A 72,089-nucleotide genomic window follows, 5' to 3' on the forward strand; every position below is an offset into this window, starting at 1 on the left:
TTCGGTACGAATTTTTCCTTTTTTTTGTACACACGATTTTTTCAGAGATGGCTAAAAAGATTTTCTTGAAATATTCAGGAGTGATAAAAAAAATTATGTCTCGAGTATCCATTTGTCATTTTTTCCAAAGTTCATTCCTGTCGTCCTGTCATTCCTGCCCCGCCACAATAAGCTTGTGACATTGAGATCTCAAAAATGATAAGGACTTGAACATTCAGACTTTGTAGGATTACATACTTATAGTTGTAAATGTCTTTAAACTATTTTGTTTTGTTCGTCATAACTTCCGGTCGTCACCGGAAGCACTTCAAAAATTATTTAGTTTTTGCATTTAATGTGTTTCATATAGAATTGAAATATAAGTATTAATCCTTACATATGTCATGTATCCGATGTTAATACTTCCGGTGAGATATCTTAAGTATCTCAGAAAGCGTTTTTTATATAAATGTTTGATCCACGAAATCTCAGAAAGTCAAGTGATCAATACAAGAAACTTATATTGATTATTGACATTGGATATAAAATGCGTTTAACCGCTATTATTTTCACAGGATGAATGACAATCTTAAAGTTCTCCTTAAAGATAGCTTAAAAATGCTTAAAGGTAGCTTAAAGACGATCTTTAAGCCACCTTTAAGCTACCTTTAAGCTGTATGTGTTGCTTAAAGATGGCTTAAAGAAAGCGTAAAGATGGCTTAAAGGCAGCTTAAAGACTATCTTTAAGCCACCTTTAAGCCACCTTTAAGGACAATTTATAGGTCCTTAATGTCCAAACTTCTTTAAGCTACCTTTAAGCTACCTTTAAGCCATCTTTAAGCCACCTTTAAGCCACCTTAAAGCCATTAAAAATCTTTTAATTCAATAGTGTGCTTAATTTCCCAACAAAATATATTAACTATATGATAATGATAGAAAAGGTATTAAAAACGGTTTTTGTTCTAGAAAATAAAATGAAAAAAAAATAATTATAACGCCCAAGACGATGATTGAACCCGGGACCCTTCGTTTACCAGCATCACCTCGCTTCCTCTGCGCCACGGGTACTTACATATTAAGGGATGTTTTTATACTCTATATATCAGTGGATATTGAATCAATGTATTCAATGTGTATTTTTTACTTGAAAAGATTTTGACTTCCATTCAAATTGTAACAATCAATCATATCTAATTTATAAATTACATGCATGCATATATTAAGATTGAAATACGGAACTTGGTCTTCAGTGAAAAAAAAATATTATACCATAATGGAAACCGTTAGGCTTATTTAGTAAATAAATTTAAACCGACTGGCGAGTAGATAAACGTTCATCTAATTCACAGCTAAATGAAATGCAAGGAAGAAGATGAAATCATTTCTTTTATTAAATGCATTGAAACTATTACGGTATTAGTTCTACACAATTTTCCCGGTTTTCATGATCACGGCGCCGTTCCAGTATGTTTAAACATTAACTTGTATACATGATTTTTAGACTATCAATTCTATAACAAACAATATTACCAATAACGGGTGACGTATTTACTGCATGTGGCAATTGCAAATGATGTTTACATATACTTGTACATACAATTGTATGATATACCAGGCCGGGTATGTGACATATTTACTCTTATACATATATTTAAACAATTAACCCCTATTTATGATCACCGGTACAGGAATTAATTAGCCTCTAGATTTTACTCTTACATACATGTATCTTTAATTTGTAGACGTAACATTTCTAAAACACGGAGTTGGGAAATAATTCTTTGAACATGAATTACAAATGTAAATAAACTTTTATTCACTAGACTTATCGTATACTCGTACATACTAAGATTTAACGCCTTTAGAAACACTGACTTGCACCTGGGCACACGACACACCTGTTGTGTATATCTTGTATATTCTGTGTTAGTTCCAGGGGTTTTCTTAAGTTGGACAAACAATAGACTCTAATTAGATATACACAAAAGAACAAAACTATGTCTAGACAAACAAAGCAGTAATATCCTGCCCGATATAACAAAGGCAGTTGAGAGTATTTTCATCTTTAACATGTATCTAGCAGATCTAGAATTAGACCTAGAAATAATTAAAATTGAAAAAAATACATACCTTCAACCGATTATTAAATTAAATCATGCAGTTTTGGTTCATTATCTTTAATTGTTTAATAACCGGATGAACTAAGAGAGAGAGAGAGAGAGAGAGAGAGAGAGAGAGAGAGAGAGAGAGAGAGAGAGAGAGAGAGAGAGAGAGAGAGAGAGAGAGAGATTTATTTATTTCACAGATTAATTTATAATAGGAAATGTAAAGAATTTTGTCCTAGTATAAATCAAGGTTAATAATGGAATAACCCGACACACCTTTCCAGTGGACTCTCCCATGTGTATATAAGTGAGAGAAGCTGAGAGTCGGTGTCATTGCTGTTTGAGCAGTCGAAGGAGAAGGTAACAGAAACACTTTATTAAACTTCTGGACCCACACAATTAGATCAGTGGCCCGAATAGAGCCGAAACTGTTCTATTGTGTGGTATTGTATATTAGGGGTGTTTGTAAAACACATTACTGACAGTTTGTCAGGGAAGTTAGCAAGTACCAGGGTTAGGGGCCCGAATAGAGCCAACCTGTCCTTGAAACTTGTCTATCTATAATATTAGCAGAAGTAAGGTTTTCCTCCTTCATTGCCATTCATTTGTTATTCTTGATTCACTCTTGATTTACCCAAAGTAGGGACATTTGATATTAAATATAAATCTTATTAGTGATTGAGAAAAATTGTATGCCTTTTAATTTCCATTGACAAGCAAAGAAGCGACTGGACTCATTTACACATTACAGAAACAAACATAATTAAATATAATTTCATACACAAATTTAGATACAGAGACTGCGCTCACCCCTACAATAATTTTGAATAATTTTGAAGAAAAAAAATTATAAAGAATTTTATTACGGCAATTTGTGTCCATCGGAGTGGTGTGATGATAGCGATATGTGTTTAATGGCACGAAAAATAAAACGGCCTGGAATATCCCCTCCCCTTCCTTGGAAATTATATCATCCCTCGGATCACCCCTTCCCCTCCCTATAAAAGAGCTTTTGCATTTAATACATGTTTTTATTGTTCAGTTTGATCAAACCTGACTTAAAGGGAACTTAAAGATGGTTTAAAGACAACTTAAAGGGAGCGTTAATGCCACTTAAAGGTAGCTTAAAGATGGCTTAAAGGTGACTTAAAGAAGTTTGGACATTAAGGACCTATAAGCTCAGCTTAAAGGTGACTTAAAGGTGGCTTAAAGATTGTATCTCCTTTAAGCCACCTTTACGCCACCTTTAAGCCACCTTTAAGGACTTGCTTAAAGATTGGTTTTCGCCCTGTGTTTGTCAATTGTCACTTCCGGTCTCATCGGAAGGGCTCAAACAAATGAAGCTGTTTGAAAGTTTATCTGTTTTTCTTTGACAGTTTTAGTAAATTTGATAAACAATGAAGTTCAAATGTCAAATATCTAAGAAATACTATCTTTTTTTTTCACTGAGCATTTCTGTTTATCCGTTTCCTGTCAATGGACAAAAAACAATGACTCCACGAGATCTCAAAAACGGTGATAACTTGAACAACCAAACTTTGTGGGATGATAGCCCTAAGTATGTATCCGTGTTTACATTGTTTAGGTAGAATCGTCTTCACTTCCGGTCGTCACCGGAAGCACTTAAAAATATTGTTTTCCTTATTTTTTTTTTTTTACATGGACGGAATACCGGTAAATCATTACACGATCTTATATATGTTAAATCAGCAAACATATTCTACTTCCGGTGAGTTATATCAAATATTTTTTTTTTTAACAAATTTGATACCTGCGAGATTGTATTCACTGTAAGTGATTGAGACACGAAACTTTTCTGAATGAGAGACAATTGTTTGAAGATGCGTTTAACAGGTTTTATTTTGTCAATTGCCACTTCCGGTACTTACCATAAAAGTTCAAACAATTCATGTTTTCAACAGGTTTAACAGATAGTCTTTGGTGTTTCATCTAGCATGATAAACAGTGATGTACACTAGGCATATGTGTTAAAAAAAACAGCTTTTATTTACAATAATCACTTTTGGTCGTCTGTTTCCGGTCTGGAGACAAGAAAGCTAGTTTTATCTGAATCTCAGATTTGCAGAGAGTATCAATATTTCATCGTATCATATCAAACAAAATCGGACGGAAGACCTACTCGTTACTCGTAACGAGATCTAGTTGTTATTCTTCTAGACGTTTTTAAAACCTTTATAACTTTTTTGGTTGTCATCCGATTTCATTCAAATTTTTAGGGTGTATTGTAAATTAGATTTAGTGTTTAAGTAACAAAATGATGAGAAATCGTAACATCCAGGTTCGAGTTATTCCCCTTTTTAAAAATGATTAGGGGCATTCGTTTCCGGACAAAGGCTCCGAAATGGTCAATAGCCAATAATCCAAATTTAGAAATATTAAAAAAATTGACACCTTAAATGTTTTCCTCTGATTTTTGTATCTTAGTTTCTTCCAATTGTACCACTTGGACTATATAATTGAAATCTATATTTTAAAAACTGCTAATTTTTACTCTTGTTTTTGCCTCGTAACTTTTTAGTTTGAAGGGGCTGGTCCCTTAATTAAGGGATCTAGGCGCCCGGAAAGAAAGAACAGTTGTTCTTTATTATCTCATCAATCTAATTGTAATACACTATTATTTGGATATTGCATAATATGAAAGTTAAAAGCGTCACACAAAGAAATGCATGCCCGTTTTCATTTTGCTTATAGGGAATAGCTCCCTATGCGTGTAATAGTGTTTTAAAGTAGCAGTCAAAACTTTTCTTTTCTAAATATATTCCCAACTTATTACAAACATGTCTTTATCTGTTTTTCGAGAGATCTAAGTCTTCAATACTCTGCAGTCTGGGGGTTTCATTAAGGCATAGCAAATAGGCATGAACTAGTTTTCAAGAGTTCAAATTGATTTTCTGAAGTCCTGATTGGTCAGAAGTTAAGGTGGTGTGAAAATGACCTCCTATCAATATCTGTAAGACCCTGACAAGTGTAGGGAGAAGGGGGTGGTTTTATTAAGACTGATTTACAATCCTTTCTTGACTTGAAGCTGTAACGGAAGACCCCCTCGTTGCTTTTTTCCAAAATATTTACAGAAGACAAGAAGAAGTAACTTATACACATTGATTTGAACACCTATAATGTACGCATGCAATTAATTATAAAGAGAATCTATATGCTTGGTGGTTAATAAAAATAGATGGTGATAGACGCGTCGTTATACGTTTATTAAGTCAAAAACTTAATGGAATTTTGTGCTTATTCTTTCAAATACAATGTTGATTTACTTTAAAAAAATCAATAAAAACTTTTTTTGATTTATTTCTCTGGGTTTTTTTTACGTATTTTTTCTACGCAATTGATACGACCTCCCAAAACATAATCTTTTTATTGTATAGGGTTTTCATTCTTAATTACGAAACTAATTTTGTCAAATAATAACTAATAACTGTCAAGAATACCAATGTAAATAAATACATGTTTATTCGTATTAGTTTTTTTTCTTAATATTCCCCCAAGCCAATAAAAATATTTAAGGAATGAATTTAAGTTCTACCTTAGTTATGTTAAACGATATATATGAATTTGTTTAGCCAATCAAATGCGTTACAATCAGAATTAAATTATTAATGTTGAAAAAAAAAACCCGCCGAATTCTCGGAAATCTATTTGGGTTAAGAAAAAGTGTTCCGGTTTATTTTTCCTTTGATGCGGCGATCAATAGAACAAAACCCATTTCTAATCGTTTGATAAAACATTTTTAAATAATAAATCCTGAAGTGTCATTAATCAAACATGTAAATAATGCAACTAAAACGGCACGTATGAATACAAAACAATAACAAAAATATTCAAAATGGAAGTGCTTTCAGGTGATGCAGAGCTTTTGAGCCGATTTTGATGTATTGAACACAAATAGAAAGCCGAGTCTGATCGGCTGAATTGAAAAAGAAAGGTAAATCATGTGTTGGCTTGTGATATTATTAACTGTGCAGCAAGATTTGTTGAAACTGGTTTTAATGTGAGTTAGATCGCTGCAATTTGTAACAGGATATAACCATGATGTAAGGAGACGCGATCATGGTTGAACATAGATGGTATGTCGACAGAAAATAGTATGTATGTGCAACTTATGTAAATGATGTGGTAACTAGATAGCCAGTGAGGTACTTGAATGGTATATCTGCCGCTTGGAATACGCTGAAGGAGTTGATGAACTATATCTTTGGGTTACGATGCCTACTCTAATGACCGATCATGTACGTGTGTTAATTCAAATGTCTTCGTTAACAAATTTGTATCATTAGATTCTATATTAATCCAAAGAAACCAAGCGGCGAGGATTATGAAACCGACACGTTAAAGTCAACTCAAGAGAGTGTGAACGGTTATTTGGCTGACAAGAAGTTGAACAAAAACATGATAACAGATAAGAAGTTCAAACATTCACGCGATATTCTTTTGTCAAAACGAAAATTGCATAGACAGTTGGGAAAGGAAACTCATGAAAATCACTTCTACTGGAGAGGAAAATTTAGAATATATATGGAGAGAGAAACCAACAAAGACAAGAACTGAGGTCACCAGTGGGAGTCGGAGTTTTGCACCAAAGATGTTTGAAAATAGTGGAACATGTCGTTAGATTTATGGAAATATATTCCTGACATTCATTGATAGTTTGAATGTTGAAAAGGTCATTATAAAACTCTCTATCAAAAACTATATACTTTTGTTATTCAGGTAAACCATGATGTCTAGTTTTAGCGTAAATGGAGTTTGCCAAAAGAAGGCTAGAGCATATAAAAAAAACCCGAGCCGCCATTTTACATAGGAGTTTCAAGCCACCCTGAAAATGCTTTGTACGTCAACCAACCAATGGGAAAGAATACGATTGGCAACAATATAAAGATCACGCGTTAGGCAGGGGAAATCCAAGGAATAAAAGTTAATCACAGCGCAAGAAAGACGGCAATTAGTTCCATAGCAGGTGTTCCCCCAACCATAATTCAGCAGCTCTACGGGCATATAGATGTTAACTATATTAATAATTACAGCACTGACCCAGGAACAGTGGCGGCACATGCCATTTGTTCTAACAAAATATTTATCAAGGAGCTCCGAACCACCAGTCACAAAAGGGGACAGTTCCCCTTCATCCTTTGATACACAAAGCTCAGTGTGGTCCTTCATAAAACACTGACAACATAATTCATCAAAATATGACTGAAATAGGTTCTTTTGAAAATCAAACCGTATTGAAAACGCATGAATTTGGCATCTTTAAGGGGGGGGGGTTATTTTTGGCAATTTCACATTAAATTTCTCCTCTATTCAATCAGAATTCATTGGTAGATGTAGAGTCAACTACCGTGTTTCAGAATCAGATTAGGAAAAAGGAACTACATATAGATCTGTTTTATCTTTATTTTTAAATGATTCGGTAGATAGCTTTTATGGTATTATTGTAGGCGTACGTTATGAAAAATAACATTACAAAAAGTAAAAAGTACACGGTTTTGGAAAATGAAAGTTTCCCATACATAGCTATAGTGAATACACTTGTATTTTGAGATGACCCCTAAAAGGTAGAACCAGATATTCTTTAATTTTCAAAAATACTAGACTCTGACCCATGCGTGACCGGGTTGACATTACATATGATATCGGATTATTTACGAAAAAGATACATCGACACACAAGGTTGTTGACATTTACATAACCAAACTTTAAACCTACAATAATGTTATTAAATTCACTACACTCTGCTTAGTAAGAATAATCTAACTGTGTCTCGGGACAGACCTTTACTACAGTTACTACAAAATAAGTGAGTTTTCCTATTGAAGTTTTAAGGAAATAAAACAACATACAAAAACAAACCAACTCCTCCTCCTTAATTTTACAGTGACTAGATGCTGATACTCATATCAGTCATCTGTTAAAGAAGTTAGACCCTTTTTTTAAGAATAGTGTCATAGGCATATATAACATAGTTTGTAATTATTATGATTAGTAGTGCCTGGTATTAGAAAAAAAATTCTCACGCACACGACATTCATTTGTGTAATTCTAGGCCTAGCTTTGGTATAGAATTTCAGTTAAATGTCGGTCTGATTAGCACTGTCAAATTGCGTAGGTTGAATGTGGGCATTGATTTCCTTTTTTGACTTATATAAATACTAGATAAACTACACCTTTAGTGATATCTTACACTTGCAATGGTAAGTTCAGTTTAATAATTTAAAAGTTAATCAATTATTTTGTGTATCCATACATTGAAATAAGTTTGTGTTTTAATTAAGTTACAAATTATTTGCACTACGGTAAACAAAATATTTGAATCACGTATTCGAAAAACATGAATTTTGTGAAGACCTCATTTGATACTTTTGTATCATACAATGTATCTACTTGAATCATTTCTGAAAGCCAATTATGTCCAAAGTAAAACAAAAATCATGTTATATTTGCTGCAATTAGCTTATCCAGAAGTTGTACACACGGGCTGTCTAGTATGTACGCGCTTGTTCAAAGTAAAAGTATGCAAACACATGTAATACACCCATTCTCTACACTAAACACATTTATGTCACAAAGTTTTCGGATTGAAAAAAAACAAAACAACTCAAGCAATAAGATGTTGCAGTTTTTACCAAAGGTCTGACAAAATGATAGCTGCAGATCTGTAGCTCTCTGGTTGAAAAAATTCGGATAGACAAACCAGAGAGCTACAGTTCCAAACGTTGTAAAAACCTCCGATTTACGCCGCCGTTTTTGTGTCGCTCGCTTCGGGAATTATATCCGACTTTAAAAGCATTCAACCGCCTAAAAAATTGGATTTATTAATTAAACATATAGTTTACCCTAACTCTGCTAACTTTGTTTTCCTTTCAATGGTTCTCAACGGCCATCCTTCGCCTTGGAATGTCATCGTTTTAAGAAACTCGCCTTATGACAGCCATATTTACCTAGTAGCGAGATCTCGGGTGCGTCGATTTACCCAAATGGACCCAAATTCAAGCGGAAAACAATTATAATAAAATCCTCATAATTTAGGGAAATTTGGAAAAATAAAAGCCGAAGGTCCATAACAATAATTAAAATTATTTTAAAAAGTTGTTTTATTATTATATAATATATATATTTATATCATTTGAATATAATTACATACATTATATACTTTAACAAATCGAGATAAAATGCTCATCTTTATTTTTCAAAAACAATTTTTAAAGATATACTGAAATAATTTTAATTATTGTTTTGGACCTTCGGCTTTTATTTTTCCAAATTTCCCTAAATTATGAGGATTTTATTATAATTGTTTTCCGCTTGAATCGCCATTTGGGTTTTTATTTTTCTTAATTACGGCTAACAACCCCATGAAATGACTAAAACAAGTGATAATATTAGTAATAAGGATTTTATTATAATTGTTTTCCACTTAAATCGCCATTTGGGTCCATTTGGGTAAATCGACGCACCCGAGATCTCGCTACTAGGTAAACATGGCTGTCATAAGGCGAGTTTTTTTAAAACGATGACATTCCAAGGCGAAGGATGGCCGTTGTGAACCATTGAAAGGAAAACAAAGTTAGCAGAGTTAGGGTAAACTATATGTTTAATTAATAAATCCATTTTTTTAGGCGGTTGAATGCTTTTAAAGTCGGATATAATTCCCGAAGCGAGCGACACAAAAACGGCGGCGTAAATCGGAGGTTTTTACAACGCTTGGAACTGTAGCTCTCTGGTTTGTCTATCCGAATTTTTTCAACCAGAAAGCTACAGATCTGCAGCTAACAAAATGATTAATTACAGCTAAAAAAAATTAAATCTTCAACAACTATTTTTTTTGAATAAACATGAAAATAACCAAACTTTGACTTGTTCTGTTATTACGGATTAATAATGCATTTTATTTTACTGCAGATGATTGTGGCTCTCATTCTTGTGATTTTTGGGATGGAAGTACGGGCTGCGGCAAACATAGAAAGTTGTAAAGAGATAGTACAGAGCTTACTAACAGGACAACCTTCTCCAGGTGCGTGTCAATCAGTAGGGGGGGGGGAGGGGCAGAAATTGATGTAGAAAAGATGTAACGTTTAAAAATGCAATTATCCGCTTTATGTACGAAAAATGTATAAAAAGGAAATACCAATGAATTCACGTGCCTACTGTCTTTTTGAAAAGAAACAACAGAAAGAAGCGTGGTTTACACGCGATGGGGGAAGAAAAGGTGTCCTTCAAATGCCGAGCTAGTTCTTTCAGGTAATTCTATTCTGAAATCACTTGTTTCAGGTTGGTGAATAATATGTATACTGTACTCCATCAGTCTGCTTTACAGGACAGCGTAAATAACCTACATACATGTATGTGTTTTGCCAAATGCAAAATGCATCTAGCATGTCATATTACATTATTGTATTTAAATGATATGTACAAACAGTTTATCATATTTTATTTTTCATCAAAGGCTCTATTTAAGGCAATTTCCTGTAGTTTAATTCACATATTATGTATATTTTGTTTTCTCAGAAATACATGTTTTGTAAGACTTTTCAGTTTCTGAATATAGTTGCTGTCTGTATATTCGTTTTCAGGACCACAATGTGAACTAGTTTTGTAAAATAATTGTGCTATCCCGTATAAATAAAAGACATTACTGTTGTTATTATATCTTTTTTTCATTTTTGGAAGGTTACACTGGAGGTTCATGGTATACCAACAAGGGTGCAGCGGTTGATACTCTTTGTTTACCGAGAGATCCAGAATGGGGAAACTACAGGGATGGAACTGATGGGGACAAAGCTTATGTACTTGGTGCAGAATACCAAACATATGATTCCCTTGGCAACCTTCGGAAACTTCACAATCACGATGTACCATGTGCAGTGTGTTTTCGTCGAAATAGATCAGTTGTAAGAATGTTTCCAGGTGCGTCAGATTTAAATTTTTAAATAACTATACAACTAAGTTTATCATATTTGTTTGCTTCATCCAACTTTGTCATAAGGTTAACCCAAAACCTCTTTTAACTTACAATCCGAGCTTATAGTTATATTTAGAATAATGTTATGGTATCTATTTTTAAGGTACATGTATTTTGTCCCAAAATAATTAGTTGTCATGTTAAATTTTTTAATTAAATTAACATGTGAATAAGACATCAAGACCAACTATGCTTTTTTTTCTTTGGATATACTAAACCATTCAAGGATTTCGTATTTTCTTCATATGTTATAAATAGTATTGAAGAAAAATATTCTCATGAATTTATTGATTTGTAGCTAGAAAAACGTGTTACAAAGGATGGAAGTTAGAATACCGTGGTTACTTAATGGCTGGATATCATGCCCACCGAGCCGGTACAATGTACACCTGTATTGACGAGCATCCAGATACCTCACATGGGGGTCATACAGATAAAAATGGTAAACTATTCTATTCCGTAGAGGCTCTATGTGGTTCCTTGAAGTGTCCACCCTATGTACAAGGAAGAGAACTCGTGTGTGCTGTTTGTTCTAAATAATAAAAATATCGTTGTTGTAGTATTAACTGAGTTATTGTGGTAATCTTAAATATGTGTTTTGTAGTCTTGAAACGATCTTACAAGTCCTACCACTTCATCAAATATTATCTCACTATCTTATTAAGGTCTTCCGAATTTGAATTTTCCCCCTTTTCAATATTATACCCACATCTTAAATATAGACATCTTAAACTTTGTCACCCCAGTTTTATTTATATGATTATTTCCCGAATACTACTTTAAAAATTCAAAAAGTGCCAACTTTTGCTACCAATTGCTCTATAACTTTTTAGTTATGAATATTTGTTAACCATATAAAGAGCAATTAAACGTTGTTTAATTGTGCAACAAATATTAGTAAGTGGCTTTTATTTTATACCATAAACAAGAGGCCCATGGGCCACATCGCTCACCTGAACAGCAGTTCCTTGTAACATTACATTTCGTAGCATATGCTTTTTCTATTTTAAACATTGAACCCCTTTCTGGGGACCCAGTTATGGTCCGAGGTTTATGGTTGGCTTGAACAACATATATAGTAACATAGGAATGAAAATGTGAAGCACTGCGGTGGGACCGCACGTACACAACCTGAAAAACTGAACATAGCAGACTTCCACTTCAAGAGGAATAACTCTCAGACTGTACAGAACACAAGAAAGATAACTCTTGGTTCCACTACATTAGAGTTTACACAATTTGAGGATCCTTGCATAGTAATCTCACAAACTGTAGCATTATAGTTCTCGAGAAAAACTTTTTAAAAACATTTTCAATATATCTTTCTATGTTAAACTTTGAACCCCTCTTGGGGCCACAGTATTAGTCCAGTGCTAAAGTTTTAATTATTTGGAATCTACATTATTTAAGGATGCTTGCCTAGTTATCTCACAAGCTGAAGCATTATAGTTCCCTAGAAAAAGATTTTTCAACATTTTCCCTCTATATTTCTATGCTAAACTTTGAACACCTCTTGGGGCCCCAGTATTAGATTCAGATCACGGCTTTTATAATTTCGAATCTACACTATTTGAGGGTGCTGACGTAGTTATCTGACAAATTGATGCATTGTAGTTCTCGAAAAGAAGATTTTTAAACATTTTCCATATATACCGGTACTTCTACATTTAACTTTAAACCCATCTTGGGTCTCTAGTATTAGTCCAGGGGTCACTATTTTAAAACTGTCGAACCTTCATTATCCAAGGTTGTATGCATGATAGTAATCTCACAAATTGAAGCATTGTAGTTCTCGAGAAGAAGATTTTTTAACATGTTACCTTTATATTTCTTTAATAAATTTTGACCCCATCTTGGGGCCCCCGTATTGGTCCGGGGGTCACGATTTTACCAATTAGGAATCTACATAAGCGAAGGATGCATGCATAGAAATTCCACAAACTAAAACATTGTAGTTCTTGAGAAGAAAATTTTTAAACTTTTCCTTTATGTTTTTTAAAATGTTTAAATTTTGAACCCCTCTTGGTGCCCATCAATTGTCCGGGAGTTACAATTTTTTGAATCTACATTATTTAAGGATGTATATGTATGCATAGTAATATCCCAAACAGTTGCACTATAGTTCTTGAGAAGAAGATTTTAAAACATTTTCCTACACATGTTAAAATCTAAACCCCTACTGGGGCCCCACTTTTTGTTCGGGGGTCACGATTTTTACAATCTTCACTATGTATACAACCTTTTGTGTATGTATTGGCATTTTTGGTGAAGTGGTTCTTGAGAAGAAAATTTTTAAACATTTTCATATGTAGTTCTTTGTTAAACTTTGAACCCCGCCTGGGGCCCCAGTCTTGGTCCGAGGGTCACGATTTCTACAATTTAGAATCTTCATTATACATACAAGCTTTTGTGTAAATATTGGCATTTCTGGTGCAGTGGTTCTTGAGAAGAAGATTTTTTAAACATTTTCCTAAGGTATTTCTATGTTAAACTTTGAACCCCGCCTGGGGCCCCAGTCTTGGTCTGAGGGGCACGATTTTTACAATTTAAAATCTTCACTATATATACAAGCTTTTGTGTAAATATTGGCATTTCTGGTGCAGTGGTTCTTGAGAAGAAGATTTTTAAACATTTTCCTATGTATTTCTATGTTAAACTTTGAACCCCGCCTTGGGCCCCAGTTTTGGTCCGAGGGTCACCATTTTTACAATTTAGAATCTTCACTATGTATACAAGCTTTTGTGTAAATATTGGCATTTCTGGTGCAGTGGTTCTTGAGAAGATGATTTTTAAAAAAATTTCCTATGTATTTCTATGTTAAACTTTGAACCCCGCCTGGGGCCCCAGTTTTGGTCCGAGGGTCACGATTTCTACAATTTAGAATCTTCACTATATATACAAGTTTTTGTGTAAATATTGGCATTCCTGGTGCAGTGGTTCTTGAGAAGAACATTTTTTAAACATTTTCCATATGTTGTTCTATGTTAAACTTTGAACCCCGCCTGGGGCCCCAGTTTTGGTCCGAGGGTCACCATTTTTACAATTTAGAATCTTCACTATATATAAAAGCTTTTGTGTAAATATTGGCATTTCTGGTGCAGTGGTTCTTGAGAAGAAGATTTTTTAAACATTTTCCTATGTATTTCTATGTTAAACTTTGAACCCCGCCTGGGGCCCCAGTTTTGGTCCGAGGGTCACGATTTTTACAATTTAGAATCTTCACTATATATACAAGCTTTTGTGTAAATATTGGCATTTCTGGTGCCGTGGTTCTTGAGAAGAAGATTTTTAAAGACATGCACCCTAAACTTACTGTTTCGCAATTATCTCCCTTTTGAAAAGGGCTGTGCCCTTTATTTTAACAATTTATAACCCCCTTTTCATAAAGATGCTTTGTACCAAATTTGGTTAAATTTGGCCCAGTGGTTTTTGAGAAGAAGTTGAAAATGTGAAAAGTTTACAGACGGACGGACAGACAGACAGTCGGACGGACGGACGGACGGACGACGGACAACGGGTGATCAGAAAAGCTCACTTGAACCTTCGGTTCAGGTGAGCTAAAAAGGAACTAACCCCTTAAATAAGAGATCTAGATCCCTTTGAATCTTTACTTTATAACTCTTACACAGTAAATTTTTCCAGTAGGGGCGTCGCTGCGAAAATGATGTTGTGATCTAATTAATCTCATAAAACTGTTTTTGTGTTCGGGTAATGTATAATATGAGGGTACAAAGTAGTACCTTTGATAAAGTTTAAAGTTGTTTGTGCGTACAAATGACTTAAAGTTACCACAGAATAATAATGGTAATAAAATAAATAACGTAAAATATACGATATGCCTTACTTCATATAAAAGTTTGTTTTTAGTATTTATGCTTTTATCTGAGGAATATAAGTCATTTTTATATAGTTCTTACAGTGAACAATCCTTTGAAATCAAGCAACAGGAAATATAAACATCTTTTTCTTTGCTTGTTTGCTTGTAAAACTCAATTACGGATTTTAAAAATTAACTTCTAATACATTTTAGCTATTATAATGCATGTTTTGAAATTCTTTATGAGCTGTGTGTGTGTGCCATTACCCAACATACCCTCCATCAATAAATTGCGGCTGAATTAACTATCGATCAAAGATTATCTACAAAACAAGATTCGTGTCTTACACATATGGGTTTTTTTTTACTCACAAACACATAGAAATGTTTCCTTGTATAAGTGTACTCTTCTTAAATTGAATAAAACGAGAGAGTGTTAATAAAGACATCGTTCAGTGAAAAAAAGCTATGTCATTCCTAATCTAAAGCACTGTCAGACTTGCATCTTTTGCAGGATTATCAGTTAAAAAACCTTCAATTAATACAAATTAGTCATTACGCTTCAAACATTTCAAATCATCCTGGTTTCTGACTTAAATATAAGCCTTTCTCTATTCATTTTTTATAAATTCCGTGCACATTGAAAAGGTAATTGTCACAAAAACTCTGAAGATTTTTTTAACGCACATTCATTTTTCTGAATAAATCATAGCTTAGTCTAGTAAAGAACTGCTTTTATAAACTACATGTACAATGCAAAGAATTTATCTAAAATTATTCATTATCAATAACCAAGTATGGCATTTTAAAAGTGCATGGTGCCAATATATGCGCATTGGATTCCTGTGCATGCTATATGAAAAAAAATCGATCTTTCTTTTTCTCATTTTGCTTTAACTTCTTTATTCTTCTGTATATTTACACATAACTGTCGCTTTAGTGATTTCAAATGAATGGTTATCATATTTTACTTTGATTAGTTATTAATTCTTCATGGCTTGATTTTCGAACTTTCTTTCTTTTATATTTACTCTTGTTCCTTACTACATTAATAATGTCTCTATGACAAACGTAAATTCAATCAAGTCATTTATATGAAAAGTCGCATTTCTTAGCATATAATTATAATGTTTGCCGTCATTGCCCCCCCCCCCCTCCCCGGCATTCCGGTTTATGAAAATACGCGACAAGCTTAGTAAGATTTTGAGACGTTTAACTCTTAGAGAGACAATTCGCTCCTCCGTGTATCAATAAAATATATACTGAGTTCACCAAGTTCCAGTATAATTTATATCATTGTAATAATAAGCATCTTCGCAAGCTCGGCATAATTAAATGAGGACTGCATGCATGATGATATGTGATACAGATGCGTATACCTTTTATCATTTCGTTAATGTGAATTAAAATTGAAGTTAAAAAACAAATAATTTTTATTTAGTCAAAATATGAATGTAATATATTTTGAATTCAATTAATTTGTTCAGTATTGACGAGTATGTTACTTTTATCCCATGCCCGCTTATTGCCAAATTAAAACTCTTCACTGAAGTTAATTGTGTTTCCTTTTTATGTGTAAATCAATCTGAAATGTTGCTGATATTGTAGATATTTATATTTTACTCGAACATTTATTCTGCATTGTTTCTGTTTGTGTTAAATTGCAAAAATATAAAATCATGGAAATAGCGAGCACCAAAAGTTTATAAAGTTAACTGACAACAGTTTACTGTATGTATGAAAAATAAAAGTGTAGTGGAATTATAAAAACAGAGGTCCAATTTTAATGGGAGTGATATGGACATAAAAATGTGTAAATGTATCGAATCATGAACCTTGATCACTCTACCCCTCAACTCACGTTTCTTTTACTGAAATCTCAATACAAGCACTAAAGCTTGTGACTTCTCTCATAGCATTTTTAAACATCTGTCTGTTTTTTAAGCATCCACTATTTTTGTCAAAACCAAATAATTGATCATTGGATAGCTTATCAAGTTCCTGAAGCAATAAATTAAAAATGTGATTTTGTCAAAAGATAAAATCGTGCGCAAGTTAAATACTCTTCTAAATATTTTGACTTAAATAACTATAAGTTACAGTACCAGAAAAAAAAAAGACGAAGCTAAAAGACATTAATTCAACAATATCCTCCCTCACTATTTTTTGCGAGCGACAGAGAAACAGGGGAACAGAAGTTGGCACAAATACGCAGTATTTCTGAGATACGCTTAGAAAGAAATCCAACCCAAGGAGATCATCGACATCGACATTAGGATAGGCAGGACAAAACCTAAACCTACTGCTGCTATGAAGGCCTCCTTCGACCCAACTGGACCTGTTTAATAACCACAAGCCTACCTTGAGAAGACGTTCGATATACTTTGTAGAGTTACTAATGCTCTTGTTTTGCAAACATTGTATGACGAGACTTTTGAAAGTAATGATAATGATGATGTCGAAGATGATGATGATCTGATACTGCCAACTATGACAGATGCTTGCTAAACTTTGTAGTGTTCTTTTGATGGTTTAGTCAATTACTAAAAACGTTTAACTTAACATTTTAGATAAGGATACAATATTGTGAAATTGAAGATCAGACAACAGGGCAAAGTGAAAATTATGATTAGTTAAAAACAAGAAAAGTATAAAAATAACTGCATCTCATGTTTTATTAGGTTTGCATGTTGTGTGAAAAGAACTATAATTCAAAAATGATTATTTGAAAAAGTCAAAATATGTCTCTATTTTCAACAGCATTTGATACACTTCATGAACCAATAGCTATGCAGCTTCATTTTAATCAGTATAAAAAACAGCATAGACATGCATAGCTCAGGCTATGCAGTTAATTGTAGACCATGAGTATATGAGCATTTTAGGGACATTACCAGATTGTTTAGTTAAATGCAAATGCTGAGGCGAGGGTTTGCTTAAGATTAAGTATTCGTTTTATATCAAAACCAAATGCCTAAAGATGCTTATTTAGATAAGTATTATCATGTTGTTTTAGATGAAAATGTTAAATTAAAATGACTATTCATGGTATGTTCAAGTTCGAGGTCAATTAGGCTTTTGTCACAAACAGTGGTGCGATTTTTTTTTGATTTTTTTTGTTTTTTTGCTGTATAAAAAGGCTTCATTGTTGATCATGTTTATGTTTGTCTCATCATGTTTTTCCTAACTTTTTAAAAGCACGCAAATAATCTTTGAATATACAGCTCATATGCTCTAGCATTGATTTCATATGAATGTAGATCTTTACATAGTTATATAATTCTACCGAAAAAATCGAAAGTTTTATTCAAATTTGTCAAAATTATTTATTTGAAAAATGATAAAACAGGTACGAAATAATTCTAATGATGTATTATGTAATACATTGAACGTTTGTTTACTGTTATAATAATCGTAAACACAATAAGATATGGTTTGCACAAAATATTGTTATTAATTTCGATTTTAACAGTTTAATGTTTTCGTTGTTTTCAATACATACATTACTAGAATGATTTGACAGCCAGCATTGTGTTCTACTGTCTCTAATATATACTAAAATTGCCAGTTTTACTTATAATTCCTGATATTTACTGGTTTTGTTCTGTTATTGCTTATTGTTGCTGATATTTACTGAGACTATTGGTGCTGTTACTGAATATTGCTGTTAGTTCTGATATTTACTGACGGTTTTGTCGTTAGTTTTGATAATAACTGAAATTTATACTGAGACATATTGTTAGTACAGATATTTTCTTATATTTTCTGATAATATTTTTAAAGCCAAAAACATTTTTATTTTGATTAGAAAGACATAATTCAGATTTAACGCATTTTATTTTAGAGTATGTTATACTATTCGGTAGTTATGCGTTTAACTTACAAGATTTTATTTGTATATAATTTGTTTATTTATTTATCACAATTTAAATGTAATGTTAGAAAGCCGGGTAAAAATTGATACATTTGCAGTTATAGACAGACTCCACACAAATATTTAATTTCTAAATGTGGTGGGCATTTTTGTTTCAACAATAAAAAACATATTGACAATACCTTGTCAGGACTTCAAAATTCTTTGGAAGTTTAACTTCACGTAAAGATCAGCGAAGAACTATATGTCTATAGAATACATACTATTAGCGGACGAAGAAGTGTGAATGTAGGAAACATCAACCTTGTAAATTGTCAGTCTAACACCTAACTTAAGATATTACGTTAAATCCGTTTAGAAGTGTCCAGGATTTTGAGAATATTTATTAATCAAAATGAAAAGTATATTACTGAAAACAATAATTATAACAACCTAATAATTCCCATATGCACCATGTTAGATGCGTTGGACGTATAATCTCTCTCTCTCTCTCTCTCTCTCTCTCTCTCTCTCTCTCTCTCTCTCTCTCGATCGACTGTGTTAAATATTTCAATATCTGTCGTAAAGAAGCATATTATTTAAATAATACAAATGATAAATTTACCATAAGGTTTGCTATAGTTTGTGATTACTTAAACATCATGTATAGAAAAGTCTATTACACGCACAGGATATTCATTTGTGTAACATTAGACCTAGTTATGGTATACGTTTCAATTTAATTTAGATTTGATTAGCATTTTCAAAATGCGTAGGTTAAACAAATGCACCTGCTGCTGTGAACTCTCTGTTATAAAATATATTAATACTTACTGAAAAAGATGTTTAGCGATAGTTTATGGATTGATAATAGTAAGTTCATTTTAACAGTTTACAAATATATCATTAGATGTTCTTATCTTTGATTCTCTGATGAGGATATTTGAACCAGGGCTTTAAATCAGTGATATCAAAAAAAGTTTATCGTAAAAAAGTGCTATTTAATAAGCCGTTAACCCGCATTCAAGTCGTTTTGGTTAAAATAAATATGTGCATATGCGATATACAATGTATTGTTTACATTCATCTGTATGGTGTGAATTGTTAATCAAAAACAGTTTATATCTATTTAATACAGGTGTTATAAATTTAACAAAAGTCTGACAAAATGAATATACCAGAAATCTATAAAAAAAAAACCGGTTTAAAAAAAAAATAAAACTAGGTTAACATTAAGTTAGATTAGATTAAAGTGTTTACAAAATTAATAATGTATTAAAATGTAATTTAGATGACTGTGGCTCTTATTTTTGTGCTTTTTGTGATGGGTGTACGAGCGGAAACAAGCAATGGAAGTTGTAAAGACATGCTGCAGAGTTATTTGACTGGACAATTGTCGTCTGCTCTAGGAGCATACCAAGTAGAGGCGCTGAGGCGGGAATTTAAGAGTTTCACCGACCAAATTGAAAAATCAATAAAAACAATTCAAGAAAAAACAGAGTTTGGCGCACAGAAAATAAAAGGCAACATTTTTATGATATTTAGAGATTATCGTTATATATTTTATTATATATGATATTATATTTATTAAATCAATCTAGGAAAAAAACTGTTTTATTCAAATACCTTAATTTTACGTGCATTTTTTTAATTACATAATTGACAATATTTTAAGAAACCAAAAACAGCAGCGTTGTGTACACAAGATGGGGAAAGAAGACGTGTCCTTCAAATGCCGAGTTAGTTCTATCAGGTAATTTTTTTCCCTGAAATCACTCCTATCTGACAAAAATCGTCTTACAATTTCCTTTTGCAATTCAGTCGAGACAGCATTTGTTTTTTTAAATTAAAAACGAAAAACTTTTCACTTCTCTATTAAACAAAATTTTAAGGTAAGTATTATAAGGCGTTGAATCACAATATGTAAATGTAATGCGAATGTTTTGATGAAATCTGAAGGTTACACCGGCGGTTCTTGGTATAGCAACAAGGGAGCAGCAGTTGATCTCCTGTGTTTACCAAGAGATCCAGAGTGGGGGATCTACACTGATGGGGATGACGATAGCAGAGCTCGTGTTTATGGTGCGGAATACGAAACACAAGCCTCTCCCGGGTACATACGCACATTCTATCAACATGATGTACCCTGTGCTGTTTGTCTTCTTAGAAATAAATCAGTCGTCAAAATGTTTCCAGGTTAGTGAAAATGTTCGCCAAAAATGTCAATTTGTCTTGCGTTTGGATAAAGTTGTCTTTTTTTTTTATCAAAAGAACATAGATTAATTATAGCATTTCTCCCCCAAAAGATGAACATGCAGTTTTCGCACATTAGTTTTTATTATGGCACAGATAAAAAATATATTGTGCATTTCAATCCAATTAATATTCGATTTTTAAACCCGCCCCTCTTAAAAACGCTTAAGAGTATGTCTACAAGAGAACCATGCAAATATGGAAAAAAGCTGTGGCAGCAAGTCTCAAGAATGAACAGAATTTTATCATAGATTTAAAGGATACCCATCTAGAGTCAGATATATGATGTTTGTTTTTACACTGGATGTTTCTATTTATAGTAACGGCCAGTATTGCATTCTGGTTAATTTGCCTCTAAAACCCAGAAAAGTTAAGAGAAAAGGTGTCAAATTCAGTAATTAATTACAAAATGTGTAAACAATGTTTGAAAAAAAATAAGACTATATTTTTAAAGAGGAAGCCTTTAATCGTTGCATTGCATATTTATTTTCATATTTCTATTTACACCATGAAGTCCCAAGGGTGTAAATGTTGGCAGGATGCCAAGAAATGATAATTATACATTTTTGTCAATTTTTCAGAAAGAATTTCTCAGAAAATGGCGCATTATTTTTAGAAATTTTGAGTTAAATAGAAACTGTCTGATGTATTGTTATAAATATATAAAATCCATCTTTGGACTCTCAAGGACTAAAAAGTAATAAATTAACAAAAACATCCCATTTTCAAACAAAATAAAAATTTGTTGGTTTTTAAAATTTTATTTTACAAGCGATTTTAATCCACTGAAGTCAACATTTGTAATTAAACATGAAAGAAACACCTTATTTTGCTTTTAATTAAAAAAAAATAGTTGATATCATTGTTTCTAATAGAATTCTTATTCATTACATGTGCATTTCATTACTACTGTTAGAATTGTCCCCCCTGTTGCACTCTTCTGTAGAGAAGGTAAACTATTTAGAATGTTGACAAAACAAGTTCAAGTTCAGACAAAGTATTGAGAAATGCTGTGAGTGTAACTGTTGTTAATATATATTATGATATTGAATGATTTTAATTGCACAAAAATTGCCCCGTCTTGTTAGTGTTATTCACTATATCACATATTGAAGTTTGATGAAAACTTGTATCTAGTCTATAAACTGCTATATTCAGTCCCGATATATTTAAGCAGCACATTTGGACGATTTCGATTTTTAAACAAAATATACAAACCTGTGATAGAAGTGCAATTTAAATAGATGAAAGGGAAATTTTCTAATATAATATCATTCACAGATTATCATATTTTACTCGAAAAAATCCACAAAAACAAGAACTGATTTCTTATTACAAAGATTCAATTTAAAATGGGGTATGTTGAAATTAGATAGAATAATATATCGTTAAAATGACAGATGTCCTACGGACCCGGTTTGACCTGAGCGTAGCCTGGTCACGGTAAGATTATTCTTTCTATGTTGAAATCATTTGGAATTCACTAGGAATGCCTCGTGCAATTTTTCATCGTTAACATCGGAGTCTGTTGCAATAGACATCACATTTCTTTACGCGTATATTTCATTGGCCATCTATAAACCACCCTGCATATGTTAAGATTACACTCTTATAAGTATTGATTTTGACTGTTTGAATTAAAGTGAGTAATTGCACCCCTTTTCAATGTGATTCGCATTTAAATTTTAAAATCCTAATTAAATTACTTTTATCAAATATAACTATACCTGTGCGCAGTATCATTGCAAGTTTTGATCCGCCTGATGGAAGAATTTATATTGTAAGCTATAGTTCATTTCTTCGATCCTTCTTTTTACATATTTTTTTTATGAATCAGACCTTTTATAAGTTATAATATTTATAGGTTTATAGGGGCCAGGTTTTTTTTTAGTTCTTTAGAAGTCAGAGAATGTATCACAGTAAGTACATTTGAAATAAATAAAAAGCTCTACTCCCTTTGACCTACCTCTCTATTAGCAGTTTATCTCCTCTTGGAAAAAACTAAAGTTTGTAGCTTTTCTTAAAATTGAAATATAGCTGTAAAGGAAAAAAAGAGGCGTTAGGTTACCCTTTCCCCCGGGGATCTTAACCTGCGAAAACCCAATAAATATTAACATAAACTATAAAAAAGTTATCCCAAATATTAATAAAGACATCATAACTTGTTTTTGTGGGAATGTTATTTGGGATGTTATTTAATCATAACCCATCATAAAAGGACCTGGTCCCATAATTATGAAGCAGTCTTAGAAAAAAGTCAAAAATTTTACACTCTCTTATTGTCTTATGATTAAAAAAATGGGAAAAAAATGAAATGCTAATAAAATGTGTCTCTATATTATAACTATTATGCCGATATTTACAAATTTTAAGTATAATTTATAATGTATTATATTTTTATTAACGATTTTGCAGGTTTGATATTGGGTCCCTCCACCCCTCAAACAATAAAAATTCAATCCTTTATACTGTCGGACCAAAATAATTACCAAATCTACCTTATTCTATAATTATTTAATGTGATAGACATTCATTGGCAATGGGTTCCACACCACTTCCACATTTTAAAAAATCGTCTGTTAATTTCAACAAATATATGTTTAATCATTTTTTTCTATTGAGGTGATCTTTTTGGTTTTTGTTTTTGTTTGTTTGCTTGTTTTGGGATTTTTTTTTTTTGGGGGGGGGGGCTTTGAAATTTGGTCCTACTTCCTGAATTAAAATATCACTAGTTCAAGTATAAAAAAAGTGAAAAGATCAATACATGTATCACTATGTTTATCGAATTAGAGAGAGAGAGAGAGAGAGAGAGAGAGAGAGAGAGAGAGAGAGAGAGAGAGAGAGAGAGAGATTGCCAATCTGTAGTAAACAATATGTAAAATTACACACCAAAAGAGCCCGGCTTTAACAGTCTGGGCGGACTCCGAAAAAGGAGTAAACTCCGAAAACGGAGTATTTGGCACCGTCATGCATTGCGATTTTCTCAACTTCCGTTTTGTAGCTAATGTAAATAATGGAGAGTTGCCTCCCTTTCCCGTAAAAACGTGATTGAAAAATAGATTAAAATCCTTCAGAAGCTTGAAAAAAAATATGGAACGACTCAGAAATGATTAATCTTAAAATTATACCAGACAAAAATGTGGAAATGTTTCGGTAAACAACAGGAAAAATACATACAAATATTAAAACTCATACGTGGTCGACCAGGAGTTATAAGATAAGAAAATCAGACTTCAAATTAAGACATAATTGAAAATTAAATGTTGCACTAATGTAAGTATTCAAGCCTTTAATATAGATGATGTTTTTTTTTTAAATACGACAAAATTACGATGTATACAAGGTTTTAAGAAGTGCCGACTTGGCGAGTCAGCGCGTGATCAAAAGAACGGTGTAATGACTACAAACGGGATAAAAAAAACTAACAGTAATAGTGTATTTCACACCCTAGCACATAAATTATCTTTAATAATAGTAAAATCATGGAAAAAACATTAATTAATTCACTTTATTGGCTTCGTCATTGGAAACAGAATTGACCAACTTTGACAACAAATAAAATTTGATTTGCCCAACGAACGTATATTTTTGCCAAATACATTCTGTTGAAACATGTCTTATAAAGCATTTAAACGTATTTTCAGACCTGCATATGAATAATCCGCTTTGCACGATCAATTTTCCTGAGTGCCCTGTTTTCACGTAAAAATGGGATATTTTGATTAACTGCGCATGCGCCGAACTCCTTTTTCGGAGTATTTTTTCTTTTGAGAAATCACTTCCGTTTACTCCGTTTTCGGAGTCCGCCCAGACTGTTTAAGTACTTCAGTATTTTGAGTTTTGTAGTTTTGCCCCGGTAATTATTCATTCATGTATATAATGGGTACTCTGTCTGTCTTAATGTGTAGCACTGGCAAATAATGGGGTGTAGGGAGTATATAAGCTTGCTTACTTTTTCTTTCATTAATAGTGAGATATATAAGATTTTAAAAAAAATAGTTAAGTTCACTTCAGCTTACATGTACTGGAATATTCAAATTCCCATTTTCCCATGATTTCTCGTGTTTTAATTAATGGCATTGATTTAAAAGAAAAACCCTGAAATGTGTTGAAGCAGCCCTTCAGTTCAATAAAATATTGTTTGGCTCGCGAATATATCGGTTTTTTTTTCATAATATACTTGTGACAATGTAAAACTAACGCTAAACTACAGATTTTGGAGAGTTTTAAAAGTAAAAAAATGTCCAACTTTAAGACAATATATTTGCAATATTATTGAGAGTCCAAAGACAGATTTTTGATATATTGTAAAGATACATGTCCTTTTATAACTAGAAACAGATTTAGTGAATTTAAAGTGCCATTTTCTGACTTTTAAGCATTTAAAAAATGTATATTTTTATAATTTTACAAAAAGTTGGAAACATGCCAAATTCGTGACCTATCTACACTTAACAGAAAGAATATTTGGGAATTCTCACAAAATGACTTACACAAATGTATCTTGTTAGTGTTAACTCTAAATGACTTTTTGAATTTATATTGAAACTAAACTCAGAATTCTTAACAATAATTTGGTGAATTATGCAAAATGTTATTCTTAAAAGGGTCAAAATGCTATTTTTAGGAACAGTGCTGCAGGACCAAGTTTAGACTGACCACATCAAAAAAAAAATTGTGGCATATTATTTCATATAGATGCACACTGTTACACACAAAATATGAAGTTGATCAGAGAACCTTGCTCCCACCACCTTTTGCATGGTTTTCTCGTAGACATGCTCTTAATAAGATCTAGCGATGAAATAACTGCCGTTGACCTGTCAGCTTATGATTCGCTGAAGTGTTTGTATATCAATATCGTACCTAATATCCAAAGATGTGTCGCGTATTAGACTAATTCATTACAAACTGTATATTGAAAATTTGTCTTTTTGCTGTTTGCATTTTACACGGGGATAGAATTAATCTTTTCATAATTTTGGCCGAAAAAAAAATTGCCTAGCATAAAATAGACGACCGAGCTGTTTTTTGAGATAAAGATATCTGACTATTTAAGGACTTATTTATGAAGCTTGAAACCGTTTAGTAAATAGTTGTATGTTTATTCATGTTTGAAAAGTCACTTTGAGATGACTCAGTAGGGGCTGGTCTTATATCTTGTAGAGCAAAACAAAGAAGGACAGTTTTACAAATATTATTTTATTTCATTTACCTGTATTTTATGTATTTGTAGCAAGGAAATCGTGTTACAAAGGGTGGAAGTTGGAGTATAGTGGCTATCTAATGGCAGGGTATCATGGCCAACTAGCTAGTACAATGTACACCTGTATTGACGAGCATCCAGATACCTTACATGGAGGCCATTCCAATAAAAATGGATACCTGTTTTACTCCGTTGAGGCACGATGTGGATCATTGAAATGCCCACCCTATGTGGAAGGAAGAGAACTCGTGTGTGCTGTTTGTTCCATGGAATAAATATCAGAAAAGTAGTTACTTTTTTTCATTTCAGCATTTTAGCTAACAATTGATTCAGCCAAAAACAGCACGTTACATTCGTCATCAATAAAAATAACTCCTGAGTATTTATTATCTGCTTCAGATATGGAACAATAGGCTAAAGAAAGGATAGTATATTACATTATCATTAACATTAAAAAGTGTATTTTCGTCATCCCATTTAAAGGGAATTAAACACGATGTCAGCTTAAAATTAGAAATGTTCATATTTATTTCGAGTATTTAAAATGATTAATATGGGTATTTTTAATGCTTTGTCGAATATGTAAATGTTAATTATCGAGTAACAAGCAAACTACAAAGTTTAAAGTTCTTTGTTTTGTAAACAAAGCTCGATTCTCGTTATAGTTTACAGAAGTGTTTTTGGTATATGTTTCAATTAAATCTTAAAAGAAAAGATATATCAGATAACAAATTTGTAATGATTACTATAGCAGTTTCACTGTATGTTTTTAATTGATACTTTAAATGAAAATACATTCTTCAAACCATTTAATATTCAATTGTAAAGTAAAGAATTCATGTAAAAATAAATACTTCAAACTAATATGTTAAATGGTTGTGCAAACTTTTTTCAATTTTTTTAAAAAAAATTACCAAGGCCACAAAACAAAAACAAGGGACAGTTTCGAAAAAAATAACCGGCAATATTTTTATAAAATTCAAAGTTGTTGTACTTGAAATTTTTTGAGTGTTGCTAATATTCATTAAATAATTTTTAATGATTATCATTAGTTAGAGGGATGTCTTTTGTTCAAATTGATATGCAAAAAGTAGGATCCTAATGTTAAGTACATGAGAACCAGAAATGAAATGCAACACTTGCGCTATAATTGTTGTGTTGACTTTACACAGTCTAGTTACAGAGGTGGAGGGTAAATTAATAAGAAAAGTACAGCTGTATGTGGATGGAACATAATAAACTATACACCGTACGTTTCTGACATGTGATGGTGCAACATGCATACGGTACGGAACGTAAACCCGTTGCAGGAAATGAGCCGAGGAAATCTTTACAGCTTAAAAATCATGAAAAGTTGCGAAATATATAAGGGTAGAAATCTACCCCCCCCCCAAAAAAAAAAACAAAAAAACAAAAAACAAAAAACAAACCACTTTGTAGAAAATTGTACATGTTCTGACTAGTAATTTTACTCAGATTTTTGTGATTAATCTTATAAGAAGTAAATTAAAGGTAATTAATTTTAATTAAACTGAGAAATTCTAGTTACAAAGTTCCGAAGAAACGCAACACCTGGCTTCAGTCAATCGTATCAAAAAATCTAACTGCTATTACCGTATCCGAGATTTTGCTATTTCTGTGTTTGTACTAAATGCGTTTTACTGTAATTCTAAGCATATCGCAATCTACTAAAGAATATCGCGTCATTTAAACAAGATATATGTATAGAGGATATCTATATTGTGTGATTTTATATTTGCTTTATCCAACAAGTTGAAATGGTGTATATACTCGCGAGGCTTGCCGAGCAAATATAACCATTTCAACGAGTTGGATAAAGCAAATATAAAATCACACAATTATAGATGTTCTATTTATCTCATACAATTTGATTTATATTATGAAGCTTTTGAGACAGTCCCTTGTGTGACCCAAATTGGTTTTTTTTTTTCAAAGATTAAAAACGATGATGCAACGTTGTGTTATGCGGCTATTTTGACCTTGCGCAATACAATTTAGTACGTCATTCCTGAGAAAAATCTAACTGTTTTAATGTAAAGTTTCACTAAAATAAACCTTAAAATAATTGTTTAGCTCTAGATAATTTTTCTTAGAGCTTTTTCACTTGATTAAATGGCAATTCCGATTAGAAGACTTGAATAATAAAGTTTGTTGACATAGACGAAGTTGCGAATGCTCGTTAGTTTGAATTGACTCGAAGGAGAAACAGTTTTTGATGCATGATGTTCAATAAAACAAAAACTAGGCTAGCCTTATGATTCGAAATTGAAAATAGTGTCAGAATAGGGATGCTTACTGGTGGTGGAATAAAAGTCTCATGAAACATTATTTCGGTAAGTTCTTGTATATAAACACAACCAGAGCGCTCTGTTTTCATCGCGTCGTCAGGATGAACTCCTTGATAGTTAACGTAATTTGTAGTTTTATAAACTTTACAAAGCAAATTGAAAGTTGGAAGTGGGCTAAATTTATCAAAAATCTTGACAAACAAGAAAAAAGGGTCTTGTGGTTACGATTATGAATAAATTTGCAAAAAAGGCGTTGGGGGGGGGGGCTAACCTCCCCCCCCCCCACTCACAATAGCCCCCCCCCCCCCCCCCCCGGTTCCAACGCCTGTGCTATGCAGTTATGTGTTTTCCTTCATATTTGTAATTTAAATCTTTGAAAAAATCAATTTTATATTAATTTTTGTTGAAGATATCATATAGTTATATTGAAAGTACTAGCAAATCTTCGAAAATAGGTCACTGAAGCGTTGAAGCGAGGGGCTGTGTCAAAAGTAGTTCCGACCGGAAGTATTTGATATAGCATCACCCGTGTGATATAGCAAAGGTTTATCACACGGGTAATATACACCACACGTATGAGATAAATAATTAAAAACATATATGTTATTACACTTTAACATATTTGTTTTTTCATAAATCTACATTAAAATGTTTAATAATTACTGTAGATTCCTTATTTTAAGAGAGTACTTAACCGCCATTTAAATGTTTTGCATGAGATCGCGAGAGTATAAAATCGTCAACGCCGACTTTTTGTCATTATTTTATAATATGCATGCTTGTCAAAATTTAACGCGTTTATTAAATAATTTAGGACTTTAACTAAGAATTTACAGTACAGTTCACTCACCAGTGTGTACACAGTATCGCGGTAGTTATTATTTTATGTATCATATGACACTGTAGAGAGTGATATGTTTGTCAACTAAAGCGTGTGTATGTGTATTACGTAATCACTGACCGGCAGCTACCGAGGAGCTGCCGGGTACTAGCAGCTCCGGCGGAGCTGCTCCCGTTATGTATATATATGGGTGAAAGCGTGAGTGAGAAGAGATGTACAGAGTAGAGTAGTTCGAGAGGCAGATTTAGAAAGTGACCTATGTCTGTGTAAATTGTTAATATGTAAGAAAACGGAATAAATTTGTAAATAGATAATTGGACTTTTATTTACGCTACCAAAGAAGGAAATTAGAGGTGAATTAAAATGGATTAATTTATAGAGAATAGTGGAGAAATATGACCGCACGCTCGGTTGCGCTACAACACATTTATCTAACGGCATGAGAACATGTTGACAAAATAAATAAGATTTGTTGACGCATAATCGTGTTTGCTATGAAGCTATACCTTGATTTCAATGAATATAAAAATCAGAGAGACTATTTAACAGGCACGTATTTCTATAAATCAACTAAGTAACGGATAGAGTTAACGGCATGTTTGCCTACATATCGAGGTATCACATATAGTTGAGAGAGAGAGATAGAGAGAGAGAGAGAGAGAATATCTTTTTATTTGATTGATTTATATATCGATTGTTTCTTTTCTTTTTGTCCGACAAACACCTTGTTTGTAAAATATTATGCCATTTATTAGTCAGAAGCACCACATACTTCTAACAAAATTCTTGATTAATCCTAATTCCAATTTCTTGATGTATGTCAAAAGAATCCATGTAAAAATTAAATTTAAACCATGTTTTAAGAACTGTATTTAGAATAGTCTCTGCCTTAATGATATTTAAAAAAAAATCCCCGAAACGATGAAGAACTTTTTCTGTTGCTTCATATTACTAACTAAATATTCATTTTTTTTTAAATTTTGAATAAATATTTTTAAGATAAAAAATATTCTTATAAGGACATTGCGTAATATTTAAAATAAGATGTCAGACTGGCACTTCACAATGTTGATAGCAGTAGTTAATCGAGTAGATCCCGAGTGTCATTATGTTCACGCCCATCGCGTATCTGCACGTCATGATTTGAGGTAAACTATTTGTACTACAGTTTACAATTAGTCGTTATATCTATTTCAAACTTTTAAAAGTCCAATCTGTACCTTTTGTGTTGGTCGTATATGTGTCCATTGTACATGCATTTGGTGAATTTCTAAAATGATTTTCAGTCGCCAACAAACATCAAGTATTCTGTATTTACAAAAACTCATACATGTAGCTCAGGAACAAATCGACTGTTCAATGTCATATTTTTATTTTATATTTACCAATTTTCCGGCTTTTAGTATCGATACTTGCTTAAAAAAATAAACTAATTTACACAATTGTATGTATACAAAACCTAAGGTGTGCAATGCTCTTATTGAAATATGATTTAAATTTCAAATGATGTTTTACTCTTTTTAAAATCCTATTTGATTCTCTGTATCAATAATATACATGTTGGTTTTCAAAAATGCGCGAATAAAGATGTACATATTTAAACTTCAGACATTTCAAATTATAAACACAGCAAAAATCTTTGAGAAATGTATTTTGCAAAACCGGGAATAATAAATGTCAAATCAATTGACCGCCGCTATTCACTCTGTCCACAATACAGGTTTACTATTTAAACGCGTCCCTATCGCGATATATCTTTAATTTCTATGAAATCTTTCTACATGATACGATTAACCCGATATGACCTTACACGTGTTCGCATACATGGAGAAAAATATTTAAAAAGGGCCATTCTAACTAAGTCATTGCTTTGTTTTGTTTCAAACCACAAATGGGATTTATTCGGCGAACTTAATTCGTAAGTCAGTTATCCTTGTTGAGTTATTGGCAATTTTTATCTGTAGGAATCTCTTATTGTGAACAGTATCGTAGACGTGTAAGAACAAAACATTCTTGATGTTGTTTATATCTGAGATAGTGGGTGGAGTTAAAAAAAATGTGGGGTATGTACAGATAACACATACTTTTAATAATAGAAAACACGCCAAGCTATGGTAGTTAGTTGCAAAATTTACACATTTTTTTTTTCTACTGAAGCTATCCTCTTTATTTAAGAAAAAATATAATTAAATCAAATTAATTTTACAATTCTAAATTCCGTAATTTTATACCTAAAAGAATAACTAATACAAACATGTCTTTGGGAATAAATTGTGAACATTACTAAACTCTCGATTTAACAATCAATCAAATGTGCTGTTTTTATAATATTTGGAAAGGCGTTGCACAACGTGAACTGACTTGAAAAAAAGCTTTAAAATGTATTTATCTTAACTGGTACAACTGCAGAAATAGATGATAAAATGTGTTATAAGCTATAAAGGATATTTTTTTTGTCAAAAGTTTGTTTAACGCACATTATATTCGATTGTGTAACTCAAGACCTAGGCATGGTATACAGTTACAATTTAATTTCGATCTGATTAGAATTTTACAAATGCGTATGTTGAACAAAGTCATCGGATGTTGTGGCTGCTCTCTTGTAACATATATAAACACTTTCTGATATAGATAATACGTGATAGTTTAAGGATTGATAATGGTAAGTTGACTTTCACAATTCACTTTATCATTATATTTTCTCATCCGTTCATAAAGAGTTCTAATATACGATACATTCTATCTGTCGGTATTTGTTCAAAAAAATATTTTAAAAAAACCCGCACATATATCTAAACTATTTTTAGTATTTTTTTTAGTGCATTCGTGAATTGCACACACTTTTTAGCTCAGTCATAAAAACACACATATAATGTACCCAAAACACAACACAAGTATCTTTCATTAGATATATGTAAATCAGATGTAACGTTTATGCTTTATTACAATTCATGCAACACGGGTCCTGAAACTTTACCAATAGCCTCACAAAATGAACATATTTCGAAATTTCAACATGCAAAGGCTATTCTTTTAATATTTGACCTAATATAGAACTTAGAATAACATTATATAGATATGATGTTAAGTACTGACAAAATTAATTTTGATTTTAAATGTACTGCAGATGATTGTTTTTCCTATTCTCCTGATTTTTGCACTGGAAGTTCGGGCTGAAACAAGCAATGGAAGTTGTAAAGACATGCTGCAGGGTTATCTGACAGGACAACTTTCTTCTGCTCTAGGAGCATACCAAGTAGAAGCTTTGAGGCGGGAATTCAAAAGTTTTACTGACCAAATTGAAAAATCATTGAAAACAATTCAAGAAAAAACAGAGGTTGATGCACAAAAAATGCAAGGTAGATATATGTTTTTTATGACATGTAGTTGAATAAAAAGTATTTAAGAATCAAATGTTACAAATACGATTCTGTTTATGTTTTAGAAACAAAAAATAGTAGCGTTGTTTACACAAGATGGGGAAAGAAAACATGTCATTCGGATGCTGAGTTAGTTTTATCAGGTAAAATACCCTTAAAATATACTCTATTTTGACACAATGAAAAACATCTTTTACAGCCGAATTTATGAGTTTAGTCTAGAAATTGTAGATTTTTTTCAATGAAAACAAAATCTTGTATTTTGGGATTACATAAATTTGTAAGTAAAAAAAATAAACAGAAAAACAGAAAATGATGTAATTATAACGTTTTTCTGATTGTTTAAGGTTTCACTGGCGGTTCATGGTATGATCACAACGGCGCAGCAGTTGATCTCTTGTGTTTACCAAGAGATCCAGAGTGGGGGATCTACACTGATGGGGATGACGATAGCAGAGCTCTTGTTTATGGTACGGAATACGAAACACACTCCTCACCCGGTTACTTACGCACATTCTATGAACATGATGTACCATGTGCTGTTTGTCTTCTTCAAAATAGATCTGTCGTCAAAATGTTTCCAGGTAAGTAAAAGCCCGTTAAAAATTGCCTTTTGTTTAGGGGTAAATTTGGGCTTTGTTAAGAAGAAAGTTTGCATGTTTCTTATCATTTTTCAAACTGATAGACATGTAACTCTTTCGTGTCTTTTAGAATCATGTTCACATTTTTTAATGCGTAAAAATAAGCACAAATGACTTTGTAGCCAGGAAAACGTGTTACAAAGGATGGAAGTTAGAGTACCATGGTTACCTAATGGCGGGACATTATGGTCATGCAGCTGGTTCAATGTACACCTGTGTTGACGAAAAACCAGACACTTTACATGCGGGTCATGCCAATAACAATGGTAGATTGTTTTTCTCCGTAGAAGGTCGATGTGGTTCCTTAAAGTGCCCACCGTATGTTGAGGGAAGAGAACTTGTCTGTGCTGTTTGTTCCAAAGAATAAATATATTGAGGACATTCTATTGTTGTTTGTTTTTTTAACTTTGTACATGCATTTCGGAAATGTTGATATTTTTTTCAATATACCGACAAATGCATTTGTTAAATAACTTAATATTATATTATACAGCGTTATTTTAATCAGAAACACTGCTCTTCATCTTTTCCGTTTTTTTCAATAGAAATAGGTAAGAGGACATTGAAATATATTAGATTTATTAAAACCTTGAATGTGGGATCAAGTAAATCCGACTTACAAAAAAGACCAACATTTAGTCGAGTGCATGGTGCGTTTCTAGGTTTAGATGCCGAAGACATCAGACATTTCCATTTAAAACTACACGTATATGTAAGCATTGCATCTTGTTTTGCTTTGAGGCTATGATAATATGTGGCGTATGGTGTATTAATTTTTCAAGTCATAGTACATGTACTCAAGAGTATAATTTATATGCTAAACATATATCACAAAATGTGTATCATGATACGTTGTTCAGAAACAGTTTGCTTTTGAAACAAGAACAAATGTCTTAAATCTATGACATAATAAAATTTTAGAGAAAACACAGATGATGAAGATAGCACCAAATAATTGAAGAATTGAATTTAATATTTTTTTATATTGATCGACGTTTTGATGGAGTTCTTTGACCAATTTCTCCTTTGATACGTAGATGAATAAAAAGTATTAAATTCATTTCGTTTCATTTAATTAAACATTTTCAAATCATGAAAGTAAAATGTCATTGATCAAAAATGTAATAATGTAACTGAATCGGCACGGACACTAGCATCACTATTCAAAATGAATGCACTTTCAGCTGACGCAGAACTACTGATGTGAATTTTATGAATTATACACAAATAGAAAGTTTTATTTTTCCAAACTTTTCTTTAATCATATGTATGTAACAAAACAGAAGGCAGTGCGCCTGTGCAGCGGCTTAGTTATATTTTTCCGTTACAAAATATTAAAGACAAATGACATTCATTTACAAGTAAATTTTCAATTATAAGCTGTTTCTGGTGATGTGAAAATAGAAAAAAACCCATAATATTTAGATTTGTACATAAATACATGTATATCTGATACAAGTATCAGCAAAATATTTTTCTGGCATATATATGTTGGGGAAATCAGTATAAGTGTCCAGAGATTCCCCCTACCAGTTTAATAATCTAAAGGCCAGGTCACCTCTAGACAAACATAATTTGAAAAATAATTTCAATCTATTAAGAATATCGAAACAAACATTAGGCCTTTTGCTGATTTAACTGTCATACAAAACTGTGGCAGTGCACTTTTTTAAAAAACATAAGAAATCGTTACATGGTACAATGTCGTTCAAAACTCTGCATTTCATTTTAATTTGTATATTTTATAAGCCACAGAATATAGAACATTATTAAAGATAAAAGTGTTTTTGTTGCAACATGCTGGAAAATTAATAACAATTACTTTCCATGTTACATTTATATTTTAGATATCAGATTCTTTCTTCCAAATGGGGTGTTCTGACAATTTTTGTCAAAATTTTCTTTCCATTTACTTACACATTTATTACAAGATAAAATAGCGTGTATTAATTTGTAATTGAATTTTGATACATTTTTATGAAATATATATATTTCTCGTTTTCTTGGTAGATATTACCCCATAATCGACAATAATCAATACAAAAAAGTTTGGACCAAACATTTTCCATTCTAGGCTCTTTTGAGGTTTTTTTTTTTGTAGTAAGATATGGTTAAAAATTTTTAGATTTTTTTCTTTTGGCATGAAAATTGAAAATTGAAAAGCAACTTTGTATTTTTATTATGTGTTATATTCTGTAAGTTTATTTTAGCGGCATATTTTCTAAGGACACTTTTTTAGAGTTATATATTCACATATAGGTTATTTTTTGTAAATATATGACTCTCTTTGACTTCGTTTATTGGTTTGAATCCATTTGAATTGAATAAATCACTCACGTACTTAAAACCGCTTTTTATTCATCTTTTTCTTTTATCCGTTATATTTCTATTGAACCATATATTCTGAAACTGGATATTTCCTCGATCAATGTTTTACACTCATTAAAAGCGCATATTACTTTTTTTTATAAAAATTTGGGAGGTATAGGATATTAAGGTCTTGTGCGTTTGTAATATTAGTGTTTAATAGGTAAGAAATATCTAAATTATATCTTTCTATACAAGCGTTCAAGAGTTGATTTAAATCATTGTTAGAATGAATAAGTTTTGAAACCCATGATGGTTTAAAAGATTTGACCTTAGTTTCAAAATCAGTGATACCAATCCCTCCATCTGATATATGTCTTATTATAGTTTTACGCTTTATTCTTTCTCTTTTCCCCCATAGAATCGAGAAAATAATTTTATTTACTTGTTTAAATATAGTTTGATCACGGTTTTCAAGTATCGTTGCGACATTAAGAAGATTAGAAACAATTAAAGAATTAATTATCTGGCATTTTCCATAAAAGAGTTAGCTTTCTTGTTCGCTAAGAGTCTAATATTTTTTCGAACTCTCTCCGTTTACATTGCCAGTTTTTTTCTATTACATTCTATTTTATTATGCCCTATACAAATACCTAGACATTTTACTGTATTTATATTTATTTTGATATTTCTTATGGTTGTTTCCGCCTTAAGAGTGTTTCTTTGTTCTCCTAATTCAGTTTTTGCTAAATTTAATTTTGTTCCTTAAACATTTCCAAAATTTTCTATGATTTAGATTGCTCTTTCAAAAGAGGTTTTGTCTCTTAAAGGAAATGTGCTATCATCGGCATGTTGAATACATTTTATTTCTTTTCCATATTTTCTAATCTTAAGCCTCGAATTGAATTTGAGGTATTTATATTGTTACCTAGGATTTCCATTATAAATAAAAGTAATATTGCTGAAACGGGACATCCTTGTCGTATTCCTCTGTACATTTTACATTGTTTTGAAATTCAACCATTATTTTTGATACAGAAATTTGGATTGGTATAAACAATTTTTATCCATTTAATATAAGTTATTCCCAAAATTGAATTTTTTTAGTGATTTGATTAAAAAGTTCCATTCAACTGAATCGAAGTATTTTTGAAAGCAGCAAATAAGAGAACTCCTTATTTATTTATTTGTATTTTCGCAATACTTGAAACTATCCAAAATAATCCTACTATTGATTTCTACTTATTAACCTATCAATCAATTTTTGTATCTTCTGGCAAATATAAATGCATTTATCGTATAGTCACAATTAGTGAGAATTATTGGTCTGTAATTTTCTAACTTATCTAATTCCCCTTTTTTATGTATAAGAGAAAGAAGTGAACATATTTGTGTAGAAGTTAATTCCTCTTCGATATGAATTTGAGATATAGCTTCATATAGAAAATTTACGATATTTTTCCAAAACATCTTATTATATTCAACAGGTAAACCGTCTATTCCAGGTGACTTATTATTTTTCATTCCATTTACAGCTTCTGCGCATTTCTGTAATGTTGAGGAATTTTCACAGTATTTTTATAATCATTTTCTGACAACACAGCGGATTTATTAATTCTGGCAAGATATGATTCAATTCCATTTACTGGTATTTCTTTTGAGGAATAAAGATTTTCGAAGAACTTACATAGTTCATTTAAAATATCGTTAGTCTGTACAAAGGCCGATACTGCGTTGTTTACTTTAAATATAACATTTTTCGATTGAAGCTTATTTTCAAGTCTTAAGAAATAGGATGAATTTATTTCTCCCTCGTCAATCCATTTGGCTCTTGACCTTATTTATGCTCCTTTTGATTTAATTTAATATAATGCGTCTTATTCATTCTCTAATTCTTTTTTCCGTATCATATTAATATTTAAATGATGTTGATGATTTTTTTGCTCTAATTCACCCTCAATAAGTTGTATTTTTTGTTTCATACATTTGCTTTTTCTTTGAAATTACCGATACTTATTTTTTTTTTACTTTAAGTTGAATTAGTTCCAATTTAGTTTTTGGATTCATCTCTAGCTTATTATCACCTGGTAAGTTCAATAAAAAATCGTTGATCATTTTACAGAAATGTATATAAAAAAGGACAGACGTATTTTGTTATCAATATCCCTCCTCCCTGTTATTAGAGGAAATTTTGCATTTAAAAACTAAGGCAATGCAATGCTGTCGATCATTTTTACATTTTAGACGGATGGCGGCCTACTAAGTAAATATGTTCAGGTTTATAGCAAAAAAGGTGCGTTAAAAAAACACGTGCACAATAAACTGTTTCTTGCGGTGTCGCTACCATCACACCAAGTGGAACCATTTTTTTCCTGCTTAATTTTTGACCAAAGATCGACAAAATCGAAATAATTTAGTAAATGTTTAAAACTATTCAAACTTTTATCTTTATCCTTTAACAGAGAACAGTTGAAATTTCCAACAAGAATTAAGTTTTCATTATTAATAGAATACTTTGAAATCCATTTTGAAACCTTTTTTAAAAACCCGATCGTTCTCAGAATTCGGTGCATAAATATTGACAAGTGTAATAATTTTACTATCATTATCTATATTCAACAGTAAATTCTGCCATCTGCAGATTTATGCTAGTTTAAAGATGTACCTTTCCATCCTGAATTAAAAATATATTCTTTTTCAGATGTAAAATGTGTCTCCTTTAAAAATACGATATTACAATTTATATTATTAACCCAATGGTATAAAATTACTCTTTTTTGTAATCAGTAAGTCTACGACAGTTCAAAGAAAGAGATTTAACAGAAGTCATTGTTGTGTACAGTTAATAGAGTTAGTAGAGACAGATTAACAATTGTTCTTATCGATGCCCTGCTGCCTGGTTTTCACTGCTCTGTAAATGGAGACGGAACATGGCTTCGTTCGTCGTTTATCCTAACTTGTTCTGACCGGGCCATGCATCTGGAGCGGTATGCTGAATTGGCATCCGATTTTTGTCTGCAGCCAGAAGGTTGCCTGTACTAATAGCTTTGGTTCGCTGGTAGGCCTGCTATGCAGATTTGAAGTTTTCTCCAAACACTTTTAGATCGCATGGATAGAAATTCGACAGCACATGTTTTCCGCCTTGGATGGTAGCAACATTTTTTGGATCTGCAAGTTTTGCGTAAACGCTTGGATCGGGTTTATGCCCGTGTTTTTTGCAGACTAAGCAGCTTTGCTCATTTTGATAATTACGGGTGTAGTGGTTATTTTTCCAGCATTTTGTACATATGACAGTAGGCTTGTTAGAATTTCGCCCGCGGATCTTGCATTAAAGCCCAACACAATAGCTAAAGCGTGGTAGAGTTTTTGATGTAAGCGGTTCAAAATATATAAAACAATTCAAAATTCTTGTCATTGTATTGTTTGCAGGGTGTCTGATTTTTTCATATTTGAGCTCACGTTTTGGATGTGCTCCGAACTTTGACAGCATTTCCAGGATGGTGGAGTCATCAACTTTAAGCGATTTGTCACTGGGATGATCTAAGCCAGCGGAGTAAGGGTTCAAGTCATATACAGAGATCAAAGTCAAAGCCCTCACATAAAAACATAATTTCTACTTTATCAGTGAAATAAATTCGCCAAAGATTTCGATCGAGCTGGATGCATTTGATAGCATCAGCACTAACACAATGACTGACCGCCTAAAAAAGATCGAAATTAGAAATATGTTCGTTCTTTTCTTTGTACAATTCACTATCCTTTATGTAGATAAGCTTTATTAATTGTGGCATTTTGCTATGTCCGAAAAGGAAGTCAAAATGACTGTTATTTACAGTTATTTATAGGTGCGATTCAATATATACACAATAGATGACTTGTAAGTAGAACTGAGTATGTACTCACTCTTCTGTGCGATTTAGAAAATCCTCCAAAAATCACATGAAATATACAAAGTCGAACAAAATTAAAAACTTTCAAGGGGTATATTATCCTAGACAAACACCCAGCTGAACTTATGAAGTACAAATTTGCATCAAAACAAGAAAATAAAGTCAACATGACAGAGATGAGTGACAACGCGTTCACTCTGCTCAGTGTCCCGTGACATTTTATCTCAGATAGAAAGTTGAAATCTGAACCAGCAGATTTGAAAACGGGAAACAGGGGAAAATTGAAAAAGGTAAATACATGCGAATGTTTGTGATATTATTCATTGTGCAGTAAGATTCGTTAAAACTGGTTTTAACGTGAGTTAGATACCAGGAATATGAAAATGCAAATGATAACCATAAGGCAAAGGGGCACAATCATGGACGATAATAGTTCATCTTTCGACAAAAAATATTATGCATTTGCAGCTTTTGTAAATACGAGGGTCAATCAAAAAATACGAAGACTTTTATCATAGCTATGTTAGTTAACGTCATGTCATTACTAAATTTTGTAGACATAATTTAGCAATAGTTTCAAACAATTTGCAAGAAAAAAAATTAATAAATTCCTTTATTTCTAAGAATTATTTAGAATCTAATCCTGCAAAAATAAGGTCACGGCGCACGGTCAAGATTTGTGTTATGTCAACAATAAACCATATAATGTTAAAAGTAATATCTCTATAAATTGGGCTTAAAACCAAATAACATTAAAACCTCAAATTAAGTATAGTCATGGTATTCTATGTACCAAATAATGACAGAATATATTGTTTTGTCAAACAGATATAAGTAATAAAGACAGATAGTCCTCTTTAGAATTGACTAAAAACATCGACGTCGCCGGACGTCACGACGCAACGAGAAGTACAAACAAAATAGATTTAACTCACAAAAAAGCCGAAACAAGCTTTGAAAATGCTCAATGGTGCAAAAGATAATGCAACAAGTATTTGTAAGTTTGTGTTTAACTGTAATAAATTTTTTGGGGGTGGTGGTAATTGTATTTTGAATATAAAACAGTCCAAAAGAGAGTAAAATATCTGTAATTATTCGGTCCAAAAGTAAGTAACGTTAACCGACGTTCAGGGTTATCCCTACTGTACACTAAGAGATACACGGTTAGAAAATGAAAACTTTGAGGAATTAACTTATGATTCTTGAATAAATATGTGCAAATAAGATGTTAAGTGGTTCAGTGCCATTTTAAATTGTAAGGAGAAAGGCACAAGAGACTAAGCGCGATATAAAGATGGGGTATATCTATAAACTGTGCGTGTTTTATCTTGACGTCATGTTTTGAACGTTTCTGTGCGCCGTGGTGACAAAGCATGTTGTTTTTTAAAAGGGTTAACTAAAATACCGTTTCATCAAATGGACTAAAACTTCGCATATCAATAACATAAGTGTTGGTGCACAAATTAATCTGTTAAGTATGACTTTCATGAAAAATATATGATAGACAGCCTCATTGTGTTCGCATTTTTTGATTGACCATCGTATTATGGTAACTACATGTAGATAGCAAGTCAGGTACTCATATGGTATATCTGCTGCTGGGGGAGTGGATGCACTACTCATGGCTTTGCGATACGATGCATATTCTGATGACCGATTGTGTATGTGTTAATTTGAAACTCATCCTTAGCAAATTTGAGCAGCAGTGTTACAGTGAAAGTAAATAGGCTAATATGTTCATTTCGTTTATTCCTAGAATTGGATCCGCTAACCTTGCCATAAATGTTGACTGTCGCCTCAAGATGACGATGTCTTGATGTATGACACTAAATATGTGTATTGTTAATTTTTGATTTTTTACATTTATAAAGTTGTACAATATACTTTATTTGCTTATAATTAAACAGACAAAACTTTACATTTTGTTGGCGGTGTTTTTTGGAAATGCCAGTTCTATAAATAGTGTTACATAAAACAGTAGAAAAAAATAGATCCAGAAAAAATATTGATGAAGGTATGAAAGATTTTTTTGAACCAATTAAAAGCTTTAATATCTCGTCAAACAAAGAAATATCAAATGATGTGGCAATTCAATGCAATGCAAACAATATTAAAACAAATTTTGAGATATAATTCAGAAAAAATGAACTCCAAAATTCGTGCTAAAAAGTTAATAGAATGCATGTGCAGGGTACAGAAGAATAGCCTGCATACGTGTACAGAATGAGCTTTCATACTTCAAACATAAAGACAATTCAAGATACTGAGAAAAGCTTACTATTTTCTTATCATGTCACTGTATTATTTGTAGAATATAAGACTATGATTTAAAGAGCAACACACTAAATAGAAAATTCCACGGTATAAATAACATTCTTGTCCATGCCTTTAGAAGGAGAAAACGTTTCATCCTCTGTTCAAATACTGTAATAATGTAGGCATTGACAAGGAAACGATTCCTAATCTTCTGCAAATGGCAATGTTACCCTATCTGGAAACAATATTTTTCAAGGAGTTGTTGATGGCAACTTAAACGATCAAAGTACTGAAGTACCGACGGGAGTTGATTTTATCGATTACTAGTATCATTCATCTTAAAATCAACGATGTTATTTTGCTTGGCAAATAGTTTCTAAACTCTTTTTGAATTACGCCAATTTTTGTAATATGGATTCTCGGACTTTTCCGACAAGAATTTAGAGAAAACCTCTTATGAATCATGTTGTGTAATATTTAAAAATAGAATTGATTTAATCAAAATATGTATCGGTATTCGAAATATCTCCGACAAGTAAGAGCTACCAGGTCACGTGATCGCTCGTGTGACCTCTAAATATAGACTGACTCTCTGCTTGTCGGAGATGTACGGAGACAGCCGATAGTTGAACGAGAATCTATTGAACTCTGGCGTAGGAATACATACGACTACAAAAAACTTATAAATTGTTCGTACTATTTAAAATCCGACCACTTCTTAGGTATTTATAAATAAGTTTCCTTTTTGAAAAATGCTTCAGCGTACATTACATCGAATATATGTATTATTTTTAGGAACTAACTCTTGTCAGCGGTGATGATTTATGCTTAGGTCCAAACACTGTTTCAGTCTCGGTTTGCCAGAGTAACTGCATAGGAGAGTTGATTAAAGTCAACTCCCAATAACAATTATGAAAGATATTGACTACATTTAATAACACAATCATTATCAAACTTAACAAAATCAATTTTAGGGAGGAGATCACCCCATTCCGTTTCCATATTAAGGTTTAATAAATTGATAGTTTTAATTTGTTTGTTTTTGTCTCATTATCATGTATTTAAAGTCATATGCACCTTGATTACAATAAAAATCCAAGTACTCCCTCCCTATTTCAAGACAAGTTTATAAATTGGAGATGTGGGGGAATATTATCATACAGTGTAAATAAAAGGTAGACATGCATCCGCAGCTTTCATTTGCAAACTAAACGGTGTCAGCGTCTGCGTTAAAGAAAAAAAAATATGTATCTGTATTTGTGTACTGATTCTGACTACATGGAATGCTACAAATTGTCAGCAAAAAGTCGTTTAATTGTTTACCATGTTAAAAGAAATCGCTTTTAATATTTGTTAATTTCCTTTGCTTAGTTCTTTAAAACATTCCAGAAAAAAGCATGAAGTGAAAAGAAGTTTTATCTTTTAACTTAATTCTTATTAAATTATTTAGCCCATAATATAAATTGAAATTATTTAGCATTTGATAACTGCGATTAGATTGTAAATCTATCATTTCCCCTAGCACTTTGTTACTGAATATGATTACATAACCCATACCTCGCACGTGGGAAACGAATTGCGGTAATGTAATACACAAATAGTATACCTTACATCACGTACACTGTATTTGACTCCAACAACAAATACGCTAAATATATTTCGTTATTTTATTATTGTACAGAATTTGTTACGCACAAGCAATGAAACGAAACATTGAATTTAATCTCAATATATTCGCTTTACCATTAAAATTAAGTGTAAGTGTTTCATTTATTTGTATTATTTCAAGAACTTTCTGTAGAATAATTGCCATTAATCCTGGATTTTTGGTCAAAGTTGTTTTTGAAATACTTTTTTTTTAAGATGACTCGGATAATGATTCTAATTGTATACTGCAAAGTACTTAAAGTACGCTTTCGAAGAATAAAGCTATTTCATTTCTTTTAATACAAAAGGATGGAATAGTAAATAGTAATTCAAATACTGAGATACCCAACACCCCCCCCCCCAAAAAAAAAAATTAAAAAAAATAAAAAATTACATGAAACCCCTTATTATTTGTTGCGAAGAGTGCATGCACTGTGCTTTTGATTTTCGTGGATTAAGTAAAAATTACAGCTTTTTTAGGATCTATGGATTATAGACAAATGAACATATCAAATCAATTTGTTATTGGAAATTTAACTTCAAACATCGACTAAAATTCGTAAATCAACTTAACAAAGTTTGTATTTGACACTTAAAATCATTTTAATCAAGTATGAAATTACAAAACCTGCCAAATACTGTAGTTTTTCTACTTCATAGAAATCAATGGTTTTTCATTTGTTATGTTCGATATAATGTAAATTTCCAAAAAAGGGAAATATAACGTCAGGTCAATTGCTTGAAGTTCGTCATGTATTTATCTTCCTACTAAATCTTCAGCAAAGAATATCATATTGCACTGAAAGAGGGCAGAACTGCAGTAATCGTGAAAGAGTCTTTGTACATTTCAAAAGCACAGGTGATTTCAAAAAGGGGAGATAACATTTTAAGCGCTAAATCATCTGAAATAGTCGTAGTAATTAATAAATAGTAACCTAATCTGAAATTATTTCAAGATATATTCATCAGCATATTGTCTTAATAGTTATTTACACATAGTTTTTCTGTTTATTTTATTTTAAAAGAGGTAAGGTGGTTATCATGAATCGCCTATATTTCCTTAGCTGCAATTGTAGGTGTAAACAAAAACAGTTATGTATTATATATTTCGTAGGTTACCGAATTTGCAAAGTCAGTAATTTCTTAATTGGCAGGAAAAATCTTATTTGTATAAATTCTTTTCAGAGGTGAGGGTGGGTTGAGTGAAGCCCATGATATTATAGTGATTTTTTCCCGGTATGAAAAAAAACCCTTTAGTATCTTTACTGTGAAGAAACTGTCAACCATCTTAAAAAATCCATGAAACAAAATACAAATTCATAACAGCAGATGGACCTCAAAAAAGAAATGGGGGAAAAGGTGCCTAGGAGGAGTTAGCATCCCCTGCCGACCGGTCGCACCCGTCATGTGCTGATTGTCAAGGTCATTAAAAACGGGAGAAACGGAGTCAATCCGGTGTATAAAGAAATTGTATAACAAGTATGAAAAGCGTCAGTCAGCATGGTCTTAATGAACCAATGTACTTGCTAACAAGATCATTCATCGACCACAGAACTTGCGTGAAGATTATTTTAGTCGGGGTTTTTGTTATTCTTGTTCCAACAGCGTCTTTGTTTAAGAAATCGTTCGTATGTAGAGCATGTACTCGCAAAACGAATTAGCTGAGACACAGTAAGCAGGTGTTGCTGGTATATTGCTACATAAGTAAGGGAAGTTGACGATGGATAAATTAAAATCATCACGTTTATCATAAAAGTTTGTTGGTAGGCTACCATTGACGTCTTTTTCTGATAAAATATTAAATTATGGAACATATGTCTAAGAATTTATTTTATCTTTTATTTCAAGCACACTGTGGTTTATTGAATTACCATAAAAGTGAAAGTAACTGCTGTTATAGATAAATCATCAAGATAGCTCAATGTTGAGTTGAAGGCCACAGCAAGTGTTATATTTTTATCTTGCACAAACGTTTGAATAAATTCTGCTTAATATGAAGATAAAAAAAGTCAGTATGTTTTATAATGTAATATTAGATAGGGGTATTTTTCATTTTGAGAATTGTTATCGTGATATGCATACCTGTGCCCCAAGAGCGCATATTTTTTACAATTGCTAGGATCTAAAAAATTAATGTTTTCCAAGCGGGGAAGGTTACTGGTAGGTAGATGTTCTATTGGACAACTTTATTTGCCAGGGGCCAGAGACCGAGACATTTTACTGTGTGAAATGTGAAATCAATTAAATAAATCAGAATTCGTCAAGCTGACTAGAGTGTGCATGTGTAAGATTTTCCCCTTCTCGATAAGAAATCGAAATTGTCGGCATTTGCATTACACCTTTATTTCAGACACTAATTATAACATTTTTAACTCAAAACATGCACATCAAAATGGTTAAGGGGTATTTTTTTTTTTTGGGGGGGGGGGGGGACAAGCTAGTATAGTTTATAAATCCATTCACAAAATAAACTCGAATTGCATATTTTTCATGCTTAGAAAGTAAATAAGGTGGTAAATCCTGCGGAAAGGCGATCAAAGCCCTCTTTTGTTTATATCAATATAAAGAATTTAAATAACATTACACTTTTCTATGTACGGAGTGAATGCTTTTGAATTTAAATAATTTTGCACTTTCCTATGTGAGGAGTAAATATTTCTGAATAACATCCTTTATGCATGCAATTTGCATATAACAATTTGACAGAGCTAACTTTTAGTTTATTGCCCCTCCCTTCCACTTCTCTAACAAATTATGCATATAAACACATTTATACTCTGTTCATTTGTTTTAAATTAAGATAAAGGACTTTCGGAAAGATTAGATATTCATAAATTTATCTTTGACAACATTTAAACTTGAAATGTGCATGCCCAGTTAACAATTTGAATTTCTTTTTTTTCAATAGATGTAAGTGTCTTAATTGTATGACTTCTTAGTTCAGCTTCTCTTCTCTCTCCAAAAACACAGTCACGTGGACCCATTTTGACAGATAAGAGAAATAAAAATAACAAATCTATCTTATAAATTCAGTGATAGTTTTGCCATCACATTGCATTGACATGTACATGTTACCTACTATGCGTATCAATAGTATTTGTCTGTAATCAACTTATCGTCCCAAAAGGACGTTCTTTATTCAACAGTGAGGATATGGTTAATTGTGCAAAAATCATATGAAAGATACAATTGGTCAATCATGTTTCTAAAACCCTTTTGATTCCTTAGCAATCAACATTTCCTTTAAAAACTAAGAACGATTTCCTTCTATAATCAACCGAAAATTCATTGCGTATTACCCAGTTTAATTACGTGGTAAAGTAAGATTAAATCCGTTAGATCCTTTGTAAAAAAAATACAAAAAAAAAAAAACAAACAAAAACAAATATAAAATCCCTTACAACCATACGAAAACTGTATGATATAAAATGCAAAGAATAATAGAATAAGAACGGGAACAAAACAATGAACAATGAAAGAAACACAGTTTATAAAATGAAATTGTAGAATACAAATAAAACTTAAATATGGGATACAAATTTAATAAATGTATACAATACGAATGAAACAGATCGAATGTTGCAACGTTTTTATGCCATGTTATTCAGTTGTAAATTTGTATTACAAATGTTACACATATAACCTATTGTTTTAGTTCAAGTTTATTTTTTTAGATAATAAAACATAATCAGAGCCGAATTTTTTTTACCACCTAATCTACAATAAGTGATAGAAAATTTACGTTTTGTAAACATCGAGAGAGTTTTCAAAGTGTTTGTAAATATCGTAACAGCTTGTTTATTATAAATCATTAGACTACAAAGTTAGCAGTGCATAATATTATATTACATAATAATGATCATCATATCGTTTTTAATTGTTCGTTTTAGAGTTTGACAAGCGCAAATCTTTCATTTCGTAACGAACGAGAGTGCAAAACATGGGGGTAAAGAATTTTTGTACTTTTTTGGTATATTGACATAATGGATCTAGAATTGTAAGTTAGATAACCAGTTGCATGCTTTTAACATTGACATTTGTTAAAAACTGTGTAAATCATTGATGACATTCAGTTTGAAATAAATTTCTTAGTGTAGGTCAGTTGTCTTTTTATAGATGCAATCGTCATTTCCTGCAGCTTGTTTTTTTAGCATTTGGACCATCGACTTGTTTATGTACCGTCGTAAATGAATTTTTAGTTATCATTAATTATTTTGTAATATTTTTTGTTTAGGTTTCTGTAATGTTAATGCCATTTCACTAAAAGTAGTCGCTTTGAAAGTGAAATATGTGTGTTGTCTCAAAAATTTCCGATCAATCTTCGTATTCATGATGCTTTTTTTAAATTTTAATAAGAACCATTTATTTTTTACACTGGTATAAATTGTATTGCAAAACAAATTATACTTATTCATAACCTTGAGCAGATTATTTAAAAAAATAAGTGTGTAAGATATAACATCTCCCATCTTTTAATATAAAAAAGTATTTTACATGAATGGAGTGATACATTTTACATAAAATACTTCGCTATAGTTTGCCATTACTTGTAAATGATTTGTACAAAAGTGTTTCACACGCACAGAAAATTTAGTTGTGAAATATTAGACAAAGGCGTGGTATAAAATTTCAATTTGATTTTTATTTGATTACCATTTTCAAAATGCGTAGGTTGAATCAAGGCATCTGCCTTTTTACTTCTCTGTTGTATATAAATACTTGCTGATCTAGACGTTTGGTGATAGTTGAATGATTGATAATGGTAAGTTAATTTTGAAAGTTTACAAATTGATCAATATACTTGTTATTAGTTTATTTGAATCAAATGTATTTTAAAGTGAAAAGGGTATTTGAAGTGGGACTATGTCGAATTTATATCTAAAGTAAAATTGCAAAGAAAGGTTACTTTTGATTTAAAAATTGCTATTTATGAACCCAGATATCGCATTTGCTTGAAATAATTTGAAACACAGGTGTTCATGCTATCTTTGGTTTGTCGGTTATGGTTCGTGTATTCAGGAGTTGCCCACAGTAGCTCACACATAACGATACATATGCCCATACACAACAAGTATTCTTAACTAGATACGATCTCGTTACGAGTAACGAGGAGGTCTCCCGTTCAATTTTTTAAACGATACCATTAAAATATCAATAAAATTTCAACCCCTCCCATTCAGATAATGTAAACGATTGATATTATTATTTCAAATGCTTCTCAAAATGTTTTGCTTTTTCACATACAGCACATTAAAGATTTAATATTTTAGTCCCTTAAAAATCCCTAATTACGTCATCAATGGGTGTGTCAATGAATGTTACAACCTGATATTATTACGGAGAACAACTTTTTTTCTATAATGCTTTACAAAATCTTGATCGTTTTTCAGGTATGTGTAAGAGACTTTACGAGTCTCTTGGCTCCTAATTTAAGGGGCCAGTCCTTTTTTCTTGAGTTCATTCAAAAATCCCACGATAACTAACATTTGTTGTTCTTACACCTATCTAAAATTGTTGATCATTTTTGAGATACAAATGATTGAATATTTTAGGGGCCAGCCCTCCAGATCCTTAATGGGGACATAAATTCGTGTTTCGATAAAAGGAATCGATTGAAATCATTAATTTAAAGATTTTCTCTTCTAATGTCTGACAAAATATTTCTACTTCTCTAGATATATTGCGTCAAAGTTTAAGTACTTTGGCCCCTGGAAGTGCCTTATTACGTAATAAATGGGCATGAAAATGATTTTTTCTAATAGATAGTGGTACGATCAACAACTTTGCTTCTATAATGCATTAAAAAATCTTTATCGTTTTTAAGTTATTTGTAATAAAGTTTAAGAGTGCCTTGGCCCCTAATTTTAGGGACCAGTCTCTTTTTCTTGTTTTTGTTGAAAGAACTTCTGATTCTCTACCACTTTTGTTATATATGTTTTAACAAAATATCAACTGATAAAAAGATATAAATCAAAACGTGTGAAAATTTTAAATGAAAATTCGTACCCAATTTTCGTGCCCAGGCGAGCTCCAAGAAATGGCGCAACAGGCATTAAACAACTACATGCTGCACAACTTCAAACTATAGTCTACCTATCCTAAAATTTCATATTCATATCTCATATGGTTTCCGAGTTTATAGCTGCACAAAATGAGTCGTCAAAAATTACAAAATGGCCGACAATTCAGAACCGGAAGTGACTACGAAAAAAATAAAGAAAAACCTATGAAGTTAAGATCACGCCCAAACATCTGTGAAAAAATAGTTGAGATCGGTCGATTAGATTTCGAGAAATCTCGTGCACAAAACTTGGAAAAAAAATAATAAGAAACAGTACGAAAACAATAAGGTCTTCCGCTGGAAACAGAAGACCTTAATAAGAACAAATTATATAAATAAAACAGATTGTTTACATTCATATATATCTTGTTAAAAGTTTATTTAAAACAGTCTTCATTCAGGCAACACGGGCGCAGAAAATTTACATATAGTCTGATAAAAGGAATATAACCTAGAATTCCAACATGCAGAAACCAATTTATCTGACCACAACTTGAACTACAGGGAACCCTTACCTTAGCTTGATTCGAAATGTTTGAAAACTACATGAAATATTGTATTTTAAATTTACTGCAGATGACGATGGTTCTTAACATGTTTAATATGTTTAATTGTGCGCCTATTATACACATTTGTCATTCAATGTCTCACTTTATACTGGTCAGTGTGAAAAACTTACGATTAACACTTAGGATTTCCTTAGTGAGAAGAATAAACTAAGACCGATTACCTCTTGTAATTCACCAAAAATATATTGTCTATTACCCAGTTTTTATACTTCGGAAAGTAAGATTGAACTAACGAGATTCTTGTTAGAAAACCAAAATATAGATCTTACAAAAATATATAACACAAATGTAGAACATATTCAATACAAATAGAAACTATACGATACATATATATAAATCATAGTTTAGACTTAAAAATTTGTAGAATACCAATGTAAATTAAAAAATACATATTTGAATTGCAGAATACAAATAAAACTGTATACAAAACAAATAAAAATATCAAATATTGCAACATTTGATATGCCATATTCATCATTTGACAAATTTCAAAACTCTCATCACATGTTACCTCTTCCATTTCAAGTTTAGGTTTTTTTTTTATGAAGCACTTTAGGTAACACAGATGTTGTGCCACTTCATCTGCAATAAGTGACAGAATATTTACATTCTCTAAACATTACAAGCGTTTCAAAAGTGTTCTCACAAATCGTAACAGCTTGTTTGTCATAAATCAAACAGAGCGTAAAGTTGGCAGCGCACAATCATACAAAACATTAGTCATCACTTCGTTTTTTTCTTTTATTTTAGATTTTGATACGTTAATTTATTTTATTTTGAAAGAAACGATGGTGAAAACCGTGTGGGTAAAGTATTTTTGTACTCTTTTGTTATATTGTAATAATGGATCTTGTATATCACCATTACGATTGTATATAAGATAACCAGCTGTATGCCTTTGATATTGGAAATTTATTAAAATCTGCATAGATCATTGATAACATAAAGTTTAAAAAAAAACCCACCTTTTTTTATGTTGGTAGATTGTCTTTATTACAGATATAATCTTAATTCCCTGCAGCTACTTCTTAAGCATATGGACCATTGACTTGTTTATGCACCGTCTTAAACGAATTGATATTTTTTTTTCATATTATTTTGATCAAGTACATTTTTTTTAGCTTTCTGCAATTTTGATGCCAATTTCTACTAAAATTTGTTGCTTTAAAAATCAAATATTTGTATTGTCTCAATAATTCCCGAACAACCCACGTATATGATGTCTGTCAAATTTTGATATTAACAACTTGATTTTTTACACTGGTATAAATGTCACTGCAAATCAAATTGAACATATTTAAGCAGATCTCAATAGATTTAACTAAAATAGGCTTACATTTACCCATATAAGGGATTAATTTCTTTCTGTCATTACCATTCAAAAAGGCTAACCTATAAAATATAGAAAAAAACCCCAGAACAATTTAATCTTATGAAATCACTATTTATTACGATTATCAATTCTTTAAAGTGAAATAAGTGACTAAAATAAAAGTTTAAAGTCAATTTTATTGAATTAGTTATTTTAGAAATATTTCTTTTTGTTCATTTTTAATAACATATCAGGACTAAATATACTCTGATATCAAATGTATTGCAGAAAATGAAGATTCCTCTTTTGACACTTATACTAACTACCGCACTAGAGGAGACTAAAACAGAAAGCTGTAGAGATGTTCTCCAAGGCTATTTGTCTGGACAATCGTCCTGTGCTCAAGGAATGTATCAACATGAGGCTTTGAAACGAGAATTTAAAAGTTTTACTAATGTTATTGAGCAATCAATGGCAGAGTTTAAAGATAAAGTCAAAGTTGAAATGCAGATAATCAAAGGTAGCGTATTGTTGTTAACACCAAAATCAAACAAAACTAAGTAAGCCAAGATTTGGTGATATTAGCTCTACAGTCTGTTGTTTTCCTTCCACTTTTCACTTTTGGACGAAATTGTTATTTTAGGAGATATTTAATGCATTTAAAAAATGATCATGCCGTTGCTAAATATGTAATTACAAAATGATATAAAACATAAATGGAAAAAAATCAAGAAACGTGACAATAGATAATTCAATATTGCACACTGCAAACGGCTCAACCCAGATTGTACATAAACGGCCGATAATGTGTATCTTATCCTTGATGAAAGTCATATTTTTAAAAAAAACTACCAGAAATAGTATGTGGCCTTTTTTCACCAAAAATGCTACAAGATAGTGTTATTTAGAAGCAAACACGTAGTGCTGGTATTGCTTTCTAATGACAACATCTAATTATATCTGTTAATATATTACAAGTATTTTATCACTGACAGCTTACATTCCATAGTTTATGCATGATGTAAATGGATGCAATTAAAACTAAAAAAAGATAGTATTCATTTTTGTTAACTGTTATTCTTCAATGATATGTTTATACAATTATTATATTTTGACTTTTAAAAGTCTGTGGTAAAAGTCAAACGTCTTTTTTTTCTTTGTCTGCAGATGACAGTAACAAAAGTATAGTATACACACGATGGGGAAAGAAGGCCTGTCCTACTCATGCGGAGTTAATACTTTCAGGTGATTTAATAATATTTACTGTAACTACGGTAGATGACAAAGATTTTAAAGATTCATGTTTTTTTATTTAAAAATTATGTCTTAATTTTCTCGAGTCTCAATTTAAAAAAAAACATCTAAAAAAATTATTTTATGCTGTAAGACCTTGTGGATATAGGATAAAATTTAATATCTTTAAAAAAATCCACGCAAATTATAGGCTTTACCGGTGGATCTTGGTATGGCCATTCGGGAGCTGCCGCTGAACCGCTTTGTTTGCCAAGAGATCCAGAGTGGAGTTTTTACAAAGATGGGACAGATGGAGCTAAAGCTTACGTCTATGGTGCCGAATACGAAACGCACTCATTTTCGGGTTTCAAAAAAACATTGGCTGAACATGATGTTCCGTGTGCTGTTTGTCTTGTGCGAAATAGATCTGTCGTCAACATGTTTCCTGGTTGGTATAAAGTCATCTCGGTTTATACTTAACGTTTGGATGTTGTTCTGAAATCTGTTATGCTTCCTATGTATTTCCCTTTTAGTCAACTTGACTGTTTCATAATTTGGCATACATGTAAATTAACTGTATAAGAAAAACGATACAAGTAATAGTTGATACATATTTAATTTTATAATAAACATTTAAACCTTGAAGATAGTGTTAGCTACAGACGTATACTCGGACACTGAAGACTGAAAAAATTGTTAAATGTACCAAATGCGGTGTCAACAATCATTTATCATGAAGAAAACTTAAATAAATACATGTACACGTATATCTTTTTTCTTTTTATATTATTTCTATTTGTGTTCGTTTTATTCATTTTTGCATATAAATTCCGAAAAAGTTTATGTATTTTACCAACTAAATTACATGTGACTAAGATGGAAATTTTTATTCTGACGTGAGCCTTTAAGCTCACCAGGTATTGCCAAAACATGTAATTGATTATCATTTAATTTATTTGATTTCTGAAACGTATTAGAGATAACAATTTGGTAATTGTTTTATTTACCCTGCGGAGTAAGAAGAATTTACACATGCCAAATCGTTTCCAAAATGTACAATCAGCCCTCGTTAACCATTTTAAAGTGAAATAAACTTAAAATCAAAACCAAATATTTCTGTTAATTGCCCGTTTCCAAAGCATGTTTTTTTCGGCATTAAAATTCAAAACAGCCTGCCAATTATTTTGAAGAAAAATTCCGAAATATTTATTTATAACAAATTTTTTTGGCTAAAAGTATAATGTTTTGGATTTTGTTTTGTTTCGTTAACATCAATGTCAAAATAACATTTGTAGCAAGTAAAACGTGTCGCAAAGGATGGACCCTGGAATACAATGGTTACCTAATGGCTGGTCACCATGATCAAACAGCTGGGACAACCTACACTTGTGTAGACAGTAATCCAGAGGCATTACATGGAGGTCATTTAAATCACAATGGATACCTATTATATCCGGTTGAGGCTCGATGTGGTTCCCTAAAGTGTCCACCGTATACTGAGGGAAGGGAACTAGTGTGTGCAGTTTGTTCCAAAATATGATGAACAAATACGTAAAACAAATAAAGAATGACAGGAAAACATTATGTAATAATTTATTATAACTGTCAATAAAAAGCCATGTTTAACATCAATCAACGCCTCTTGAATTGGGACTAAGTAAGCGTATTAAACATAATGAAAGCAATTTTCAAAAATCAAAACAAGAAAGATCTAAATATATGGTCCCAGATTAAGGAACGAACAGATTACGATGAGAACACGACCAGGAATTTGTCTTTAGAGTATATCAATCACATTATCCAGTCAAATTCTAATAGCTAATTTCTAGAGCGTGTAAAATAAATGCAGCGATGTCTTGTTATCAATTCTAGATCAGGGTATTTTTGTCTTGAGTAAATAACTACAATTGTAGTATTGCCTTAACCACGTTCTAAGTAATGTACATCAAATATAAACTTAAGGAATAAGTTATAATAAATGTACATCAAATATCAACTTAAGGAATAAGTTATAATAAATGTACATCAAATATCAACTTAAGGAATAAGTTATAATAAATGTACATCAAATATCAACTTAAGGAATAAGTTATAATAAATGTACATTAAATATCAACTTAAAGAATAAGTTATAATAAATGTACATCAAATATCAACTTAAGGAATAAGTTATAAGAAATGATAGCACAGTTAAGAGCGTTGCTGAAACAAAATTTTGATTCCATATTTAAGACATTTTTTTAAATTACACCAATCAATTCTATTTTAAAAGATAACACGATTTTGACCCGTGCGTGCACGGGTTGACATTGCGTATCGGGCATTTACGGAATGAATACATCGACACACGTACCGTATTGTTGACATTTACATAACAAAGCTATAACTACAATAATGCTACACTGCATTAATTTGACAATACTTTCCTTGGCTAGAACAATCTAACTGTGTCTCGGGAAAGGACCTCGCCACAGTTAAAATGCCTCCCATATACCCGAAATGTAAGAGAAAATTGAAGTTGCATTGAAAATAAAAGTCAAATTAATCATAAAGAAACCTTTTTGAGACTGTAAATACATCTCATCAAATTTTAATGTTCAACACTTAATTGTTCACCACTGCACACGTATTTTCTTTGCTACAGAGACAATACATGGAACACGTTCTATCGTAAAACCGGGTCTATAGGACATTTATTATTTCAACAATAAAACATTCCATCTCTCCTAAAAATATAATGTGAATTTTTGCATGGAATCAAATTTTGTTTTGCCATCAAGAAGATAAATTTAGGTAAGTACTACGTTGATATGTATAATTGTTATTTTATATTTTCTCTTATATATATAAAAAGAATATAAAACAAATTAATAATAAAAATGAACACGTATTTGTAGGATTGTTTCTGAGTTTATTCATAGAAATACGATGTTAAGGAACATAAAATAGAGATCCCGATAGCGTGAATGAATTGCGCACCCGCCAGATTATAAAATCAAATAAATCCAGTTGATTTCCGGGATTTCTTGAGGAATTTTCGTTGATTATTAATTAGCAAAGCTTAATTGAGAAAAAAATAAAAACAAATGGGTAATCTTCAAGTATCAATGATGTTAAAAATATTTAAAACAAAAGACAGTACTCTTCCGATTTATCGGTATTAAAGCTAAAACATTTGAGTCTATTATATTAATATACATGTAGTAATATAGGTAACTAGCCCACACTACAATATTGATTGATATTTTTTATTAATCTATTTATTATGGATGGTAAATTTCTTTTATTACACACAAGCATTGGATAATAAAATGTGCAATCATAACCAATCATAACCAACCCGTATTTATATCCCGATATGCATCCTTATTTCTTAAATAAACATTACTTGAGACAACCTTTACAGCGATATAGAGAATAGTGGTTGAGAACAAAGTCCTATTATTATACATGTAGATTGAAAATCCGAATTTTCTTTTAGAAATATCGATAATGTTACTTTATATCTTTTATTATAAAATGTTTGAAGTTTGTAATTATAAAAGGCAGTTTTGATTTTTTTAATCAACTGTTTAAACCATGCAAACGAAAGTATCGAAACTACAGTCCAGTCAATTTCTGAATCAAAAATATTAAACGTTCATACCAAATAAGAAGAATAAGACTACCAAAAAATCTTGGGCTGAATCTATCAATAATTGATATGCATGCTTAAGCTTTTAAGAAACCGGTGTTAATTTTTATAGCATTGTTTAACTTATATATTTGAACTAATAAATTGTGTAATTGAAATGCATGTAACGGAAACAAAACAACCAAACTTCCAATACCTAATGTTTATTTAAAGTGCAGAAAGTTCAGTTATTTCCATATTTTTTGCAAATATAAAATTCATCTAAATACTGGCTTAAGTTATGTTGCTTTAAAACGTTTAATTTTATATATGTCAAAACATAAATTTGCTACTTATTTTTTGAGAAATAAACAATTGCTCATTCAAATGACTCTCCTTTGAGTATTTATAGGCACTTAACATTTTTCCGTGTTTTCACAATATTGAAAAACAAAAATCCCAACAAGACATGTTCAATTAATAATTTCTTCATTTCGTACACCTCAGTCTTACATATAAAAAATAATCTGTTTCACTTTTGATTAACCAACGTAGAGTGTCCTGATTTATTATTCATTCTATAGCTGTTCAATGGGAGATTCAAATTGACTCAATTTTCAAAGATAATATATCTGATGTCTAATGAAAAACAGAGGTATACAATAAAAATAACATAAGAACAAACTTAACTTACATATAAATTAATATTTATGATGACTGTGCACCATGCATGGTATTGGTGCAAATTACTCATCAGTGAATGGGATATCTCTGATACATTTCTACTATACACTGTCCAAAGTTTCTGCTTCCACCACTTTTATCTTGATTTTTCAATAATCATAAAATCATTTGTGTCCAAAATATGTTAATTGAAAAAAAGGTCCAGATTACCTGTTTAAAACGCGCCTCTATCGCTTTAGGTTTTAATACACAACCGAAAAGGAGAAGTCTACGGGGATTATGCATTGCAGCAACCATAATGTTAACATTATAAAATTTGCGAGATTTTACGCGTTACTTCCGATTGGGAAAAGATACTTACATTTCCCTTTAAAAATCTCTAAAGAAATCTGTTTTCATTCCTGTGAATTTCAAAAAGAAAAAATACCATTTGTTGATAAATATACATTTCATGATTCCCTTTATTCTATTTCCATTGCATTTCTTTCACAGGTATGTGTATTTTGTTTAAAAAAATGTCCAAGTGTGATGAAACAAGAATCTGAGACAAAATGAAAACATGCGTTTAAAATGAGTGTGCTTGAATGTAATCTGCCATTTTTTAATATGTATTTTAGATGAATAAATTACACATTTAACATTATATAGTTCGCTATAGTTTTCCAACATTTATAAATGATTTATTCAATAGTGTTTCACACGCACAGGAGATTCAGTTGTGAAATCAAGACAAAGGCATGGTATAGAATTTCAATTTAATTTCGATCTGATTACCATTTTCAAAATGCGTAGGATGAACCAAGGCATCTGCTTCTTGGCTTCTCTGTTGTAATACATATAAATACTTGCTGATATAAACTTTAAGTGATAGTTAAAGGATTGATAATGGTAAGCTGATTTTGTCAATTTACAACTTGATCATAATAATTCTTATTACAGACCCTGGAACGCACTACTACAACTAAACAGCGTGCGACTTTCGTATCGTATAAGAAGTGTATCGTATCGTGCGATAAACGTATCGTAACGTATAAGGAGCTGATCGTTCCGTGCAAGAAACTATCGGATCGTATGAAAAACGTACTGTACCGTACGAGAAACTTATTGTATCGTACAAAGCATATAAGAACCGTATGAAAAGCGTGCTAGAAACTTAGTGCTCTTTTTGAAAACTTTACTTCCCGGCAAAATGGCCAAATTTCTGCATTTGCTTTGAAAAAATATCAAAATGATAAATTACATGTAATTTTGTAATTTAACCACAAAATATAAGTGCATTCTTTACAGAAATATGTTTTAAACTTGGACAGGCATAAAAGACCGGTACCGATCAATAAGCTGAAATTTACATTCTAACTATTAAAGAATGCAAACGAACATGATTCTGGATTTTCTTTCATTTCATGCGATTTCTTTTTCTACTTAAAGATACCAACTTTTCAGGTTAAGAATAATTTACACAACTTCCCGATTTTCACACCTGGCCGCGGTCACCTGTTTACATTACAAGCCCGGCGGCGCGTGTGTATACTGCTGTGTAAAAGCGTGTTTATACTGATGTGTTCATGTTGCGTAATTTCGGTTGATCCAGACCAATTTGAGGAACAAACCTTTTTTTAGATGTACACAGATAAGTATTAAATGCGCTGCAGATTACCAACTAACGGGAAGTATCATATCATACAGTGATGGCATATGTACATGTATTTGTATTCATGGAATTAAAACGAAAATGTGAAAACACCAAATTAATACTCTACGGATAGTTTATATTAAGCTAGGAATAATTATTGAGAAACTCTGAAAATAGAGTGTTTTCTTTGGTGATTAATGCTGGTACAAAGGTAGCGACAATGCAGAAAAGAAAACATGCAAGAAATAGACAAAGCGGAGAAATTGCCCGGTAGATGAAAATATAAAGCGTTAAATCGCACTAAATTGTGTTACAATTTCTTTCTTTTCTTAATTTAGTTTAAAGGGTTAGACATGTAGGAAGAAGGTTTCTTTGCAGAAAAGAATTTCAGAGAGAGAGAGAGAGAGAGAGAGAGAGAGAGAGAGAGAGAGAGAGAGAGAGAGATAACGTGGTACACTTACATAACGGAAACTTGCACTTGATTTCCAATTCTTACATACATACATGTAAAGCTAACCGCGATGAAACCTTAGAAGAAATTATTAAGTCATCTACGGATAACACGGTATGATGTACAATGTTATCCTATTTTATATCATACAACTGTAATATTCCTTATGTACGAATTCTCAAATCAATGCGTGTCAAACTAAATATGAAATTTCTGAAATAAATCTCTCTCTCCCCCTCTCTCTCATTCACAATGCGAAAAAAGTAATTTCAACGGGGAAAATTAATATATAAATTATTGTAGAAAAGGGAATGTTAAAACATGGCAGCTTTTGATCATTAGCAAAACTTTTCGGCTTAGGTGACTTAACAACAGAATTGTTTATAAACATGCGGTATATAGCACATTACTCTTTATTCGTCCTTTTCCAGAATTCTTATTTTGTAAATGTTTGCATGTTTATTTAATTCAAAGACAAAAAAAGAAGCGTTTGTAAGACGAAACCCTCGAAGATTAAGGTGAAACATAGATTTTAAAAGTCTAAACTTTCATCCTTCAAAAAAAATGAAAAAAGTCCTGATATATTAAACCTATTTGAAATCAAATTGCATTTTCCGAAAAAATCAGCATTAAAATCATCAATTTAAAAATCTAATCATTTTAAATGTAGCGTTGTCATGTGTAGTATGTATTTTATATTTTAGATTGAGACATTTCCTGTGTATATTCACGGCCTTTACAGGTAGATACATTTAGTGTAATTAGCCTGTTCTCGCAAGTTTTAAAGTTACCTTATCCGGCGGGTATTTGTCTATAAGGTCATATTCAAGATTGTTATTGACGATATAAATTATTTATATAAACTTGTGATAAAAACTTTGAAATAAATATAAATAAGATTTTTTTTTTTTATTTATAATCATCGATTGTTAGAAATTAAATTCATATCGTACAGAAACCGTACAAACTGTTTGAAAATCGTATAGAAAACGTATCGTTTCGTACAAGAAACGTATCGAATCCTACAGGAAGCGTATCGTATCATATGAAAAACGATCCGTACGGTGTGAGAAACGTATCGTATCGTACAAGAAACGTAAATCTATTTCATTTGTATAGAAAAAGTAACTAATAGTTATTTTTTTTTTCAAAGTATAGAACTTAAATTAATTTAAGGTAGTACAAAACAGATAGCGGTAATTTTTCCCATCATTCATTTTTTTTTTAAATTGCACCAAATGTTAATCATATTGAACTGTATACGTATACAAAGTTTTAAAAAAATTCCACCATTAGTTTTCTCGTAATCTAGGTCACAACTATGGCTTCCGACACCCTGTTAAAAAGGGCTAACGTAGGCTCATCAGAATACACGATTTCAAAAAAAAATTTTTTTGGCAAATATCTTTTAACAAAGAGATTAAGACATGTTAAACGTTAAAACAATGATAATTATTGACTTTGATAATTTTTTGTACCAATACAATCAGTCCAATTAAAGTCCACATGCAAGGAGGCCCTATTATGGAATCAAACTAAATACCGGTTTTTTTTTTAATTCCTATCATTCAAATTCCACGAAAAACTATCATATAGATTGTTGGAATATGTAGATAATATTATATAAATACCAAAACAATTCCACCACTAGATATTTTTAAAAAGAAGTTTAAACCCCCTCCCCCACTTTGTGATAAAGTATTTTTTTAACAGTTCTTGCACGGCGTGACGTCATAATAAGACACATAGAACGTGACGTACGTCATTTATTTGTATCTCGTAAACGTTTGACTTGCGCAAGGATTTCCGAAGTGCTTGTTTTTCGGATACTGTTTTGTACTACCTTAATAATTATAAAATCTGCAAAATTGGAAATATAGAAGATACAGATTTTTTAAAAAGTTAGGAAAAAAATATAGTAAGTGTCAACTACACACTGAAGAAAAGTTTGAAGGGATACAAAATATCATCATATTGTTTTAAAAAAAGGAAAAATTTCGTTAAAAACATTTTTAAGATATACAATGTTTAATGTCTTTATTAACGTGTATTTTGTCAACAGATGACAGGTTTTGCTTTCTTATTGATGTTGTTTGCCGTAGCACACGACCACCAAATGCATGGTAATTCTCTAATTTCAATATCTTATATAGTTGCTATAACTTTTACCCAAATGCATGGTAGATTTTCGATACAAACAAAAAATGATTTTTTTTCTTTTCTTTTTCTTTACTTTTTTTTGGCCAAATTATATAAGATAAAATTGTAGTAAGACATAGTAATTAATTTTTCAATTAAAAAAAATATTACATTTAAAGCAATGAAAGCAATTTTCATTTTTAATGTAATGTGGTTTCATTATTAGTTTTCTTATGATTGTTATCTTTTGATACCTTTGAACGTGATATATAGTCAATGGAAGCGGACAAAGCAGTGTAGTATACACACGGTGGGGAAGAAAATCATGCAGTGGTGACGCCAAACTGGTTCATTCTGGTAAAATGTCAATCCTACACTAAATATACTTGATGAGAATCCTTTGTGCATTATTTAACAAGCTTTCTTGATTGTTTTCATTTTTCCTTTCAAAAATACAACATAATGTGGGAGAATGTTACCGTTTAATGTTTATGTTTACTGCATAGTGTTCTTAAATGTTGAAACTAAAGAAACGTGGTTTCAATTCTGCCAACTAAGTTATTGTTGTTATTTCCGGGTAGAGAAAACAAAAAACAAAAAGCCTAAACCATAATGTTTTTTCCAGGTTATGTTGGAGGATCCCACTTCAACAACAGAGGAGCAGCAGTAGAACCTCTTTGTTTGCCTCGAAATCCGCAATGGTTAAGGTACAGGGATGGGATAGAAAATGAGAGAGCTCACGTACATGGTGCAGAATACGAAACTCGCACTTCTTCTGGTGGCCTGAGGGGTGTTCATGATCAAGATGTCCCATGTGCTGTGTGTTTAAAACGAAAGAGATTTGTTGTCAACATGTTTCCAGGTAGGGAAGAAATGTTAAGATGTTTCTAGGCTGAATTATGATCTAGTAAGTAATAAAAACCTTCGGAACCTTTATGCACCATTGCAAATATTTTTTTTCGTTAAATTTCACATGAATTTATTTCTAATTAGACTCAATTTCAATAATTGTTTGTTTTGCAGTATTATAGTAAATGCTTTTGCTCAGTCAAACTTAATTTAGCATTTTTGCAGCACGAAAAAACTGCTACAGGGGATGGACCTTAGAGTATCGTGGCTACTTAATGGCGGGTAAATGGAATCATCAAGCTGCTACTTCATACACCTGTGTTGACGCACGTCCAGAAGCTGTACTTGGAGGTCATGAAAATAGAAATGGCTACCTGTTCTACCACGTAGAGGGTCTCTGTGGTTCCCTTAAGTGCCCACCATATGTTAATGGGAGAGAACTTGCTTGTGTCGTTTGTTCTAAGTAATGAACGTAATATGCCATGCTATTATATCAACTATAAATAAATGAACTGCACATCTCATATAGCTTTATTATGAATATGATTTTAATTTGTGATTCATATTGTTGAATTTGATAATAGTTTCTAAAACTACACATCTATAAAGGACTATATATGATAAGGGCCTAAAATGGCCCCCTAAAATGAACATCATCATTTTACTATCATTCTCTGTTTTCTTAGTACAGATATATATGTGATGTGTTTACATAATATTCTTTTTGGTTCAAGTGCCCACAATTTAGAAATATGACATTGTAAAGACAGCCTTTTCCCGCCATTTTTGCATTTTTAGCGTAAAACAGCTTGTTTTCAAGCAGTTTTTCCTTCCGAAAACATAGAGCGCATTCTTGAACAAATAAAATATTTTAATCAAAGATGTATCTAGCCAAGACTAATAAGTGACAAAAAAATTTCCCTTGTTCAAGCATGCGCTCTATATAACTTATTATATAAGTTTTTAAGTTACATAGCATATTTCAAATTCACATGTAAAAGTTTGTCGGGATCAGGTAAGTGTATGCCCTTGCAATTAAGTGATTTATTTAGGTACTCAGATTTTAGATATACGATATTTTATACAAAACCGAGGTGGCTTCTTTACGATGCATACTTTTAACAAAATGAAAATAAGACTATATAGGTAGCATTCTACTGATAATAATTTTAAACAAAATATTCATTTATACTTTTCCGTTAATGTATGACATTTATTTTTCTTCGCTATAAAACTGCACGGTAGCCTTCAATGATTTAACTTAATGCGTCATTTTGAAGCATATGACGTCATATTTTGTAGTACAGCGAGAACGACATCTCGCTTATTTTTCAGTGTGTACGATATAACGGACATCAACATTGTAAGTAATAGCATTTGTTGTTTTTAATTAAAAGATTAGTATAAGTTAATTTTACTAATAAATAGATTAATAAGTACTTTCGAGGTTTGTAATATACTGTGATGTCATAATGCACATTTCCCGTACTTTTTGTCTGAACGGAGTTTATTGACAGCCTTAACTGTGCTGCGTAATATGCCATGCTATTATATCAACTATAAATAAATGAATGAATGGCACATCTCATAAAGCATTATTATGAATATTATTTTAATTTGGTATTCATATTGTTGAATTTGATAATAGTTTCTAAAACTACACATCTATAAATTTACCTGTATATAGGTTTGATTAATATAGCTTGTAAAAGCCCTCTATTTGCGGGTAACCCGATAACTGAGCTTATTTTAGAGCTCGCTGTTTTCATACAGATTAAAGAGAAAAATAATAAATAAGTCTCTTAATAAGGTTTTGTAAACGTCTGGCTTATTTGTCATAGATTATTACCTGAAATCGCATTTTTGAGCGTTCAGAAATAAAAATATGTTTAATTTGTGCAAGATTCAAAATAACCTGGCTTCCACATATCCTAATTTGATTAACTCCTCATCTATAAGTCAGATATTGTCTGATAAAATGCCTTACGCTTTGGATACATGGTTTACAGCAAAGATTGATACGAACATATTTTTACTATGCAATGATTAATATAAATGTACGAATTAGTATTTGTGGTGTAATTCGCAAACTGCCGTTATTCCATAATTTAAAAAAAAACCGTTATTATTGTTGTTGATTAACCATTTCCTTAAGATAACAATTAATTTGCCCTATTAAGCTGCACCTGCTTTTAGCAGTAAAAAGAATATTATTTCGAACAGAAACTGATAAGGAACAGTCAACATACTGCAGGAAATTATTAACATTTACTTAAGCTGGTATGAAGTCATAAAAAAGCATTATTTCCCTTTTATTTCCGACTACCGCCATATAAGTTGTCGATTTCTATTACTCCGCTCGTTGCTACACACCTCCAAAATAAAACCAATAGCACTATTCATGCTTCACTGCATTTAGGTATTTTATTCACCCGAACGCGTTACATTGGTCAAAAAGACGTGTAGAATCGCGTTTTGAAATAAAACTCATGACATCAACTGCACTTTAAGGTATATCCAATGAACGAAATAACAAGATCGACTAAACCCTGCCACACAGATTTAAAAAATCCTCGATTATTGTACAACGTTTATCTGTGTCTGTTATAACATAACGCATGTGCAAACCACACTCCCTTTAGCAGATCGTGAAATGTTCGCATGGATTTCAGAAACAGTGTTTTTATAGAAACCGATGGAAACTATATTACGTTATTACGTTCTTGGATTTACAATCATTTATCTACTCTGTTAGATGTGATGTCGCTCTTGGGTCTTCAAAAAGATGGAGACGGTATTTATTGTGTGTGAACAACACACACACTCAATGTGCATTCAAAGTAAGGTAGCAATATTTTTGAAAAATAATAAGGATACCTTGGTAAGTTCTTTGAAAGAATTTAATAAAATTTGTGTTTAATTGGTCGTAGTGTTATTTTTTTCACAAACATTTTACCACAATGTGTAGTTCATGTGCAACCTGAATGCCTCGATCAGAAGGCAACCGACCGTAACTTTCTCGATCGGTTTATATATCCCAATTGGAAATGGTTAATCATGATTAAATTAAAGATGTTTAAAGCATGATATATACGTGACATCGCCGCGTCATGAATTTACGGGTTTTTTAAAGGTTTGTATATATATGAATAAATTACGTGCATCAAAACTTGAAAATGCCCCAAACAACACAATATTTCAAAACAAATATCTTATTAACTTTTTCTGTTTTGAAGAAAATTGGGACAGTTACTGTCCATTTTAAATATCTACCCAATGCCTTTTGTATCTAGATCAAGGGATATAAGGGCTGGACATGCACATAGTGAAACGATGCATTTTTGCTTCGGTGGATAGAAAACACTAGACATGTACTGGAATTGATATATCAAACTAAAATTGAGAATGAGTGAACAGTGTACCTTAAACGTGGTCCCAATACCTGATAAAAGCATATGTCGTGTAGAAAGAAGACATACGCACTGAAAGAAAATTAAAGCTGAGTTCTTACGTCAGTGGCAATATTATAAAGCTACGTTCATGACTTATTGAAGAGACGAATTAGTTATATATTAATAAGTTATATAATAAACTGTTAAAAAATGATCAAAAAAATGTAAAATAAACCATCGGGGCGAATTTATATAGAGTACTAAATTACGAAATTCTACCAGAACGTCAAAGATCTAGAAATGACATCGCTAGCGTGCGGTGACTATCGTTACCTCATGCTCTACAAAATATATAATCTTCAGAAATAATAATAACAATGCATTAAAATTTCAGGTCTCGAACTAAATTAGATAGATATCTGGAAGCACGAATTTTTGTCACTTTACGCGGTTTTTCCACGATTCTATCTCATCTGTAACATTACTTTTGGGTCAACTCTCGTATGTAAACAACATCATTTTTAAAACAACCTCGGCATTTTAAATGGAGTTGTAAATTGTTTACATTTGATTGTATGTTCTTTGCATGCAAAAATCACTTTATACAAGTGAAGTATTAAGCATTTTTGAATTTATATGAACATAAACGGTAATGTCTTAAATTATTTATCATGGTTAATGAACATAACAATACCTAATACATAAACATATTAATAAATAACAATAACTTGTAGTTTATAGATGCAAATCAAAACTTCTAAGTTAAAACTGTGAAATACAAAAAATAAAAATGGCAAAAAATGTGTGCTGCCAATCTGCTTTTCCCTTACAAAGTTACTAACAAAATTCGAGTTGTCATGGTATGAAATAATATGAAATGACTATTAACCTATGAAATAGATCCCAAATATCACCAACCAAGGTGCAAGAAGTCTAGTAACATAAAATAATTATCTAGAGAAAAGGAGGGAAGTTGGTATAGCAGCCTTTTTTTTTATTAGCGAGGCACTAGATTCGAATTTCTGAAGCAGAAGAGCTCCATGATATCAGTAGTGTAAAATAAAAATTAGAGTTACCTCTCTTTCTTCTAATATTATGTCATTGTAAGCGAGTAAAGTCACTGCTGTACAAATGTTGACTGAAAAGGACTCATAAAACAGATTTCAAAGATATCAATATTATTAAATAATTTGTTCCTTTAATGTACTTCAAACATTACATATTGACTAACCGTACATGGAGGATGAGATCCTTAAAAAGGGTTTGTCCGAATAAAAATTATTAATGAGATGGCAATGAGAAAATGTTTTTTTTAACGATATATTGTGTACAGAGACTAAATCCAGGTTTTATCGCATGCATGTAAGGTGGTAACCTACGCCAAGCCTTCCTGCAACACATGGTGTTTCACAGCTGGTCGTCTCAGCAAGGTAGCAATGTCCGATATCATTTTTGTGGAAATGTATAGATTTCACTTGTCCATGCAACATCGTTATCAAAGTACTCACATATTAAAAAACCGTAACATTTTAGATACAATCTTAAGGCAAATTACAATTAATCAGTGTAAAATGAGTAATGAAGGAATTTAAAAACGTCACATTCATGGCTTTCTTTATCCATTATTGAAAGGATATAACATTTCAAAATCTGAGAATCATTGAGATTAATAACTTAATAAAGTCAAACAGAGAGAGAGAGAGAGAGAGAGAGAGAGAGAGAGAGAGAGAGAGAGAGAGAGTACCTTTAGTAACTGAAAGTATTAAATTTCTCTTTTCATTTCTAAAATATTTGAGTACCCTTATTCATACTTATACACTTATATTTACGAACTTTGCAATCGTTCAATTTGATTGAATCTGATATTGCTTTTTCTATGGTATGGTAAGACGTAAAGAGGTATTAGAATTTGCTTGTTTTATTGATGTTTTTAAGTAGAAAATATATGAGGTTATCTCAAATGACCAACTAATGATAATGTAAGAGAACATTATATGTCGTCTTTTTCTAGATAGTAGTTATTTTAATCGTATCATCAACATTGTAGTTTTATTAATCACAAAATAGATAAATTGGCAAATGCATGTGTGTTCAGACCTTGATATCTTTATAACTTTATGAAACAAACTACAAAAATCTGATACATATATATATATATATATATATATATATATATATATATATATATATATATATATATATATATATATATATATATATATATATATATATAAGCTTCAACGTAATTTAGAGTAATTCCCTTACTGCATATGGTCCGATTTTTAAAAGTATATCGAATTGTTCCCAAGGATTAAACCAATTTAAAACAAATATAACGATTAGTTTATATTAATTCCACGTTTAGAACTATGAACTGTTTATAATGAAAAAAAAATCTAGTGTTTAAACCCTCTAAATAACAATTTACAAAACAAGTAAGTATAAATAATTCTAAGAACTAGACGCTCGTTGCGAGCAACGAAAGGTCTTCCGTTTGAGTGCAAAGTAAATTAGACTATAAGAATAGTTGTTCTTTTCTAATTTCTAAATACGTCTTCAAATCCCATTTAACTCTCTGTAAGAATTTCAACAGGATTCTAGTTAAACTTTAAAAAGCCGCTATTATTGTTATTTTTGATAAAATTAAATTGGAAATAAGTAAAATCTATCATTTTAAATATAAAATCATAAATCTTAATACAATTAAAGGCCGGATCTGACCAAGTTGAATATCCACACGGACGGCAATTAAGCATATTAGGGAGAAGGCCACACCCCAACTGATAAGACTACAGAGTGAAGCTATAAATAGATACCTGCATAGCACAGACACGTGTTGAATAAAAGACAGCAGCACATGGTTTCAGTATTTATGTTTCCCGCTTTGAGTATACTTGTTTTATATAGCGCATTCATATATTATTTCTAAAATTAAATGTTTTCTTTTTATAGTTTTGTTTTGCCCTTTAAGCGTCCAGGGGCTTTCGGATCAGCCTTGAATGATACTGAAGTATGTTTTCTATTCACATTTTCATTCCAATGCAGAGTTCCAAGGAAAGCACGCACTTTATACTATTCACTTCCAAATGCTATTCTTTTGTCTTGATAGACATTCAAAGTGTTATTAAAACTTTCCACAAAGTATGTATCTCTCCCTAAATTGAAATGATCTGGATATTTATAAATTGTGGAATTTACAATAACAGTTTTGAGTAATTTAATTGCCACAGGATTTTCAAGTACAACTTTTGATGGTTCATAATTTGGATCTTGTTTACATCTTGAGCTAGGGTGGCATCGCTTGTGATCATTTTGGTAATGGTCAACAATGTTGTCCAACAAAGTTCTCAAAGTAGTAGAATTGCCCTCACAATGCTTGGCTGCCCAGAAAATGTGTCGCAATAAGTTACACTTTATCGACAAGTTCTTCGGACCAGGTTTTTCCTTCCTTGTATCTTGGTCCACTTGAAATATTAGTCAAGGCCTTTTTGATACTTTTGATGCCATGCCAAAGATAATTTTGATTACATGTAAAGCCATGTTCCCGTTCTCTTACATATTTATGAATGGCCATGTTCCTGTCGTGGGTATGCACATTCACAGAAATGTCCCTGTTGTCAAAATCTTCATAAATTTTTCGTGTTCCAATCATGCCTTTGAGAAACAGGATCCTCTGCCTTTGTTACATGAGCACAATTAAGAACTTGATGTGATCGCTCCCCAATTGCAACGACACTGGTGTCTTGAGGATTTTTTCGCCATCCATGCCGTGCATCAGTAATTATGTCTATTCCATCCAAGTTTTCATATAATCCAACTTCTTCAAGAATAGCAGTGTTGCACGAATCTTCATAATCTTCTTGTACAATTGGTTTATACATTTTAAAAAATGCGTCTCTTTCGTCAACGGAGAGAACACCAAGTCCTGCTGCATTACAGAATCTTGAATTATGAGAAGGTAACATTCCACTGCATAGAAATGCATAGTTGATTCTTTCAATCACAAGATGCTTCCCATTTGGTAGGTATGGAGATGCTGCCCAAATGTAGGAATGTTTTCCTCTATTGCCCGGGTTACAAACTAATTTCAATGAACTCACATGACTTCTCTTTGTGACTTTTTTAACTTCAAGAGTCCCTTTACAGAACTTCCCGTGGGATGCTGAAACATCGATCAGTTTTCTTACAGCTTGCAATGATGTCACAAAAAATCCTGCTTCACTTGACTCTTATTTACTTTAGTGTAGGTTGTAGGTGATTAAAAATCATCATCATTCATTTTTAGAGATTGTCTCAAGGTATCCAGCAATGATTCAATGAGGTCCGTGTTATTAACTGGTCTCCCTAACTTGCTGACCAAAACTTCCCTCACATTTTGAAGATTTTGCATAATTTCCTGCTTTTTTCCCTCGATCGGTAATCGGCATCTCAAACTTGAAATTACCTGGCCGTTTTCTCTTTGTTTCTGACATTTTCTTGAAGTCTTCTAATATCTTTACAATGGTTACTTGCTATCTTGTAAAATGTAATATTGCTTACACTTTTACGTTTCATAATACGGACTGGATCATTTTTTCATGTGGTGTACCAGGATACATATTTTTATTTCCATAGGTATATTTATGAGTCAAATATGATTCAAAGTTTACTCTTTATGATCAAGTGATTTCATTATTAGAGAGCTAAGTGTATATACCTTAGGGGTTATATATATATTTCGAATAAAACAATCGTCAAAAATCTCAATTTACCCTTTTGTAGAAATAAAATGGAATAGACCAGTTACAATGAATCATGTGAAGTTGAAATATTTTCACAGTGGGGAGGCACTCCCTGCATCCCGCCAAATGTCAATAAATCTATTAATCAGCCCATCTCCCGGGGTGGGCCCTCAGTGGGGATCAAAATATTTGTGAATACGGGGAAAATATGGTGATAGTTACATGTATTATGTTGTAATAGATTTCCATGATAATATTTAATAACAACTTTGATGGACAGAAAATAAGAATTTGATGCTTATAAAAATGGCCACATACATGATGCCATGGTAGAGAAATCTCCTTTGGTACCCCTTGCCCTAAAACTTTCCTTCCAATTCTGGCCATCATTCTTTTAACAAAAGATCCCGCAAAGTCAAAACTGTGATAAATGTGAACATTGTTTTTGCAAACCCTGCATAACAGACGGGAGAAACAGACAAATGTGGTGGCCTTCTGAACCAGCATTACCTGACAGAAGAAATACCTCGTTCCGAAAGGAAAAGTATAAGTTTTGCTGGACAATGCTTTTCCATAGAGGAGTTTTTCTTGATGAAAGATATAGAGAGAGAAAACTAAATGTTCTTGAGTTAGACCCTCAGTTTACCAATGTTGCAAACCATCGTAGGGACATTCTACCAGAATGTGTGGTCAACTTGGTGCGAGTTTGGTTTCCCAACCCCAAAAATATCCCATACATGGGACACCGTTGGCAGTGACTGTGTTATTTTTTTTTTTAATTAAAAACAATATAATTATACACATTATTTTTATTTAAATCAGAAAATTTTGTTCAAAATTTCTTTTTATTGGAATTTGTTTTTGTGAAAATTACATCTGCACTGGACTCTTATCTGGTCACTGAAAGGTTCGTGTAAACTGTGCTAAGAGCAGTGGTCAGGAGATAACAGCTGGACTTGCAGGATGCACATTCACGCATACATGAAGTGTTTGTTTTCTTTATTTATCAAATATATGGATTTATTGGACTTAACTCTTTCTCGCTTTGCTGAGGTAGGATGATTAAGACATAATCTTATTAGCAACCATTTTTAATGCGTCTGTGGAGATTAGAGCTTCCGGTGTAATGTAAACAAACCTCTGCTGTCAATCAAAATGGACACATTTGAAAATCAGTGTCAATACAGAATTTTAATTGATTAATTCTCCCTTATTACATACATTTGAAGTAAATTATATGTATTTTCAAATGCAGAACACGTAACTTTATATACACAACAACTATCTTAAAGTGGTAATTGGTGATATTTGTAAAAATTTGAAAAAAATATCCCCTGAAGTGAAGAGTGGCAAGAAAATTGAAATTTCTTCCATTTACCCAATTGGCTGCTATTTATACCCCAGAACCGGCCTTCTAGAAAGAAAAAATATTCGGCACTAGGGGACTGAACCCGGGTCGCCTGGGCACAAGTCCACCATTCTAACGACTGTGCTACGCGGACTCTCGCTTCAGGACTTTGGAACCAAAAATTTCGAGAATGCATGGGTCGATTTCAAAACAAATTTCATTTTCGGGTGTTTTGAGAGTGTCTCTATCAAATAAAAGCATTAAAAAATTTCAAGTCCAAAAATTGAAAAATTAAGGTTTTTTATTTCCTTCCGGTGAAAACCAGAAGTAACAGCCGGCGTTCGGATATGCAAGAGACACTGCGGCTAAAGTATCTCTACCATCCCTAAAAGTTTGAAATTTCTATCTTTTAAACTTTTGGAGAAAATCGTGAACAAGCAAAAACATAAGATCTTAAATATCTCGAGACCGGAGCTGACGATCAAAAAATGTATCATTAACTTTCTTACAAATGTTGTGCTAAATAAGATCTAAAAGTTTCATAAAAATCGACTGAAGCATTTTTGAGAAAACGTCAAAGAAAAAATAATAATGATAGGGAAAACAAACAAAGC

The 72,089-nt window shown here is 31.7% G+C and overlaps 5 protein-coding genes across 5 annotated transcripts; all 5 read left to right on the forward strand.

Moving 5' to 3' along the window:
- The first annotated feature begins 5,130 nt into the window (after positions 1-5,130).
- Positions 5,131-11,615, forward strand: LOC105325497 (uncharacterized). The gene is made up of 5 exons (XM_066069953.1): positions 5,131-5,223; positions 10,011-10,122; positions 10,272-10,349; positions 10,779-11,015; positions 11,369-11,615. Exons 2-5 carry the CDS (start codon positions 10,011-10,013, stop codon positions 11,608-11,610), a joined length of 669 nt encoding a protein of 222 aa, XP_065926025.1. The 5' UTR covers positions 5,131-5,223; the 3' UTR covers positions 11,611-11,615.
- Positions 11,616-20,031: 8,416 nt separating this feature from the next.
- Positions 20,032-26,488, forward strand: LOC117686729 (uncharacterized). The gene is made up of 4 exons (XM_034462376.2): positions 20,032-20,263; positions 20,416-20,493; positions 20,700-20,936; positions 26,230-26,488. Exons 1-4 carry the CDS (start codon positions 20,032-20,034, stop codon positions 26,472-26,474), a joined length of 792 nt encoding a protein of 263 aa, XP_034318267.2. The 3' UTR covers positions 26,475-26,488.
- A 5,965-nt stretch (positions 26,489-32,453) lies between these two features.
- LOC105325506 (uncharacterized) lies at positions 32,454-33,744 on the forward strand. The gene is made up of 4 exons (XM_034472272.2): positions 32,454-32,708; positions 32,795-32,872; positions 33,077-33,313; positions 33,493-33,744. Exons 1-4 carry the CDS (start codon positions 32,477-32,479, stop codon positions 33,735-33,737), a joined length of 792 nt encoding a protein of 263 aa, XP_034328163.2. The 5' UTR covers positions 32,454-32,476; the 3' UTR covers positions 33,738-33,744.
- A 17,093-nt stretch (positions 33,745-50,837) lies between these two features.
- Positions 50,838-54,277, forward strand: LOC105320069 (uncharacterized). The gene is made up of 5 exons (XM_066069725.1): positions 50,838-50,906; positions 51,701-51,932; positions 52,580-52,657; positions 52,857-53,093; positions 53,941-54,277. The coding sequence occupies exons 1-5, from the start codon at positions 50,889-50,891 to the stop codon at positions 54,183-54,185; spliced, it is 810 nt and encodes a 269-aa protein (XP_065925797.1). The 5' UTR covers positions 50,838-50,888; the 3' UTR covers positions 54,186-54,277.
- Positions 54,278-59,745: 5,468 nt separating this feature from the next.
- LOC117690224 (uncharacterized) lies at positions 59,746-62,538 on the forward strand. Its single transcript, XM_066069621.1, has 5 exons — positions 59,746-59,768; positions 61,089-61,149; positions 61,439-61,522; positions 61,791-62,027; positions 62,240-62,538. The coding sequence occupies exons 2-5, from the start codon at positions 61,089-61,091 to the stop codon at positions 62,479-62,481; spliced, it is 624 nt and encodes a 207-aa protein (XP_065925693.1). The 5' UTR covers positions 59,746-59,768; the 3' UTR covers positions 62,482-62,538.
- The last annotated feature ends 9,551 nt before the right edge of the window (positions 62,539-72,089 follow it).

This window comes from Magallana gigas, chromosome 8 (genome assembly GCF_963853765.1).
Source record: "Magallana gigas chromosome 8, xbMagGiga1.1, whole genome shotgun sequence".
Lineage (NCBI taxonomy): Eukaryota > Metazoa > Mollusca > Bivalvia > Ostreida > Ostreidae > Magallana > Magallana gigas.

What these genes read in the sequence shown, in the direction of transcription:
- LOC105325497 (XM_066069953.1), top strand. Translation starts at nt 10,011, where the DNA reads ATGATTGTGGCTCTCATTCTTGTGATTTTTGGGATGGAAGTACGGGCT. An exon ending in AACAGGACAACCTTCTCCAG is followed by an intron (nt 10,123 to 10,271) that starts GTGCGTGTCAAT and finishes CTTTTTGAAAAG; the next exon opens with AAACAACAGAAAGAAGCGTG. An exon ending in AGTTGTAAGAATGTTTCCAG is followed by an intron (nt 11,016 to 11,368) that starts GTGCGTCAGATT and finishes ATTGATTTGTAG; the next exon opens with CTAGAAAAACGTGTTACAAA.
- LOC117686729 (XM_034462376.2), top strand. Translation starts at nt 20,032, where the DNA reads ATGACTGTGGCTCTTATTTTTGTGCTTTTTGTGATGGGTGTACGAGCG. An exon ending in TGGCGCACAGAAAATAAAAG is followed by an intron (nt 20,264 to 20,415) that starts GCAACATTTTTA and finishes CAATATTTTAAG; the next exon opens with AAACCAAAAACAGCAGCGTT. An exon ending in AGTCGTCAAAATGTTTCCAG is followed by an intron (nt 20,937 to 26,229) that starts GTTAGTGAAAAT and finishes ATGTATTTGTAG; the next exon opens with CAAGGAAATCGTGTTACAAA.
- LOC105325506 (XM_034472272.2), top strand. Translation starts at nt 32,477, where the DNA reads ATGATTGTTTTTCCTATTCTCCTGATTTTTGCACTGGAAGTTCGGGCT. An exon ending in TGATGCACAAAAAATGCAAG is followed by an intron (nt 32,709 to 32,794) that starts GTAGATATATGT and finishes TTTATGTTTTAG; the next exon opens with AAACAAAAAATAGTAGCGTT. An exon ending in TGCTGAGTTAGTTTTATCAG is followed by an intron (nt 32,873 to 33,076) that starts GTAAAATACCCT and finishes TGATTGTTTAAG; the next exon opens with GTTTCACTGGCGGTTCATGG.
- LOC105320069 (XM_066069725.1), top strand. An exon ending in TGAAATGCAGATAATCAAAG is followed by an intron (nt 51,933 to 52,579) that starts GTAGCGTATTGT and finishes CTTTGTCTGCAG; the next exon opens with ATGACAGTAACAAAAGTATA. An exon ending in TGCGGAGTTAATACTTTCAG is followed by an intron (nt 52,658 to 52,856) that starts GTGATTTAATAA and finishes CGCAAATTATAG; the next exon opens with GCTTTACCGGTGGATCTTGG.
- LOC117690224 (XM_066069621.1), top strand. Translation starts at nt 61,089, where the DNA reads ATGACAGGTTTTGCTTTCTTATTGATGTTGTTTGCCGTAGCACACGAC. An exon ending in ACACGACCACCAAATGCATG is followed by an intron (nt 61,150 to 61,438) that starts GTAATTCTCTAA and finishes CGTGATATATAG; the next exon opens with TCAATGGAAGCGGACAAAGC. An exon ending in CGCCAAACTGGTTCATTCTG is followed by an intron (nt 61,523 to 61,790) that starts GTAAAATGTCAA and finishes TGTTTTTTCCAG; the next exon opens with GTTATGTTGGAGGATCCCAC.